The sequence below is a fragment of the Thamnophis sirtalis genome, unplaced genomic scaffold, assembly GCF_051295495.1.
Source record: "Thamnophis sirtalis isolate CommonGarterSnake01/CBP01778 unplaced genomic scaffold, rThaSir2_p1.2 scaffold_4, whole genome shotgun sequence".
Lineage (NCBI taxonomy): Eukaryota > Metazoa > Chordata > Lepidosauria > Squamata > Natricidae > Thamnophis > Thamnophis sirtalis.
The window spans coordinates 110,017,379-110,081,553 of record NW_028261384.1 but is presented as its reverse complement, the minus strand read 5'-3'; the positions used below and the strand labels follow the sequence as shown (position 1 = coordinate 110,081,553).

Here is a 64,175-nt window from a genome sequence, read left to right as displayed (position 1 = left end):
TTTTGGTGAAGGGAGCATGGTTTTGGGAGGCAAACAATGTGTATAAGATTTTCAGTCTCCTTTTTGAGGGAAAATGGAACATCTTATACTTTGAAAAATATGATAAATGTTTTAAAAATTATATTTTAAAACAATGGTCTAAACATTTTTCACTTCTTTGTGCCCCTGAGTCAATGTTGACTCCTGGTGACTGCCTGGAGAAGTCCCTGCAGTTTTCTTGGCCAGATTTCAGTTTTCTTGCCTCCTTCCTACTGCTGAGATAAAGTGACTGGCCCAAGTTAACCCTTTAGCTTTGTACTTAAAGCAGGACAAAAATTCACTGTCTCCTACTTTCTAGACTGGTATTGTAACCACTATAGAAATTGGCTGCATTTTCACACAAGTACTCCTCAATTTAACTTGAAAGCAACAGTAAGAGCAGATCCTCAAAATATAAAACAGGTTAATTTTTTTTAAAAAGATGAAAAAAAAATCTTCAGTTCCTTCCAGAAGAACAAGTCAGGCCACAGACCAAATATTTTAAACTATTTTTTGCATAACTGGAAGACCATAATCAAAAGTAAATATTTTAGAATTAATTTCATGTCATGAAAATTGCACAAATCTATAAGGCTCAGTTATGAAAATTTCAGATAAGACTGTTTTTCAGCAGTATGGAATTATTATACTTGTCTACACAGACATTTATATATATTGTAACCATTATTTTTACCATAACTTTGTTGCAAAAAATTCTTTGAATATGTTTTTCAGGTTATGTTTAATGAATCCCTATATGTTAATGTGCAATTTTTATTAATGAAAACCTTTTGTAACTTTGTAAAAAATAAAAGTCAGAAATCAGAAATATGTCTATTTCAAATACAACTGCATTTTGATTTGGAAGTGATTCAAGAACACTGTATAATTTTATTCATGTTCTAATTTTGTTTTACTAAAATGTAAACTATTTCTTATAGCAGCACCTTTTACAAACCTTTATTTGCAAACAAATCTACATTGTATTAAACTGTGGTGGTTCTTCAATTGGCGCAGTGGTTAAATGCAGCACTGCAGGCTACTGCTAGATCAGCAGGTCAGCGGTTCAAATCTCACCGGCTCAGGGTTGACTCAGCCTTCCATCCTTCCGAGGTGGGTAAAATGAGGACCCAGATTGTTGGGGGCAATATGCTGACTCTCTGTAAACCGCTTAGAGAGGCCTGAAAGGCCTATGAAGCGGTATATAAGTCTACTGCTATTGCTATTGCTATTGCTATTATACCTCAATTTTTTTAAAAAAACTTCTTTCAATATATAAATAAGGTGCTGAAAACTATATCATTGGTTCTGCATTCTATAAGAGACTCTTTGATTCTACACTATACTGACATGTTCATGGAAATGAAGTTATCCTGTAGTTATTACCTGCCAAGGCCAGATTTTCCGATATCCTGTATTCTTCATTATTACTTTATGGTTGTGTCTAGATGCATATATTAAAGTTAAGGCATTTGCATAGACAGAGTTGTAGATACTGTAGCTGTGTCCAGACACAAACAATTCAAATAGAGACTCAGGAAGATTCTGTAGACTCTCCTCCCCAGTACATATTCCACTCAATTCCATTGGTTCCTGAATTTTTGGAAACTCACAGTTGAAGACTTGCTCACAAAAATCCTTGAAAAGAGCATTTCCCTGCACCTTACAAGGCTTTAGGTTCTGAAGAAATTCCTTAAAGTTTTGGAGCTGTTGTGAATGTATTGATAAAGAAAGGACATTTGAAACACTTGCAAGCCTTTGGAGGCTTGATAATGCAAAATCAATCTGGGATGTCATAATCCATACTTTTTTAAATGATATATTTTCTCCATGCAAAAAATCTATTATGAGAATCAACCGTGACATTATCATGGTTTCACCATAGACAATATATGTATTGGCTATGTCATGTGTTAAGATCTGGTAAATATTTGAGACCATATTGTTCATTTGGTCTTCTGTATGCCAAGAGGCTTGTTTGGGGATTCTCTTTGTGAAGGCTGAGCATATACTGTTCAGGTAAAATAATTGTTCTATCATCTCTAAGAAATATTCTCCACTGTCATCATCCACAACAAAAAGCCCAATCCAAGTCCATCCGAAATATTGTAATATTAATCCCAAGATACTGGTGAACTTCATTGGGTACCATACAATAAAATGAAAGTGGTTGCTTTGTATCACTGTTCCTTGTGGCAATAGACCCATTAATAAACTATATATATATATATATATATATATATATATATATATATATATATATATATATATATATATATATATATATATATATATATATATATATATATATATATATATATATATATATATATATATATATATATATATATATATATATATATATATATATATATATATATATATATATATATATGATTTTTCCAGAAGATTTGAACTTGTAATAAACAGCAGAAAGAGTAATTTCATACATCTGCATCTATGCAAGATTCTGCCTTATATAGTCTAAATATTGGTCTGACTAACCCTTTACATTGATATTGTATCATTTTGCAACTCTGCATAAAGTTAGTGCTCATTATTTTTATTGAATTGGTTTTTCCTAAGATATGGCAAGAGAGAGGGGGGAGGGAAATAATATTCTGATAGCCAATCCCAAAATATCCATAAATATCCTACTATTTATATTCCCCAAAATGTTAATTTGAACAAAGTTTCTCATTCAAGCCAAAACTTGCTTCTAAGATATAAAATGCAATTTTACTTTCTTCTTTCCTCCACCCAACAACATATCATTATTGTAAGAAATGAAGGAGTATTAAGGACACTCCTCAAGAAAAGTGGTTGAACTACAGGGAAATTCATTGGAGACAACTGAAATATGTGTCTGATAAACAATCAGTTTTTACAAAGATCATGGTTATCTTCTTATTGTTTAATTTGGAAGCACAATATTTGAAAGTTCATTTTTAAGTCAGCCTTTATCTAATGGATCAGATGCCATACTCTTACACAAATCAATTTTCACTTTATTTGTACACCCATATATATCTCATAACATTAATTTTATTATCAAAGGAGAATATCAGCATACTATGAAAAGGGGGTGGAGATGAAAAAAATCACAAAGAAACAGAGTCATGTGTATATGAGTATATATGGGGGGTAGGGAAGATAGATACAGATACAAAGCCAAGCATTCTATGTTTGTTATTATTTACTTACACCTGAATGTCAATCTCATCAAGAGAAGGATATTTCTTATAGGAAATCTCTGGAGGTGAAATATAAACTGATTGAGAACCAATTCCGCCAATGAGAACATTACCTGGCTGATATCAATCATGTGGAATGTGGACAGGATTACTTATTAGATATATTCTGGTATCTAGTTTGCATGCCAATGAAGGCAGTATGAATAAAAATAGAAATAGCAATAGTCTGAATAGCAAAATCCTGTTTGGATATAGTCTGTCTTATGCTCCTCTACCAAATGTAGCTGATAATGCCAAAAGATTTTGGAAGGAGCATTGTCTCCTTCATATTGATTTCTTTAGCTTTGTTATATGGTAGAAACATTATGCCTGCAATATGAACTTTCTGTCTATCACTACATGGCAGCATATTGTAGGTCTGTGTATACATACCCAGAGATGCTTACTTATTGATTTAACGTCTGAATACTGATTATCCTTATTAAGATAATTGCTTCTGCCTCATTGGAATTTGCCTAGAATTATTGCTAGCAAATATTAGTAAGGTTTTTTTTCTTTGAAATTCTATTCATTCAGCTTTAAAAGCATCTATCCCAGCTTCCCCAACAAAGTACTCTCCAATCCACCTCAAATAAACCTCAAAGGTGTCTATTGCAAACCAAGATAATGATGAAGATTATTATAATACTTGTCAATGAGAAAGGCAAAAAAGTCTGGATAGTGGCAGTGGCAGTACCTAGAGGCAGCAGAATACAAGAGACAGAACTGGAGAAGTTAACAAAATTCAAAGACATAGAAATAGAACAACTGTTGTGCAACCTTTGCAAAATCTTTATTTATTTAGCTATGTATTATTTACCATTTACAAAGAAGTAATATAGCAAATAGAAAGAAATCAGAGCTTTATTTGTTTATTGTCACATATTGATAACAAGAACATCATTGCATTTGCCATGGGCCATCTTCTGGACCAATCTCTCCTACAAATCTTATATAGTCACAACTGAGCTACTTAATTAGGGGTTACTTTCATGTCATTATAAGAATGTTCACATTCAAACCATAAATTCTTTTAATTTCTGTGATATTTTCAACACAGTTTTTTGGATATCTTTATTCCTCAAACTATAAATTATGGGATTAAAAACAGGTGGCAAAATTGTATATAAAACTCCAGAAATTAAATCTACTTTGGGGGAGGAAAGTGACTTTGGTCTCAAAAATGAGAAAACAGCGGTAATAATAAACAACGCAAAAACAGTGAGGTGGGGAATGCAAGTTGAGAAAGCTTTGTGTCTTCCTTGAACTGTTGGAATTTTCAATACAGAAGAGAAAATATAGCAATAAGATGTCAAAATGAATGTAAAGCAAAAAGAATTCACACTGAGCCCAATCAGAAGAATTAAAATTTGGTGACCTTTTGAATCAGTACAAGCTATCTTTTGTAACTGAGGCATATTACAAAAAAACTGCCCGATCATGTTGAATCCACAAAAGTTCACCCGAAAAGTCAAACTGGTTTCTAACACTGCATGAATCAGAGTGGATATCCATGCAATAGCTGCCATTTGGATGCAGGCATTCCAGTTCATAATCAATGTGTACTCCAAAGGATGGCAGATGGCAACATACCGATCATAAGCCATGATAGTAAGCAAGAAAATCTCTGCCCCAACAAATGTAATAACTAAAAAGACTTGTGCAACACATCCAGCATAAGGAATCATTTTGTTGTTTGTAATTGAAACAGCTATTGTTTTGGGAACTGTAGTAGAGATGTAGCAAATATCTACAAATGATAGATTGACCAGAAAGAAGTACATGGGTGTATGAAGATGTTGATTGAAGACCACGGCTGAGATGATGAGAAAATTCCCCACTACTGCTGTTAAATAAACAAAGAGAAACATAAAAAAATAGAAAAGTTGCATATCTTGATCATCTGAAAATCCCATTAGGAGGAAATCTGTTATAATGGATTTGTTGCCCATTATACTTATTTCAGTATACCTGTAAAGAATGGGTTAAAAATAGTTATTGCAGCATAACATTTTGGAACAATGTTACCAATTAATAGTTTGCAGTAATATTTTCATTTAAATATTTATTATACATATTATTTTGTAATAATTTATTACTTAATCTACTTGAATAAAATATGTTTACATTTAATTATTTTCCTTTTCCAAGTGTTCTTCCATAGGTACACCAAATTATAGCATTATCTTTAGCATCATACACTACTAGGTTATCTCTCTTCCTTTTCTTATGAAATGATTTTCAAATGATCAGTTCGTATGATGAAATAAAAAGCTTCAACTGTTGGTCTTAAATATGAGTGATTTATGTGTCCCTTTCTTCATCTATACTGCACCCATCTTCTCATTCCTCCATTCAACCATGCAAGAAAAGTGTTTCTAAGCTATGCATTCTTTCACAACAGTGCATTTTCTATCCTCCTTTGAGTTGTTGCACATATCTAAATTTCTTTCTTTTTCTACCTAAATCATTATATTTTAAATGAAAAATTAACTTAGCATCGATCATTTGCAGACTTGTAAAAGAAGGACTTGAGTTTAAATATATTCTCTATGTTTTCAGACCTCTACATTATTACTACTCTTTGGTCATACAATTTCCTCCATTCTTGTTATAAAAAAAATAATACTTTAAATCTGTCCTGATTATCATGTATAAAGTTGCTTACCTCAGCCTGCAGTCAACGCTTCTAGAAGATGAGATGTTTATGTGTCTGGGTTTGTTTTTATATTGTCATACTGAAAAAAAAGTAGAAGGAATCAAGTCTATTCCCTAAAGTGTTTTATGAGTTCCATCATAAAATTTCACTTTGAAGATAGCTGTTTTCTAAATTAAACAGTAAGCAATTATAAACCTGAGAACTCTTCAGTGAACCCTTTTTTTTTATCTCTAACAAAATGAATCCATCTTTTGAAAAGTATTATTTGGAGGATTAGGGAAATGTAATAAATTAACAATACATTTTGGATGAATCAATTTTAATTTCGAATCCATTGAAACAAGCTGAACATTCTCAAGGATTTGTTTCACATTTCCTAACTGCCTATTTCCTTCAGAGATAGGCGAAGAGTGGTTTTATTTTATATTATTTTTATTTTTATTTGATTTCTATGAAGAAGTCTGAATCCAGAAGAGGAAAAGGTTGAAGATGAGGATAATGATGAATTATGTTTTTCAGCTAGGAAGTGCTATTAGCAGGGTTTGCTTTGAAAGAAATAGAAATGAGAGGAAATACATTCAAGTAGAGCGAATAGTGCAAGTTGTGCAATAGTGGGAACTGATTTCTTTAAGGCTTCCGGGTAGAAGCATATTTATGTCAGTTTTGATTAACTCAAAAACTTTAACACTGTATAGGACAGGAACCTGAAGTCCAGCAAGTTCTGACAGGTTCTGGAGAACTGGTAGCAGAAATTTTGAGTAGTTTGGAGAACCAGCAAATACCACCTCTGGCTAACCCCAGAATGGGATGGGAATGGGGATTTTCAATATCCTTTCCCCAGGAGTGGGGAGGGAATGGGAATTTTTGTAGTATCCTTCCCCTGCCACACCCACAAAGCCACACCCACAAAACCAGTAGTTAAAAAAATGAATTTTATCACTGGCATAGGAGCTATAAATAATCCTGAAACTAGAAGTGGGTTCTAGAGGTAGATAAATGTTGATGATTAATGAAAAGATATGTTATCTTTGCTCCAATGGTAGAATATTCTCAAATCATATTTTTCTTGTAATTAGTATTATTATTGTTATTGATGGATTTGTCTTTATTTCTGCATATTGGAATTTTTGAATTATTGAAATAAATGATGGAAGCAAACTGGTAAACTATAGTCTCTTTAAGTAGAAATGCATATTTACAAGCTTAGATATTTGTTAAACATGGAACAAAGAAAAATAATTCTTCACAAACAACCATAATATAGATATTTATAATAGCATGAGATATAAATTAAGACTTTTTACTGGGTAATTTTCAACTTTTAGAATATTGTGGGACTGGTGTGATGTAATGCTCAGTAAATGCATATAGGAAAAACTTTGGGAGACTGGACAAAGAGACAAAGCTAAGGGAATAGTCAGTTAAGAGATAGAAGAGTCTACTATTTGCAGTCTGGATAATGGATAGGCAAGATGCTCAGAAGGCACCCTCCCTAGTTTTTTGTGCTACAAAGGAGAAGCAGGGGGGTTGTATTTTTAGACGTTCAATATTCTGTCAATGTAGCTTTATAAGAATTGCCTTGTCGTAAGATAAACGGCAAGCAAATTCAATGAATAAATAAAGTAGAATTAGCCCATATGGTTTTGTTTCTTTTCTGGTTTACCCCACAAAACATAAGCTGATTATGTTTGCCTGAATTGAACTAAATGGCTTTGCAAAATATGTTACCTTTCCTAAACTGATTGAACTTCTAGAAAATAGAAAATTCTCATGAAGAACAGATTTTATGGTTTCCAATATTTGCCACCTCCACTAGAGATTCTCTGCAGTTTGTGTTAGAAGCAACTAATGTGGACAAGTTCTCAACAGCTGCTTGGCTGGCTACACAGCATGCAGTGCAACATTTTCCATAAACTGCTCAGAGCCATTTATTCTGGAAGTTGCCTTGCAGCAAAAGAATGTTCATTTCAGCCTTTTCCTCCATTGCTCTCCATTAAGAACATGCTCTTAAGCTTTTACCCAGTAGGACAATCTGAGAGGGGCTCTAAAACAGACCAATACAGGACAATGTGCTTATTTAACTTTAGTTTTAGAACTGAGGGAATTAGTTTAAGATATTTGTTTCTCTGACACTTTTATAAAGTGAATGCATCCTTCAAAGTTTGCTGAAGCATTGTGTTTACCAAACAACAGAAATGTGTAACCTCCAGAAATTTCTAGACAGACTCTTATCATTGTCCATTGTATTGAGGTTTTGTAGTATAAACTAGAGAAGAAACAAAACCAGGTTTTGATTGAAAATGACTATTTGCACATACATGTTGTGTATGTGAAATCTGTTAAGGGCAGCTGAATATCAATATAATAGTATTTAAGATGGTCTATTCCCTGCTTGGTAAAAAATGTACAGAAAGATCTGCCAGAAGGCTGATGTAACATACTGGTGAGAATCAAGACAAGAATAAATTAGAATGCTAATAAAAACACTCCAATTTACTCATATCTCAATTCTTCCTTTGAAACAGTATTTTGAAGTGAAGAGGACAAAAGAAGCTGAAGTGGAATCAAGTTGGACTTGCTCTAGATTAGACCTTAAGCCTGATTTGAAGAAAAAAATAACCACAAAGCCCTCTAGCAGCAGCTATATAGTAGTAGTTTACTTTATTGTCATTATACCTTGTACAATGAAATTAAATGCCATCTTCGGTGTACATTATAACTATAAAAAATAAAACATGAACACACATCCTTCACATTCTATACAATTGAATTGAAAACCTCTGATATTGCATTAATATTGCACTATACAGTAGAATTCAATATGGTTACTGCCCTGGAATAGAAACTGTTTTTCAGCCTATTTGTCCTTGTTTTATTTTCCTGTACCATCTATTACATAATAATAGTTTTAAAAAAAAAACTGGTGCCAAGGATCAGATGATTCTTTAAGAATGTTTTGAATTTTCTTAAGGCAGCAGGAGCTTTAAAACTCTTCCAAAGGGGGGGGGGCAATCAATGATCCTCTAGGCAATGACATTAACCTACTGGAGAATTGTCTACCTGTGCAATGGTAGAAGGTCGCCAGCAGTTTTTATTCAGCTGTTGTTTCCTGAGAAGTCTCAAGTAGTATAATCTCTGCTGGGCCTTTTTGACCAGTGCTGCAATGTGAGTGTCCCAGGCCAAGTCCTCTTTTATGAGAGAAACTAAAAACTGGCCACTTGATCCACTCAATCTTCATTGATAAGCAAGGGCTGGATGTCTGATCTATTGCTTCTATAGTCGACTATAAGCCCCCTGGTCTTATTGGTGTTAAGGACCAAGTTATTGTCTCCACATCACAAAAGCAACCGGTCCACCTTATCTCGATATGTAGGAGATGAATCTCACCACTGTTGTATCATCTGCAAATTTAGTAATAGTATTACTAGCATGAGTGGGAACACAGTCATGCACATAAAGAGTATAGAGTATGGGACTCAACACGCAACCCTGTAGTATACCAGTGTTAAGAATAAGGGCTGAAGAGATATTATCACCTAATCTGACCCTCTGAGAGTGGCCTGACAGGAAATCCATAATCCAAAATCAGATTGAATAAGAAAGGTCAAGATCCTTAAATTTTGACACTAGACTGCGTGGAAGTATTGTGTTAAATGCAGAGCTAAAATCTACAAAATTATATATTATATAATTATATAATGTGGTGTATTTATATACAGTACATATGTAAGCTAATTGAAATGGCATTGCACGTCAGTATTTTAACAACCAGTTATTTTTTCACAATAGTTCAAATGGGTTTGTTTGCTGGGGTCCCATTATGTTGAACAATGATAACATGGTCCCATATCTATGATCATTGGACACCATTCCTTTTTTTATCAATCCATCATGATAGTGTGATAGTGTTGTACACACACACACACACACACACACACACACACTTATTTTTGTTTTGTTTTGTTTATTTTTTGTCTTTTCATCTGGCAGAGTGTTGTTGAAATTCCATTTTTATAGGATTGGCAGATCAAAATAAAAAATAAGAAAGTTGGTCCAGGATTTTAAGGATATTATTAATTCATGATGGAAAGAAACAATAATTCTGTCTGTCTTGCACAGTTAAACATCTGATCATAATGATCTCAATATCTACTTGAATTCAAACTTTATCAAAAAATGGATTGACACAATATTTACTTAAGTATTTTGATTCAACTGCAAGAGAGGGAGGCAGAGACAGACGAGAAAGAGAAATATTTAAATAGAAAACATATTAATTAGATTACTTTTTGGTTGCTAAATTTAACATGAAAATTTAATTATTTATTATGAATTGGAGATATTGCTCTATGTTTCACAGAAAAGAAATATCTGCCCATATCTATCTATTTATATACCATCTGTCAATATGTCTGTTTATCCATCCATCTGTCCGTCCATCCATCCATCCATCCATCCATCCATCCATCCATCCATCCATCCAATCATGGTTTTATGGTAGCATATACAATCTATCATCTCTCTAAAGAGAACTGTAATGTATAGTTGTTAGACTAGAACTGGGGAAATCCAATTGTACAACTTTCCATTTGGAAAGTTTATCCAAAGAACCATTCTCTCTTAGCCAAATATATCTGAGATCATTGTTGTTGGGGAAAACAGGAAACATGAACAGATGGAATTTAGGTTTAATAACTGAATAATTGAGACATTTAAAAAGCTATTAAATTCCTGAATACTAGAAGTCACCCTCGAATTAAAATCAAGTTACTTCAAACAAATATGTTAAATGCAAAGATATTATATCTGCAAATTATAATTGTATCATAGTTACTACTTTTTTTAAAAGAGAGAGAGAGAGGGAGATCAGAGACTGCAAAATGTTATGTAATTCTTATTTTTTTAGTATTTTCATGAGAGCCTTTTGTAGATCCTTGTTTCTAAAGCTATAAATAATAGGATTCAAAACGGGTGGCAAAGCAGTGTATAAAACAGCAGAAATCAAGTCTACAGAAGGAGTAGAAAGTGATTTGGGTCTCATATAGGAAAATACAGCTGTGATGATAAATAAAGAAAAAACAGTTAGGTGGGGAGTGCAGGTCGAAAACACTTTATGCCTGCTTTGAGTTGTTGGTATTTTCATCACTGCAGAGAAGATATGGATGTAGGAAGCAAATATGAATGTAAAAATAAAAGAATCAAATAAGAACCCAACAAGTATCACCATTTTACTAACTTTTGTATCTGTGCAAGAAATCTTTTGTAATTGAGGAATGTCACAAAAATATTGGCCAATTGCATTGGATCCACAGAAGTTTAATTTAAAAGTCACACTAGTTTCTAATGCTGCATGGATCAGATTGCATATTAAGGAGATTGCTACCATTTGAACACAGGCATTCCAGTTCATGATCATTGTATAATGCAGAGGACGGCAGATGGCTACATAACGGTCATAAGCCATGATGGTTAACAGAGCAAGCTCACCACCAACAAACATGACCATTAAAAAGATCTGTGTGACACATCCAGCAAAGGGAATCCCTTTGTTGTTTGTCAATGAAACAGCTATGGATTTTGGAACTGTTGTGGAGATGGAACAAATATCTAAAAGGGAAAGGTTGACCAAAAAGAAGTACATTGGACTATGAAGGTGGTGGTCAATAGCCACTGCTGATATAATGAGACAATTTCCCATTAAGGCTGTTATGTAAACAGTAAGAAACATCACAGAATGCAACATTTGCAAATCTGGGTCATCAGAAAATCCCATCAGAACAAACTCTGTCACTGTAGAGTGGTTGGCCATTTCGTCTGTTTGAATCCTGTGGAGAGTAGTTAAGCGAGTTAGTGAAGAATATAATTTTCATAACATTTTCCCCTCCATTTTAGAAAGTTCTCATCCAATACTACTGGAATATCAATAATGTGTCCCATAGCTAAGCAATTCTAATAAACTTTCATAGAAATCACTTATCTGCAATACTTAAAAACAATTATTATTTCTATCAAAACTACTGCTTGTAAATAGAAAATAAAATTATATATTGAAATATTTAGTATTCATCCATTTGGCTGCAGGCTGAGACATTTTTATATTTTTTAATGTAAATGATAGAATTAATTTATAGAATACTTGTACCAATCAGAATTCAATCTGTTTGAAAGATTAGAACTTATTTTAAATACCCAGGTGGCATTTTTTCTATAATTTATGTGAGGCCAAAAAGGAAATATTTAATTCATCACTCCCATCCTATTATACTTCAAAGTCTAATTATCCCCTTCATATTTATAATGCCAGAATTGATTATTTGCATTGATACATTGTTTAAGACAAGGGTCCTCAATGTGTTCAATTTCTATTCCTAAGTTTCATTTCTATTGTTAATTAAGCAGTATTTATTCAATTATTTTCATACGGTAAATGATTGGGGTTGATGAACAATCTGAAAAATCATAAAAGTATCAGTGAGTTGAAGAGTTTTGTGAACCTCCTTTTCAGGAAATATGAATGATACTTATAGAATCTTATTGCATTATGATTCCAGCATTGGGATGCATAACATTTTTAAAGTTAATAGTATTTTATAAGAACTAATATAGAATGTATTAAATACTATTGCTAACATTAAAAATAGTAACTTTTATTCCACTATTAGGACAGTTCTATATATAAGACAACAGAGATATCATATCAATATCATAACAATTTTAAAATATATTGTAATATTATAAATAATTTTACAATGTGTTTTAATTTATTAAAGTATTTAATTGTAATATTATTAAATTATTTGAGTATAATATTAATAATAATGTTATTTTTAAGGTCCTAGGTTATTGTGAAGAACTGGAAGTTGAAAACATATAATATTAACAAAATATTATTAAATTACTATTCCAGTAAAAGTGTTCATCACTCATATTGTACTCATATCTGACATAGAGCACTCTTTAAATTTAAATGTTACAACTTTTCTGTTAATAACTGTTAATAATTACATTAAAATCAATGTTACTCTCAGAAAAAAATATTGAATATCCTTATTAACTTTACTTTACTTTACTGTTAATAACTGTTAATAATTACATTAAAATCAATGTTACTCTCAGAAAAAATATTGAATATCCTTAAACATTGGTCATTCTTGGTGATAAACCAAAAGGATTGTACTTACTTGTGTTATTATGAAATATCAGTGAACCATTCTTACTTGTAATCTTACTTGGACATTTACATGTAGCAGAGAACAAAAATATTTTGTTACTGTTTTTATTTTTCTGCCATACATCAGAAAATCATTCATTGGGGATCATCACAATTCCACAAAGAACTATTGTTTTTCCCATTGGTCTTGAGAGGTACGTTATGAAATCACACTTGGTTTCTTAATTGCACAACATTTATTAAACCATGAAATAATATCATGGACTGTATTGAACATCAGCTTTTGGTTCATTGTGTCACATTTAGGCAGATTTTCATTCTTTCTGTTCTCTACACTAAAAAAATGTGGAACTTCTATTGAAGAAAATAGTGAAATTGTCTTGTTCAACTCTGTGGTCAGTGCAGAATTTACTGCAGCATCAAAAGAATGTCCCCACTACCACTGATGTCGATACAAAGAAATTGTAAAGGGAGCTGAGAAAATAAATAGCAATAGAATTTAGGTATTTAGTGTAACATTCCATAGCAGTTAGGATTATATACTACCGTATTTTTCGGAGTATAAGATGCACCTTTTCCCTCGAAAAAGAGGCTGAAAATCTGGGTGTGTCTTATACACCAAATACAGCATTTTTTGCTTCCCAAAGACCCACACTCTTCACAAAAATGGCTGTGCATACCCTTATGGAGGCTTTCAGAGAGCTCCTGTGGGCTGGGAAGTGCCCCGCAGAGCACTCTATAAGCCTCCATAAAGCTATGCATGCAATTTTTTTAAACTAAAAACGGGCTTGTTTGTGCAAAAAAATGGTCATTTTTGGCTCGCTTTTGGGCTTTCCAGGAACACTCTGTAAGCCCCCCCCCCCAAGGCTATTCATGCCTCTCTTTTTTTTTTTTTTTGAAAAAAAATGGGCCCATTTTGGGAAAAACGGGCCGTTTTTGGGAGGTTTGCACAGTGCAAAAACTTTTTTGCCCCTTTTGGAAAGCTTTTTAACTGATTGATGAGAATTAGATTGATCAAGTGCTGTGGCAGCAGAAACAAAGTCTTAGGTGCTGCAGACTGTCAGCAATTTCTTTCTCCAGTACATGGATAAATACACCTGGAAACACCTACCTACCTACCTACTCTCTCTCTCCCTACCTACCTACTGTATTTCTCTCTCTCTCTCTCTCTCTCTCCCTCCCTCCCTCCCTCCCTCTATCTACCTACCTACTCTCTCTCTCTCTCCCTACCTATCTACTGTATTTCTCTCTCTATCTCTATTTCTCTCTCTCTCTATCCCTTTATCTATCTATCTACCTACCTACCTACTCTCTCTCTTCCTGCCTACCTACTGTATTCCTTTCTCTTTCTCTCCCTCTCTATCCCTCTACCTACCTACCTTCTTTTTTTTTTAAAAAAATGCCTCTTCAAAACCTTGGTGCATCTTATACTCCAGTGTGTCTTATACTCCAAAAATATGATAGCTCTTTAGTGCTTTACAGCATTATTTGGGTGGTTTAAGAATGTGAGCATCTAGCCTCAACAATCTGGATCCTTCTTTTACTGATCTCAGAAGGTTGGAAGGCTGAATCAACCTTGAGCTGGTCAGGACTGAATTACTGGCTGTGGGCAGAGTTAACCTGCAATACTGGGTGGATTAAAACAATCAGATCTCAGAAAGGAGGTAGATATTGAGAAACTAAAAACTATGATGAGGGCAGGGATTCTTGCCAATAGGAAACCAGCCATGCCCAAGCTACAAACTTCCAGAGGAACCTCTACAACAGAAGTTTTTTTTTTATCTTTTGTTAAACATCAATAGATTACCCATTGCACAAAACAGAGCTGAGCCAGGAAGAGTAGAAATAATTCCTATGGAATAGTCTTAATAAGTGCATATCAATCTTCTAATATATCTTAAAACAGATACTGTATTAACAAAGTAGAATCTATCTATCTATCTATCTATCTATCTATCTATCTATCTATCTATCTATCTATCTATCTATCTATCATCATCTATCTTCCATCTATCTATCATCCATCTATGTGTGTGTGTTCCACATAACTCTGGAACACCTTGAGCGATTTCAATCAAATTTAGCACACAAATAACTTAATCTCTGGAAAAAAATACTGCAGGAAAAAAGCACCCTTAAAACTCTACAGTGTGTGTGTGTGTATGTGTGTGTGTGTGCTTGTGTGTTTGTGTGTAAACAATTATTACAATTTAATTTTTCAGTTAAGTTTAAGGTTAAAATATTAACTTATTCTTCTGAATAACTGTCGTTGTCTTCATTCACAATAAATCTTCTGTTTTGGAATATTGCCAAATATCTAAAATGGTTTCCTCCCTTTGTATGCTAAAATTCTAATCATATTCACATGACTCTGATTACAATTCCATCCCTTCTTTTTATTTATTTTTATTTATTTAACGTTCTTGTAGTCATGACCTCTCCTGGTATCAGATTAATCTTCAAAAGATTAGCAACTTGAATATGGCTCTTAAAATACATACATTCTTTTTTCCAATATATTTTAGACTGTTTTTTAAAAAGATTTATACCATGTATGGGTTCTGGGAAGTCAGGGGAGGGAAGTCGGGGGAGTTGTAGGGGAGGGTGGGAGGGAGGGAGGTTTGACAAGGGGTGTTAGATTTTAATGTAATATGATTGCACATGTATACTGTTTTCTCTTATTTTTTCTTTAAAACTAGGATATGTTAAATATATTGTTATGGAAATATAAATACTATCAACATAGATTGGAGTTTGCTCAGAAGCGGAAATACACAAATGAGAGGAAGAGTGGGAAATAGAAGGGAGAAGAAAGATGCGAAGAGAGGGATAGGAGAGGGTAAGGGGGGAAGATGAGGAGGATAAGAAGGAGTGGAATGTAGAGAGAGGAGAAGGAGAAAGGAAGGGGAAGTAGAGTAGGAAAGGATGCTGGAGGGACGAAAGGAGGTAGGAGAGAAGTAGAAGAAAGAGGTGTATGGAGAGCAGAAGAGCTAATAATGGGTTTTTATCTTTTTGGGTGTTGATGACGAGAGGAATTGATATAATTGCCACTTAATACAATAGGATACTGGCTATGTAATAGTATACATGTGATTGTATGTTATGAAAAATTGAAAATAAAAAGTATATTTGATAAGCATACATGAATAAATAAATAGATTGGTATGCCTCCATCTTTATTTCTAAAATTACAACTGAAACTGTCCCACTTGACTCCAGTTCTGTAAGCACTTGGACAAAAAGTAAAATATAGACTATAATTCTTTATTGGCCAAGTGATTGGACACACAAGGAATTTGTCGGTGATGCATATACACTCAGTGTATATAAGAAAAAATAAAATAGGATACATTCATCAAGAATCATAAGATACAACACTTAGTGATAGTCATAGATTACTAATAAACAATCAAATTATACTAGGAAACAAATAAAATAATATACATTTTAAAGATACAAGCAACATTGTTAAAGTCATAAGTGCAAAGAGATAGGTACTAAGAAAGAGATAGGTACTAGGGAGGAAGAGAAAAATAATAGTAATACAGTCTTAGTAGATAATTTGACAGTATTGTGGGCATTAGTTGTTTAGCAGAGTGATAGCATTCTTTGTATCTAGTTGTTCTGGTGTGCAATGCTTTATAGCATCATTTTGAGGGTAGAAGTTGAAACAATTTATGTCCAGAATGTAAGTGGTCTGTAGATATTTTCAGAGCCCTCTTTTTAACTTATGCAAAGGTCCTTAATGGAAGGCAGGTTGGTACAATTTTTTTTCTGCAGTTCTAATTATCTGTTGAACTCTGTGTCTGTCTTGTTTCATTGCAGAGCCAAACCATACAGTTATACAAGTGCAGATGACAAACTCAATAATTCCTCTGTAGAACAGAATCAGCAGCTCTTTTGGGCAGTTTGAACTTTCTGAGTTGGCACAGAAAGAACATTCTTTGTTGTGCTAATATACAAAGACACAATATATACAAAGACACAATATTATATTTTATATAGAGACATTTTATACAAATACAAAAAATTTTATATACAAAGACAGAGTAAATATTTTTATTCTGAATACTTGGAAGTCAATTTGGTTTTATTTACATGATCACAAACATTTATGAATAAAACCCACCAAAGAGCCGTGCAGTTCTCATATACTATGTATTGCTGTTGTTAGTTGTAAAGTTATGTCCGACCTATCACGACTCCATGGATAATGTTCTTCCCGGCCTTACTGTCCTCTAGCATCCTCCAGAGTCCATTTAAGCTCATGCCAACTGCCTCAGTGACTCCATCTATGGCATTATATGGCAATATTATGAATTGGAACAGGGCAATTATGATATGAAACCCAGTTTTGTCTTTAAGGCATCAGGCTAGTCCAGCTTTAGCCTTGAAAGCCAGCTGGATGACCTTGGGCAGTTACTCTCAGCCCAACTCACCTCACAGGGTTTTTGTTGTAGGGAAAATAGGAGGAGGAAGATGTTATTTGCAAAAGTAATAAAAGTGTGAAACAAACAAACAAGAAAGTTTATGTGGGTGCATAAATATCGGTTGTGCAATGTATTTGTAAATGATGAAGGTTGCGGAAGTATTGTTTGTCTGTATGTCAATAAGTGGCACAGAAAGGGTCCTATTCATCATCACATCCCATTGAAAGGTTACCAGTGGCTTTAGAAGAATGCATCACTCCATCTCAAAATTCTGGGAAAAATTGAGCTACTCTGCTTCAGCAATGTAAATCAAAGCATCAAAGTAGAACCATTTCACTTCATTCAAATGAACATATTGATATACAGACAAGTCAATGGGATACAATTGAAAGTATCAATGTAGTAGTATTTAAGGTGGCCTACTCTTTAGATAAAGATGAACATGAAGAATTAACCGCAGACTTATTTGTCATACTGGTGCAACTTTTAATAAAAGCACTCCAATTTATTCATGTCTTGACTCTTCATGGGTTACATCTGAAATAGTGTTTTGAGATGAAGAGGACAAAATGCTAACGTGGAATCAAAACAAGCAGAAATTTCTACTCATTCAGAAAACATTTTCAATTGAGAATGGAATGACATTCCCATAAAATACAGGACCATAAAATGGAGGCTGTTGTGAACTCTCAACAATTTTGGATTTTCAAGTGGTGGCAACAGCTAGGGGGCCTTCCCTCACTTTGGCTGGTGAAACTTTTGTGATCATACTTTGAGTTTGAGAGATAGAGAACAGTTTTTATGCCTTTATCCATGTTTTGGAACACTATTCAGCAACTTTAACTTATACAAAATGTAACCACTCATCTGTTGGAAGATAATGGCAACTACACTCAATAATTCTCTAGACCAGCAGTATGCTTCCAAGTATGAATTTAGCCTATAAGCTCTCAAAAGTTTGGCTTCTATATATTTTCAGAATTGCCTCTTCCACTAAAATGTATAAATGAAAACTTGAGATGAAGGAAACATATTACCTTATAAGTAGATTTTTTTAAAAAAACCTTTTACTATCTTAAATTTTTAAAGTGGAATATATTTATTGTTTAAAATAATTATTATTCAAAGATAATTATTATTAAAAATAATTATTATTAAAAATAAGTATTATTCAAAAATAATTATTTTTGAAAGAAAAGAAAGATGATTTGTGCACTGAGCAGGCAGTTGAACTAGAAGACCCCTGAGAACCCTTCCAACCCTAATATTTTATGAAAAGAGAACAAAGAGTAATAAATTAGACTAATCAATTTCAATAATATTTCATGAAATTGTTGGTGAAGTAACGGAAAAATTAAAAGAAAATATAGACAACTGGAAGAAACCTCACTCTTTTGTCACTTTGTACATTACAATTACATTAACACAAATCTAAAAAGAGTTTCATAATAGTTTAGCAGTTTTAAAACTAACAGGGGAAACTAACGTGCTTTAACAAATGTCTATGTGTGCCACCTGTGGCCGGGAGAAACTTTTATTTATTTATCAAATGCGTTCATCAAATTATTTTCCATTTTTTTTATTTTTTAATATAACTTTACAGATATTATAGAAACAAAGTGTTGACTGGATCTTTCCTCAATAACATAATCCATTATACATCATAGCTTGGTTTTCACTTCCAACCAAGTTACTTTCTTTCATTATTTTCCATTTTAAACTCATTTTTCTTAAAATATAAACAATATCTTTAATTGCCCCTTCAAAAATTACACCAAATTATAATTTCATATTTCTCTATTAGTCTATTTTACTATAAATAATAAATATCCTCTAGTTACATTTTCATATAGGGAGCATTTATTTCAATTTTTTCTACAATTAACAATATACTATACTTTCTTTATTTCTTAATTAGTTGCATAACAATATTAATCATACAACTATTCCCTTTGATCTACTAATACAACTCTTTTTCTCCTTCTTCTTCTTTTATCAATTTTATCTTGGGCTATCACGAATTCCACTTTTTCTTCTTTTCCCCCTTTCTCCTAACTTCTTCTTTTCTGTTAAAATTAGTTAATCCTAAGGCATTAACTTAACTATGGTGAATAGGTAAGATCTTAGATAAGAAGGGAGAACCAAATTCAGATTGATTCTCATTTGTAGAAGCTCATTGGGTGATTTCAGATCAATCATTCTCTCTTACCAAATCTACTTGAAACCATTGTTATTATGAGAAAAACAGGTGGCAGAAATACCATGCATGGTACCTATCAGTTCCTGGTAGAAGGATGGGCTTTATGTTTAGTACTTAAATAATTGAAACACTTAAGAAACTATTAAATCTCTCAATAAAAGAAGTCACTCTCAATGAAATACATTAGTCATGAACATAAATAAACCTAACTGCAAATGTTACATCACGTCACAGTTGTAAATGTATTCTGCTTATAATTTTATAAGGAGATTATTGTTTGCAGTTCTGCTATGAAATGCTTTTTCTTTTCAGCATTTTTATTAGGGCCATTTGTAGGTCCTTGTTCTATAAGCTATAAATAATAGGATTCAAAATTATTGGCAGAGTTGTGTACAAAACAGCAGAAAACATGTCCACAGAAGGAGTAGAGAGTGTAAGCAGTAGCCATAAATAAGAAAAAAAAAAACCCAGTTAAATCTCTAAATATAAGAAGCTACCTTCAAATTAATATCAAGTTATTTCATTCAGATACATTAAATACAAATAAATTATAATTGCAATTGTTGAATCATAGTTGTACCAGTTATTTTTTGAAAGAGATCAGTGACTCCAAAAATGTTATGTAATTCTTATTTTTTTCACTATTTTCATGAGAGCTTTTTGTAGGTCCTTGTTTCTAAAGCTATAAATAATAGGATTCAAAACAGGTGGCAAAGCAGTGTATAAAACAGCAGAAATCAAGTCTACAGAAGGAGTAGAAAGTGATTTGGGTCTCATATGGGAAAATACAGCTGTGATGATAAATAAAGAAAAAACAGTTAGGTGGGGAGTGCAGGTCGAAAACACTTTATGCCTGCTTTTAACTGTTGGCATTTTCATCACTGCAAAGAAGATATAGGCATAGGAAGCAAATATGAATGCAAAAATAAATGAGTCCAAAATGAACCCAAGAACAAAGATCAACATTTGATTGATTTTTGTACATGTGCAAGAAATCTTTTGTAACTGAGGAATATCACAGAAATATTGGCCAATTGTGTTTGACAAACAAAAATTTAATCGAAAGGTCATACTGGTTTCTATTACTGCATGGATCAGATTGCATGTGAAGGAGATTGCTACCATTTGAACGCAGGCATTCCAGTTCATTATTAGCTTATATTGCAGAGGATGGCAGATGGCTACATAACGGTCATAAGCCATGATAGTTAACAGAGCAAGCTCACCACCAACAAACATGACCATTAAAAAGATCTGTGTGACACATCCAGCAAAGGGAATCCCTTTGTTGTTTGTCAATGAAACAGCTATGGATTTTGGAACTGTTGTGGAGATGGAACAAATATCTAAAAGGGAAAGATTGACCAAAAAGAAGTACATTGGACTATGAAGGTGGTGGTCAATAGCCACTGCTGATATAATGAGACAATTTCCCATTAAGGCTGTTATGTAAACAGTAAGAAACATCACAGAATGCAACATTTGCAAATCTGGGTCATCAGAAAATCCCATCAGAACAAACTCTGTCACTGTAGAGTAGTTGTTCATTTCGTTTGTTTGAATCCTGTGGAAAGTAGTTAAATAATTAATCAATTTGTGAAGAATATAAATTTCATAACACTTTCCATCCAATTTTCTAATTGCTCACCTAACTATGTTATGAGATTGGAATATCAACAGGGTAGGTCCCATAGCTAGCAAATTGTAATCAATTTTCCTAGAATTCATGATTTACTGTCAAAGATTGTTTAAAATAATATTCCTCCTATTGACACTTTTCCTTGTTAATAGAAAAAAAATGAAATATGTAATATGGATCAGTCTGGATCCAGGTTCATACAATCTTATAACTACCCATGAAAATAATTATATCTGATGGGCCCATGAGTCTAACAATAATTATACAGAGCCAAGGTAGTGCAGTGTTAGAGTTCAATACTGCAGGTTACTTCAGCTGACTTTTAGCTGCAGTTCAGCAGTTCAAATCTCACTGGCTCAAGGTTTATTCAGCCTTCCATCCTTCCGAGGTAGGTAAAATGAGAACCCAGATTTCTGTGGGCAATCTGTAAACCACTTAGAGAGGGCTGTAAAAGCACTATGAAGTGGTATATAAATCTAAGTGCTATTGCTACACAAATTATAATCTACCCTGTTAGAAAGAAAAACAAGTTATTATTTTAAGTAATCGAATGACCCCTCTGTTTTCTAAAATGCATATAACTGACTTTTTTTGGAGTAGGAAGGAATATTTCAAAATCATCATTTCCATTCTATTAGTCTTCCTATTCTGACCATCTCCTTCATATTTTATATTGCCAGAACTGACCTGTTTGTTTTGTGACAGTGTTTAAAGCAGGCTTCTCCAAAGTGGCCAATAGCGGTCCCCAGGTATCATTGGAGACTATTAATGAAAGTAGTATGTATTAAATTGTTTTTCTATGATAAAATTAAGGCATTTGATGAACAGTATGAAACTGCCGGAAAGGCCTGGTGAACAGAAGAGTTTGGTGATTCCTGATTTTAATGCTGTGTAAATGAACATTAGAAATTATCATTGTATTATGATTCCAGCATTGAGAAGTAGAATATGCTTAACGCTCCTTACACTTTTTATAACAATAGTTACAATTAGATATGGATCCAAACAACTTGAGATCAGGATATCCAAAAGATTAAATTTATTGCTGAAAGCATTTAAAGATAATCTATTGTGAGTACAGTATAAGTTACATGCAATTGCTCCAACTGAAATCTTGCTGTCCTCTGATACATGTAAGTGACGTACTGTTAAATCATAAGGACTCCTGTTGAAGTCTGTCTTTTTATGTGGACTTTCTCTGAACATTAGATGAATTATTTTTGCTTCCAAAGTTAGTTTCTCTATTACCTCTTTTTTCCTGGTATGTATGTATGTATGTATGTATGTATGTATGTATGTATGTATGTATGTATGTATGTATTAATTGATATGGTTTTGAAAATTTTGAAATAATATAAGAAGTATGAAATACATTAAATACTATTACTACTATTTAAAATAATAATATATATGATCCTTAATCTACCATTCAGACAGGTCTTGCAAATGTCTCCAGGGACAGATGTTGTTCACATTCCTATCATAACAGTTAAATATAAAATAATATAATCTAATAATGATAACAGTGTAGGTTTTCCCTATTCCAGTAAGAGAATAAATGTCTCATATTTTATTAATATTTAAATTTAGAACTGTTTCTCATTATATAGAATCTTAATAATTACATTAAACTGAACTAATTGAACCAAAATGTTATGAATGTTTAGAAACACTAGTCAAGGATTTAGAAAAACTAAAAAGATTGTGCTTACCTTGATTCCCTTTGAAAATGAGTGTGACATTCATCTTGGCTATAATCTTACTGGTGCACAGAAGAACTATTTTGTCACTGTTGTTTTCTATAATATTTCAGTGTCATTCCTTGGGGACCATAATAATTCCACAAAGAATCATTGTTGTTCACTCTGGTCTTGAGAATTGCATTGTGGAATCACACTTAATTTCTTAGGTGAACACATTAAACCATAAAGTAATATAAATGGCTGGTTTTTTTGAGCACCAGTTTGTGGTTTACTATATTACATTTACCCAGAGTTTCATTCTTTCTGCTCTCTAGCCTAAACAACCTCAGAGCATTTTATCAATAAAAAGTAAAGTCATCATACCTAGGTCTGCTCAGGGCAGAATTTACTAAAACATCCAGGGAATCTCTCACACTGTCACTGTGGTTGATAGAAAAAAAATGTGATTGAGCTGCAAAAATTAGAGCAACTAGATATCCACAAGGAGCAGACACTGACAAGCTGAAAACTGTGATGAAGGCAGGAATTCCTGCCAGTGGAAAATTTCCCATACCCAAGTTACAAACTTCCAAGGGATCCACTACAATTATTTTAGCACTGCTCTTTGTTCTTTTGGCCAACATCTATAGATCCATGATTTTCTTCCTATCCATCATCTCTCACCTGTTTTAGTACTTCAATTCTTATTTGTTTTTTGGCATGTCTCCCATACTACTCTCATGGGTCTTTGTTTTTATCTACATCTACATTTTTACTGTTTAGTCTGACTATTTCGCCCATCTCTATCATCTTATGCTGCCAACCTTCCAAAATATCTGCCCAAACCCCTGGCTCATTTTCAAAAATATCTTCCCATTCCATTTTTAAATCTCTTAAAATACTTTACCCTTGATTTGTTTCATCAGTCATTATAATCCTTATTGTCTTCTCCTTCTTGTCTTTTTGCTTTGTTTGCTGACTGTTCTGTCTATTTCTCCATTCTTTCTGTTGTCTCCTTCTTTTCCTAGACATTTTGGTCTTTATTTATTGTAAAATATTTTCTATTTTCCCATCTATGCTTTGCATTTATCTCCCTAAAATTCATTATCATAGTGTCCTTAATGCTTTTGAACATCAACACTATTTCTTGAGATTGTGACTCTCTGTGACCTGCAGGGCACCCCTCTTTTCTTTGCCACCACTACAGTGGCTTTAGCTCCTTTCGGAGCCCACTAATGGGGAGAATTCAATGGAGTCCCACTCCTTATGTCCAATCTTGCCACGATATCAGCAGAAAGTTCCCTGAAATATCATACTGTTGTGTCATCAATTGCCTTTCATCAAATCTCTGCAACTTATCTGCCTGGTCCCCATTTTGGACTCAGAACTCAGAACTTATACAAGTGTACTACTTCTATAAGTAATCATTTTCCTCTGAACAATGACCATTTTTTAAAGATAAAAGTAAAGGTTTAACCTGACCAGTCATGTTTGACTCTAGGGGTGGTTTTCATCTCTGTTTCTTAGCCGAGGGAATCAGTGCAGTCTGAAGACACTTCAATGGCCATGTTTCCACTGAAGAGGTGCCTATTTATCTCCTTGTATTTGCATTCTTTCAAACTACTAGGTTGGCAGGAACTGGGACTAGTAATAGGAATTCATCCGATCACACAGTACTTGGATCTTGAGGTAGATTGTAAACTGACAACTCAGAAACTTTTTTTTGATTCTTTTTTTATTATTATTATTTTGACAATTCAGAGACTTTAATCACTGAGCCATTGGATCCATTGTCTACTCAACCAATCAGTCTTCTGTTATGGGATATTGCTACATGTCTAAAAAGGTTCCTTCATTTTGAATGTTACAATTCTATTCAACATGTTAAATATATTGCATTGATTTCTCAGAAATAAATAAAGTTTAATCATTCTTGCAACTCAATCATTCTCTTTAAATCGGATCCCGATTGTAATATACAAAACCTTCCAAACACATAACAGCTATGATAACGCCAGAGCATGAGTGTTCCACTGAGACTCACAGTTGAAGTTTGCATATTATGTCAAGTCACAGATTCAGAACATGTTATTTTTGATCAAAATCAGAAGAGACTAGACAAATACAGAAAAGATTAGCCAAAGAAGGGTAAGAAAAAGTCAGACTCTTAAAGAAGCAGCAGCAGGAGTAAAGGGGCTGCTTGGAAATCAGGATATCATCCCCACTTTGTCTTTAATATTTTACTACACTGAAATCTCTCTTTCTCTCTCTCTCCCTCCCTCTCTCCCTCTGTCCCTACCTCCCTCCTTCCCTCCCTCCAATTTGGCACAAAATATTACCAAACAGAAAAAAGAAAAAAAGAGAGCATGTGTTATCACATCCAAAAACTATTCATGAATATAAAGTTAAAAGGTAATTCTCTGATAGTAATACTGAGCCTTCTTGTATATAACAACTGAAAACAAAAATTATTAAATTATGTAATTAATTGATGTAAAACTAGATATATTTTATTTTCCTTTATTTTTATATTAAGAATTGCTTATATGTTATAGTTTTTCTTTACTCGCCATAAAGTTAATTACCTCAAATGATAATAACTAGATAACATTTGGTCAATGTATGTGGTTGCAAGTGCTTTTTTATTGGAAAAAAAATCCAAAATATTGTGTTATGTTTAATTTGATTAAAATAAAAAAAGAACTTTCAAATGTGTCAAAAACTTTTCTTTAAAAATATATTTATGAGTTGCAAGCTATTCAGACTAAATGTACCAAAATCATATTATTGCCTAGAATTATATTCAGAAACAAAATTTATCAATGGGCAAACAAAACAATTAACTTGATCTGGCCTTCAGCATTTAAATCTAAGAAAGTAGTAAATGAGAAGAAAATTGACAGAAAAAAGAGAATTTTTGTCATGTAATTCATCTAGAATAATTTTCTTAAAAGACACTATTTAAAATAGTGACCAATAATTATATTTAACTTGGAAAAAGAGTTCTACATAATTAAATCCTTTTTATCTTGATATGAAATCTATTAATGCAAATAATACTTGATTCATTAAGTCCTACCACATTTATTTGAAATATTTAAATCTACCCAATTCCAAAATGACTCAGAATGGCTTACATTACAAAAGAACAATAAATCAGTGAAGAAAAACAAAAGTACATTATCAGACAAAAAAACCTTCCATGTCATATACAAAATATTTCTAATAAGAGCTCTATATTCACTCTACTACAAAGCTGGAAAAATTGTCAGATGATTAAGGTCTTCCAGGAGATAATAAGGAAGGGAGCCACTTGGATTGCAGGGCAAGATAATCCAGAGGGTATGTTTAATCTTTATAAAAAATTGATACTTTGCCAACAATTCATACAGTGTATGACATTTTGCAGTAGTTTCAAAACAGCATTTTGGATGTCTTTATTTCTGAGGCTATAAATAATGGGATTCAAAATTGGTGGCAAAATGGTATAAAAAATAGCAGAAAGCAAATCCACTGTAGAAGACGAAAGTGATTTCGGCCTCATGTATGAAAACACAGCTGTGACTATGAATACAGAAAAAACAGTCAGGTGAGGAGTGCAAGTTGAAAAAACTTTATGTCGGCTTTGGACCAATGGCATTTTAATTATGGTGGAGAAGATGTAACCATAAGAAGCAAAGATGAGTGCAAAACAAAAAGAGTCAAAAAAGAACCCAAGTACAAGTATCAGAATTTGATTGACTTCTATATCAGTGCAAGAAATCTTTTGTAACTGAGGAATGTCACAGAAATATTGGCCAATCATATTAGAGTCACAGAAATTTAATCTAAAGGTGATCCCTGTTTCCAGCACTGCATGGATCAGGTTGCAAATCCAGTTGGCAACTGCCATTTGAATGCAGGCATTCCAGTTCATGATTATCTTATACTGCAGAGGGTTACAGATGGCCACGTAACGATCATAAGCCATAGTAGTTAACAAAGTCAGCTCACTACCAACAAATGTAACCATGAAAAAGACCTGTGTGACACATCCACCAAAAGAAATTTCTTTGTTGTTTGTCAGAGATATAACTATCGATTTGGGAACTGTGGTACAGATAGAACAAATATCTACCAAGGAAAGGTTTGCCAAAAAGAAATACATTGGACTGTGGAGATGATGATCAAATGCTACTGCCATTATAATGAAACAATTCCCCATTAAAGTGATTAAGTAAACAAAGAGAAATACCACAGCATGTAAAATTTGCAAATTCCAGTCATCTGAAAATCCCATGAGAACAAAATATCTCACGGAAGTGTGGTTAGTCATCCCACTTGTTTAATCCTACAAAAAAAAGTTACAAGGACATGAAAGATGAGGAATACACTTTTAGCAATATCCTTCCATCCCCTTGCAAGATTCTATATTACAAATATCCCACTCACACTTTCAAAGGCTCAGATATAAACAGTTGCCATACTCTAAGCTAACAACTTTTTTTCAGTATTATTCACATACAAAATAGGAATTCTGCGCAATGAGATATGGTAACTTAATCAGATAATATAAAATTGAATGTATGGCATTTGAAAATCAAGCTTCCAAAATGTTGGTATTCTTATATGTAACAAAAAAAAAAACAACAACCCACTTACGTTTTCTTCTTACTATCTGAAAAGTAAGCACCACATTTAAAGAATGGTATACTGGATTTCATATCACATTGATTGCAGTTCAATCTCTTCAGATAAATTTACTTACTTACTTACTTATTTGTTTATCAAAATCTTCCTTGGAATCAGATGGGAATCTTTTCTCTTCAAAAATTAGCTACTTGAATGAAACTTTTAATGAAATAGATAAAAATCATCCTTATATTTTGTAGTATTTAAATAAAACTCATCATCATTTTACAATGCGAAACAAATCTTCACTTACAAAAGAGCAAGTGAGTTTCCTATCTTTACCATTACAATTTTTCTCTCTAGAAAACCTTTTAATTTTAAAATATAGTCATTTTAAGTAAAAACAGCAATTTCAAAAACAAGACTTATCACAATGCCCTACTTCCTTTAGAACTGATTCATTTCTTCAGCATCCTAGCAACTCTTACTTTTTCTTCAAAAGAAATGATGTTTTGTACTCACTTAAATTTTCTTTAGAAGTCAGTGCATTGCTGTGATTAACTATGACCCTTATTAAAGCAAATAGCATTTTTTAAAAAATAATAATTGTTATCTGTGATTCTTCAAGGAATTACTCCTTGGAGGCGGTGTTTGTTTCACAACATTATCAAGAGTTTTACTAACAAGTATGCAATTTAGTTAATCATCTTTTTAAACACTTCCTTCTCTGATGTTTTTAATCTTCTCTAATTTTTAATCTTCAAATGGAATCCAAATTGGCAGAAGAATGCATGTTAGAATTCGCTTAAATACCTATAAAGTGATATAGAAAGTGTTTGTGTGTTTGTGTGTGTGTGTGTGTGTGTACACAGTAAAACTTCTGATCTTGAATGCTTCTGACCAAGACCAAATCAGGGTTTTTCGTAAGCACCAAATTTTCTGTTGTTTGTTTACAAATCAAGTTGCAACCAAAGTTATGGAACAAATTATAGTCATGACCAGAAGTTCCACCTTATATGTATTAATAAATAAGTACATTTTTATCATTCAATCATTGTTGTTACAACTTGCATATGTAATAGCCTGCTTAACATGAACAATTGAGGGAGAAAGTAAAATAGTATATACAAAGACAAAGTCATTATTTCCATCCTTGAGTCTTGGAAATCAGCTTTGTTTTCTGTACATGATCACAAGCATTTATGAGAGGTGACTAAAACTCATCAAAGAGCCTCACAGTTCTCCAGTACCATATATTGGAATTGGGCAATTATAGTACACCAACTTTAAATTTCCATATGGGGTATGTAAATATCAGTTGTGAAATGTATTTATAGATTAGGGAAATTGGGGAAGTACATCACTATCTCAAAATTACAGGCTTTTATCTGACATTTTTGTTGAAAATGAGTTAAGAGTCTATATACCATGACTTAATTTTAATTTTTTAACAAGTTATTTCATAAAATTTCTAAATAAATTCACCACAAATAGAAAAATTACAAAGTTCTATCTACACTATCATACAAAAACTCAGAACTATAGGATTCTATTTGCAGCAGCTAATTGTCGCGCTTGGCTGCTCCCATGTGATGGAGCCAAGATGGGGCCTGCAGCACCTAGCATTGCCTCCATTTCTGGACACTTGAATCAGAGGTGGTATTCAGCAGATTCTGACTAGTTCTGAAGAATTGGTAATGAAAATTTTGAGTAGTTCAAAGAACCAGTAAATACCACCTCTGACTGGCCCCTCCCCCATCTATTCTCTGCCTCCCGAGTCCCAGCTAATTGGGAGGGAATGGGGATTTTTCAGTATCCTTTCCCTGCAGTTGGGAACGAATGGAGATTTTTACAGTATACTTCCTCTGCTACACCCACCAAGCCACACCCACCAAGCCACGCCCACAGAACCAGTAGTAATTTGAATCCCACCACTGATGTGAATATCGAAACAATGTCTCTTTTCCACGATACGAAAGCAACTTCAGACTTATATGAACTGAATGGAACCAAATATGTTCCAAAAACTGAAGATGACCAATTGGATATGGAACTTTTAATTGAAAACAAGAGAATATTCTGTGCCTTAAGGCTATACCATTCACTAATGCTATTACAATGCAGGCCCAGAACTCTGCATTTTGATCCTAGTAATAATTGTGGCTATGAGTCACACTTGAATATACATATTTCAGGGCACTGCAGTTAGAGCTGTGTAATCTATGCTACAGTATCACAACTAAAATTCACCGAGATCTATTCAACAGTAAGGTTCAAGACAACCTTCACTGCTTTTGAAAAGAAGATGAGGAGTGTTCATGGGAAACATGCTTCTACAACACTGTCTGCTACATCTATTATATTGCCTGCACCTAAGACAGAGTTACAGGTACACACACTATCCAAAGCAAAACAATATAACATAGAAAGTACGCTCAAATGGATGCCTGAAGTCAATAATGACTGTTACTGCACCATTTTGAAGAAACTGTTATGCAAATTAAAGGGATTAAATAGTAATTCTCAGTATTAAGACATTCATTTACATTCTTACATTTAATGCTAAACCATTAAATAGTAATTTGTAAGCATTTTATGGTCACAAAAAAAATCAAGTTCATATCAAGTTGAATTCGGTGTTTTTTTCCAAAAAATATTAACCTTTTAATATTTATTAAATATAAATATTTAATAATATTAATAATATTTATATTTAAATATATTATTTATAATAATAAATAAATAATTTATTATTATAAATAAATTATAATTCTCATTGTTATGGTGTAACTTAGTGTGACAAGGTTCTATCTGATATTTGGAGCCTCCAGTATGACCCCAAGATTAGTCACCATCGGCCTCATTTTTTTTTCTTGCATGCACTATTTGTTGGCAGGCTCACATACCAATTTTTTCCCTTCTACATACAATAGGGTAACCAGTAAAAATTTTCAAATGTTTAAGGCTCATTTCCCACAAAATGGCCACGACACACATAGAGCCCTGTAATTCTGAGGTAGCAAAATATGTCTGCATGTGAATAATAGGCAAGCAAGAAATACCCTCACTTGGGCATTTCTCATCTTCAAGTCTCACCCGAGTGTTATCAATATTTCCAAAACTAATGCATCATTCCATCTGAGAATTCTGGAAAACATTGAGCTTCTCTGCTTCAACACCTTAAATCAAAGAATCAAGGTGGGGCCATTTTGATTCAATAAAATGCAAATCTGTTGGAGATGATTGAAATCTGTGATGGAAATTCACATATTATAGTAGTATTTGATGTGGCCTTTCCCCTGCTAGATAGGGGTGCACAGGAAGATCTGACAGAAGATTGATATGGCATAGTAATACAACTGTTACTAAATCTATTCCAATGTATTATTTTATTTATTTAATAATTTTATTTGCAGCCCATCTTGCTGACATGTGACTTCAAATCTGATAAAAACAATATAAAAGCTTTAAATAATAAGACAATAGAATAAAAATAACAAGAAAAGAGCTAAGATAGTGGAGAGTATGCAATAGAGTGCAGGTGAGATATTCTAATCCAGTAACCACCTCCATTATGGCATCCCCTGTCTGGGTTCCAGGTCAATCAGCAAGTTTTAAGATAGTAAGGAAGGCCATAAGGTTGAAGGCAGAAGTCACCTTGCAAGGTATGATAGAATAGAATAGAATTCTTTATTGACCAAGTGTGATTGGACACACAATGAATTTGTCTTCGGTGCATGTGCTCTCAGTGTACATAAGGAGAATAAAATACATTCATCAAGAATAAAAAGATACAACACTTAGTGATAATTAAAGTTACTAATAAGCCATCAAATCGTACTAGGAAACAAATAAAAACAATTTAAATTGAAAGATACAAGCAACATGATTATAGTCATAAGTGGGGAGAGATAGTTACTAGGCAGGAAAAGAAGAAAAATAGTAATATTCTTAGTAAATTATTGACAGAGTTGTGGGAATTAGCTGTTAAGCTGATTGATGGCATTTGGGGAAAAAACTGTCCTTGTGTCTAGTTATTCTGGTGTGCAGTGCCCAGGACAGACACCACAGCAGAAAACATTCATCTCCTAGACCACAACAGCTGAAATTCCTTGACCAATGGGGGTCTGCAACTTACTTTTTCTGCTGGCACAAGAGGAGTTATCCTCAGATAGCTATGAACCATGCAATAAAGAAGTCTATATGTAATAACTAATAGCTTGAATTGGACCCAGAAGCAAACTGACAGTTAATATTACTCACATAACAAAGATGTTATATGGGCTATCATAGTATTTTTCACACAGTCACATTTTGAGCCAGAAGTTGCTTATGAATGCTTTTTAAGGGGAACTTGATATAGAGTGCTTTGCATAGTACAGGGAAAAGTTGACCAGGGCCTGAGTGATTGAGGCAAAAACTGCTGAGCCATGAAAAAGAACTGCCTGTCTGGGGCATGCTATCTCATCCTCCAGCAGTAACAGCACCCCTGGAATAGAAATATAAAGTTAGGTATCATCAGCATACTGATGATATCAACCCATGATGGCAGATGATTTCACTTAACAGATCCATGTAGATGTTAAAAAGGAATGGGGAGTGAACTTAGCTCTGTGACATGCCACAAAGGAGCATTTGTGGGCTGGACTTTTAACCCTATCAATACCAGTTGGGACTGGCCATTGAGAAAGGGGCCAAATCAGCACAAAACTGTGCTGTCCAGACCTAGTTCCCATAGTTACCCAAAAGGATACGATGATTGATGATACTGAAGCCATTGAGAGGTCAAGGAGAGCAAGAATGGATGTACTACCTCATCCTAGTCATGCCACAGATCATTGACAAACATGACTAATGTCTCTGTCTCACATCCAGGCTGCAAAAGGGGTCCAGTTTCATGGAAGACCCTCTGAAGCTGCCATTCAATAAACTTTTTTACTACCTTTCCTAAAGAAGGAGATGGAAAATGGACAAAGTTGTCCAGGTTGGTGGACAAGTCAGGATTTTTGTACCTAACAGCTTTCTTAAAAGATTCTGGAAACATAACTTCATGCAGTGAGAAAGTTATCACTGCCTGGTAGTCACCATCTTGAAGGCTAACTTGATAAAGACTGTTATCCAGGCAACTCTAAAGTATGTGTTCCACAAATTGATTTGATTGTCTGTCAGAAATTCTCCAAATTCCTCCACATAGCACTGAAAATGATTTGTGAATCAGATGTTGCAAAGTGAAACACTGATCTGTACTACTATGTTACTTTCAAAAACCTGCTTCCTCTTCTACTACAAACTGCCTAATATCCACCCAATTAACCAGTCTCTTTCAAAGATACCTTGTAGATAGCTTACACCCCATGTCAATGAGATTTATGGGTTGAAAGTTAGAGGGTTTGTACCATATCCTTTTTTAAATATTGGGATTATTAATTCATCCTGTGGCATTGATAAAAGTAAACAAGGATGTAAAAATAGGCACACAGTACTCAGTAAATCAAGGGTCTCATTCATTAAGCTGATCAATAAATACAAAAAATGAATACAAAGAAACTGCAAATGCTAAATCACATCAAAGTTGTACCACAATTAGCATTTTTAAAAGAATTTAATTTTTGTAATGGTGCAATAAATTCATTATTTTATTCAGTATTTTCTTGAGAGCCTTTTGTAGGTCCTTGTTCCTAAAGCTATAAATGATAGGATTCAAAACTGGTGGCAAAGTTGTGTACAAAACAGCAGAAAGCAAGTCCACAGAAGGAGAAGAGAGTGATTTGGGCCTCATAAAGGAAAATACAGCGGTGGTGATAAATAGAAAAAAAACAGTTAAGTGGGGAATGCATGTAGAAAAAACTTTATACCTGCTTTGAACTGATGGAATTTTCATCACAGACAAAAATATGTAAATATAAGAAGCCAAGATGAATGTAAAAATAAAGGAAGCCAAAAAGAACCCAAGAACAACTATCAAGATTTGGTTTATTTTTGTATCTGTGCAAGAAATCTTTTGTAATTGAGGAATGTCACAGAAATACTGGCCAATCATGTTTGACATACAAAAGTTTAATCTAAAAGTCATACTGGTTTGTAAGAGCCCATTGATCAGATTACATGTGAAGGAGATTGCTACCATTTGAATGCAGGTGTTCAAATTCATGATCAGCCTATATTGCAGAGGATGGCAGATGGCTATGTAACGGTCATAAGCCATGATGGTTAACAGAGCAAGCTCACCACCAACAAACATGACCATTAAAAAGATCTGTGTGACACATCCAGCAAAGGGAATCCCTTTGTTGTTTGTCAATGAAACAGCTATGGATTTTGGAACTGTTGTGGAGATGGAACAAATATCTAAAAGGGAAAGGTTGACCAAAAAGAAGTACATTGGGGTATGAAGGTGGTGGTCAGTTGCCATTGCTGCTATAATGAGACAATTCCCTGTTAAAGCTGTTACATAAACAATAAGAAACATCACAGAATGCAACATTTTCAAATCTGGGTCATCAGAAAATCCCATCAGAACAAACTCTCTCACTGTAGACTGGTTGGCCATTTCGTCTATTTGAATCCTGTAGAAAGTAGTTAAATGATTAATCAATTTGTGAAGAATATAAATTACATAATATTTTCCCTAGCTGTTTATAAATTCCTCATATTATAATGTCAACAGTTTGTGTCCAATAGCTAGCAAATTCTAATGAACTTGCATAAAATTCACTGATATACTGTAATAGATTAAAATTAACTCATCTCACTTACAATATTCCTAATTGTAAGTGGGGAAAAGTCATATATTGAAATATATAATCTGCATCTTTTTGGCTCCTGACTCATCAACCTTGGAACGAACACATACACACACACACACACACACACACACAGAGAGAGAGAGAGAGAGAGAGAGAGAGAGAGAGAGAGAGAGAGAGAGAGAGAGAGAGAGAGAGAGAGAGAGAGAATAAAATGGTTCTATCAATTACAATCCAATGTGCTGGAAACAGTAGAAATTATTTTAAGTACTGAGATGGCAGATCTGTTTCCTAAAGTACATGTAAGTAATTTTATCTATGGCCAGGAAGGAAAGTTTTAATTAATCACTCACAGCCTTTTATACTTCCAATTTTAACCATCTCCTTCATATATGATATTTCCACAAATGAGTTGATACAGGTTTCTCAAAATTGTCAATATCAATATCTAAATATTAATAGGTAATATTATTTAAAGTACTCTTGATTGCTTTAAAATAATAAATGATTGAGATAAATGAGCAACCTGAAATTTCAAGAAAGGGTCAATGAATTGAATGATTTAATAACTTCTATTTTAAGATAATATGAATGAAAGTTATAAAATTCTGTTTTTTTTAATAATTCCAGCATAGCAATCATGATAGAGAGGCATAATCATCAGAGAAATTGCTTGATCTCCTCCGCCTTAGAGTCTTTAGGATTGTAAACTATTAACTGATTACAGTTAAATATTTGTCTACACAATGTGGGATGAAGCTTTCTGAAAGATTTCACTAATTGCTGAAATAATCTATGGAGATTGTAAACACAGTAAGATACCCTTCTTGCAATTGCTCAATCTGAAAGCTTCTCTCCCCTGAAATATATTAAATCCATAGTGCTAAACCTTAAGGAGCCCTGTTGAAGGCTTGTCACTTTACTTGGGCTTACTCTGAACATTGGACGAATTGTTTTTGCTTCTGAAGTCATTTTTCTACTATCTCTTTTTCCCCTATGTGAGGTGGGTAGGTAGGTAGGTAGGTACTCCCTACCTACCTACCCACCTCACATAGGGGAAAAAGAGATAGTAGAAAAATGGATAAAGGTGTTTTTTTGTGGTATTATCTTATAAGAAGAAGTGTTAAATATTGGTATTTAACACTTTAATTGCACTTATTACCAATGCTAATACTAAAAATAGAATGTATTTGGCCTTTATTCTACCATTATAATTCTCTGTATAAGACAATACAGATAGCAGTTGCCCACTTCCTATCATGCAGCACTATTTCAATATATAACAATATAAATATAATAACACCAACATATTGAAGCTTCCTCCTATTCTAAGGAGGCAATACATGACTTACAAAGTATTCATAATTAAAACATAGGTTTTTTACACTTACTTGTTATATAGACTGCAAAAAAAAAATTACATTCAGCTCAATGTTATTCTTAGAACCAAAAGCTGAAACCCTTTAAATACAGTGGTCATTTTTGGTTACAAACTAAAATAGTTGCATTTACTTTTGTTCTCCTGGAAGATTAATGAACCATTCTTTTTTACTGTGATCTTATAGAAACAGCCAAAAATATTTCATCGTTATTTTCTGCAGTACTCTGAAGAGTCATTCCTTAAGGGCCATCACAATTACATGAAGAAGCAGTTATTTCTACTGGTCTTAGGAGTTGTATTATGAAATCCTACCTGCTTTCTCAGTTGCACAATACAGTTATTGATACAAGGTAATTGTGATCAATCTGAGAAAATTAGAGCAACTATATCTTAGCAAGGAGGTAGACATTGATGAGCTGAAAACTGTGATAAGAACAGGAATTTCTGTCAGTGGGAAATTACCTTTGCCCAAGCCACAAACCTCAGGAGGAAGCCCTACAATAATTATTTCAGTTTTGGTGAGGAGACCTATGATCCTTTAGTCTTTTACCCAATACAAATAAATCACATATTCAAGGGCAGAAATTACTCATTTGGAATAGACTTCAAGTATTCATTCATGTACATAGAGGCTTCTGATTTAAATATCTCAAAGGACTTACTATAGTAACTTGAACAACACTTGTGGCTATAAAATTAATTAATTAATTAAAAATCAATCAATTAATTAAAGTAACAAAATATTCTGTGTGCATGTGAACTTAATTTATAAATATGCCCCTTCCCCTAAAAATATTATTTATAAAGTGTTTTTCACATATTGTAAATAGACCAATAAGCCAAAGGATAACTGTGGTACATATCCTTGGAGAGATGATGGCAGGTTTCAATTCAAATGGACTATTTCTTATTTCTGTTCCTTAAAGAAAACATTGAAGCCAGGTACTTTTCCTTTACTTCCAGAAATTTGAAACAAGATTTTAATTCCACGCTGTATACATTATTTCAGTTAATGATGTAAGCAGAAAAGCATGTTACCACTTATTCCCATTTTTTTCCTTAATGGGAACTACAAATACAGTTGAATAAAATTTCAAATTGACTGACGTCTATTTTGTGCCCTTTTCTTTCAAAGTCTCCTATGGGAGGAGGAGACTAAACTTCCAGAACAGAAACAAAAAACTAAATTCATATTTCCTTAAATACAGCTGTCTATTTGTTTATTTATTTACCATATTTTTCGGAGTACAAGATGCACCAGAGTATAAGACACACCAAGTTTTGAAGAGGCAACTTAAAAAAAAAGTTTTTGCACTCTGCAAACCTCCCCAAAACAGCAAGTTTTTCACGAAAACAGGCCCATTTTTTCCCAAAAAAAGGCATGAATAGCCTTTAGGGGGCTTGCAGAGTGCTCCTGGGGGTGCCCCCCCCATAAAAATGAACAACAAATGGGCCATTTTTCACAAAAATGGGTCCATTTTTTGTCAAAAATTGCATGCATAGCCTTTAGGAGGCTTATAAAGTACTCCTGGGGGTTGGGGGGCATAATTGAGCAAAAATGGCCTGTTTTTCGCTCATTTCTGTCCTCCCCAGTGCCCAGGAGCTCTCTGAAAGCCTACTACAGGCTCTGCAAGGTCATTTTGGTGAAGGGGTGGGGTTTCAGGAGGCAAAAAATGCTATATTCAGTGTATAAGACACCCCCAGATTTTCAGCCTCTTTTTTGAGGGGAAAAGGTGCATCTTATACTCCGAAAAATATGGTAGCCCTTCCCCCCTTCTTCACTAATTCTTTTCTTATTCATTCTCAGCAGTGAAATCACATTCGTATAAATTCCTCTACCAATGATCAATGGACTAATTACTGTATGGTACTATCTTTGTTAACACAAAACATCTAAACAACACATTTCTGATCATATTTTTCACATCCATTGGGGGAAGATGCCATCTCTATAAACACAGCCATGTGCCACTGTCCTGGTTCATATAAAATATGAGGTGCTGCAGACAAGGTTCAACTTCAGTCCATAATCCAGCTGAGAAGTTCTTGCATACCCCTTATTCATAAATTTAATGCAGGGGTGGGGTTCCAGCTGCCGCTACTGCCAGTTCATTCAGGAATGCACTGCATCTGTGCTTGATGCACAATGTGTACACATGCACAGTGCAACAAAAATTGCTCTACAAATGTGCAGAAGGCAAAAAAGGGATGATGGTGCCTATGGTACCACCGAGAGAACCAGTTTAGGGGTGTGGCAGACCAGGGTTGTTGCTGGGTCCAGCGACCCAGGCCACTACTACTGGTTCAGCCGAACCAATGCAAACTGGTAGGATCCCACCTCTGATTTAATGTGGCTAAAAGTGACCTTTTAGAGCATGATGATAGATTTATCTGTATTTAAAAAGAATGTTTGAGCTTCATGAAATGTATTTTACAGAATAAATATTTTTATGATTTATTAAGCTTTAAACTTCACAGAATGTGATGGGTGAAATACAGTAAAATGTGTTTAAAACTTTAGGTACAACTAGATGACATTTGTAACTCCTATAATAGTTTGAAACAATTGAAGATTTAGTGGAAATATCTAGAGTAAAGGGCTAAGAGACTTTCTTTAGAGGTATAAATAACATAAAAAGTTGCAGATGCATATTTTACCCATGGCCTGAAAGTTATATCTATATTATAAAAATTAGATTGAAGATGGATCAGCCAGGCTAAGGCTGATTTACTTTTAACTGTTGTTGTTAATTCTTTTATATGCTTTGGATATCCTTGTTCCATGAGCTATCTAGGATGGGATATGGAAGTGGGAGAAGAAAGATATTATGACCTCATGTATGAAACCATAGCTATGATGATCAATACAAAAAAGACAGCCAAATGAGGGCTATAAGTTGAAAAAGTTCTATACTTGCCTTCAACGGTAGAATCTTGCACACAGTAGGCAAAATGTGGCCAGAAGAAGCAAAAATGAATCCAATACAAAATGAATATACATTGTACCCATAGACCTAGACAAGAACTTGGTGATACTTTTTGGAACAGTGCAATATTTTTTTTGTAACTGAGAAATGTTATGGAAAAACTTCCCAATTGTGCTTGGCCAAGGGAATTCCTATTAATTAAATTGTAATTTTTCAACATTTTATATAACTTCTAATTCTTCACACCATTTTTCTTTGAAAAAGAGGCAGTTTGGTATTTAATAAGATTGAGATCTATGTTACAACCTATAAAATATCAAATATCCTCTTCAAATAATCCATGTTCTCCACCAACAGCATTGTGTCATTTACATACATAGCTCTGTTTTCATGTCCCTAGTTTTTGAAATAACTATATCAGACTTTAGAAAAGACTAACTCAACAATTAGTGTAGGATGTAAATTTAGGTGTGTGGTTGGGAGTGGGTGATTATTTCTTTTTTTATTTTTTATTTTTGAATAAACACAAATACAACACAAAGAATCTTTTTTCTTTACATACTATAGAAAGTGTGTCAATTGGTTACAAAAAGCTTTTGTGCATCTCTTCCACAGTCATCACCTATAATACACATCAAATCATATATTTTAAATCAAATATATTTATAGATTTTACTATCATCATATCTCAATTTTCATTTGACCACAATTGTTTTAACGTCCTTTTGTATAAAATATTCCAAAGTTTAAAGCATAAATACATAATGACATTTTGTTAGCTATTTCCAATATCAAATCAACATTACCAACATTAAATCCTTATAACCTATTCTAAATAAAAATCAATAACATTTAGTAACCAAGTTTCTAGTCCTCCTTTCCAAATCACTGTTTACAATTTATATCCAATTTCCTTTTATTAAGCCAATACATACATACATACATACATACATACATACATACATACATACATACATACATGTTATTATCATCATTATCAAACATTTATTTGACTGTCCATTATCATAACATTTCTTTTGACCTAATATTCAAAGTTTAACTAGATTCAATTCAATTTTTTTAATATTAGCTTTTATGGCATAACAAAATTTCTAATCTTCCTTTCATAGTCACCATTCACCATTCATATCTAATTAATTCTTATCAAACCACTACATATGCATACATTATTATCATTTTCAATTATTTATTTAATCATATCCATTATCACTTCATTTTTACATAATGCTCTAAATTAAGCTAAGTTTAATTTTTTATTATTATAAGCTTTCATATATCAACCGGTATCTTTCCAGTAATAATGCAATCTTATGTCTTTAGCCATTTGTGGAATTAATCTTCGGATTATTCCCTTAATAATATTTGTGCGGACTTCTCTTCGCAGCTCATTGCTTGTTGCATCTCTTATATAATCTTGATACCCTCCATCTGTTTCTTTAATCAGCATATCTTTGGTCATCAATGGTGCTTCTGATAAGATTTCTCTTCTTAAATCCATCAATTCTTCTCTTTTTCTTCTTCTGTACCTTGCCATCTGGGGTAGAGTTCCTGGCCATCTAGCTCCCCTTTCCATATTGCACTCTCTGCATTTCCAACCACACTCCATTCACCATAGATGTCAATAAATTTCTTGTCTTTGTGCTTGTTTTTCTCTTCAATTTTTAGGACTCTAGCCTCCACTTTTTCAATTGAGATTCTCCATCATATTTTGCTGTTATATGCTCTAGATTTTACAGTTTTTCCTCAATTCTCTCTGATACTTCTAATAATTTTTGAATTTCAAACATTATCTCTTGCAATGTTAAAGTTTTTTGTTGATGTTGATGTTGTGCCATTCTTCCAACTGGTAAACACTGCCACCCTAGCTTTCAAGGCTTTTTATTAGATTAAACACAAATTCATTTATAATCTCTCACAATAAGATCTTGTTTCACTTTTCTTCAGATGGCAATAAGGTTCAAAAGAACACCAGCATAAACACTCCATGCTCTTCTTATCACTCTCTGTAAACAAGCTGCAAGGTCATAAAGTGCAAAGTCAGAATGATCAAAGAAAGAAGTGAAAGTTGGATGTTTCCAAGGCTCAAACCTCCAGCTTCCAAGTGGCAATGTTGCTTCCTTTCCCTCTAATGTTACAGCTCTCTTTGTATTCCTTTTGTATATTTTTTGTATTCCAGGTTTTTTTTAAAAAGTAAAATTCTTAAATGAAACAAAATAGAAAACAGGAAAAAACTCATAGAAATGAAAAAAAAAGTATTTTAATCCACAGGTTACAAAAATAAAAAAGTAGATGAAGAAAAACTAATCCATTCACTTTAAAAAGCTTTGCGCAAATTCCATCCATAAAATAGCATTTAAAAAGAAAGATAACACACTGTCCAATTTAATCCAATGTAGCTTAATTTCATCACTTATTTCTTCTGTTCTCAAATTTAATTTACCTTTAAGGTTTTTTTCGGGTAGTCTCTTTTAAAACAGTAAAGTTTCATCACCAGCTGTACACACTTTCTCTTTCTGTTTCCTTCCATTCCGGAGCTGTCCGATCTTCATCAGCTTGTGGCTGCGATTTTGTCGTCAGCTAGAAGAACTTCTCTTGGATCAATTAGGGACTTTACGGGATACCTGAGATCAGCAAGACATATTCTTCCCAATCACCATCTCTGCGGGATGGTTTAGGTCCATATGGACCGTCCAATGGCAAAAGTATCAACTGCGATGTCGGGACTTCAAGATCGCAGGTCGTGTCATCACGACATCGGCTCATCTCTCCTCAAGGAGTGGGTGATTATTTCTGTGAGAAACAGTTTGATGAAGTGGTTGAGGCAGGTAATCATATCCAACAAACAAAACCAGAAAGCAATGATGTGAAATGTTCCATACGTAACAGTAACTGTATAGTTATAGTGCAGGAGAAACAAAAGTAGAATCATTTATATTATATCCAAAAGTTTAATGCAATGTGTCTTACATTGAAAAGTAATCTCTTAGGATAAGAAATTTCTTTTAATTATTCGTGCTGTTTTTCTCAGAGATATATACTTATTTCGAAAGCTATAAATGATGGGATTCAAAACTGGAGGAAACACTGTTTTGTATAAGTAACACTGCATACAAAACAGCACATATCACAGAGGACAGCAGATAGCTAAACAACTATCATAAGCCATGATGGTGAACAAGGCAACCTCAGAACCTAAACAAGCAATAATTAAAGAACACTTGAGCCATACATCCAGGAAAAGTGATTGTTTTGTTATCTGTCAATGAAACTGCCATTGATTTGGGGATGGTGGTTGTGATATAACAAATATCAGTCAATGATAGGTTAATTGTTGGTAAATTAATAACACAGTTGTTAAATAAATGCAGCTTCTCTGTTGACTTTGCTTATCAGAAAGTCACAAAAGATGATCACAAGACCCTGGGATACTGCAAACTGTCAACAATATGAGTCAGTTGTCAAGCATCCAAATTTAAATCACATGACCATGGGATGCTCCAATGGTCGTAAGTGTGAAAACAGTCGTAAGTCACTTTTCTCAGTGCTGTTGTACCTTCATCACTGTTGTAAGTAGAGGATTACCTATTAAGAAGAAAATCATCACTTGATATGTCTTCCTCTGAAGAAATAAAGAAAATAAAGAGTTGCTTAATTTCATTTAGAATAATGGAGCCTACACAGCAATTTTATAGTTTTCTGTTTTCTAGTCATCAATGTAAATTCAGGATAATGTCAGGATAGAGTCCTCAGTCTCAATCTCTGTGTTACAGTATTATGCAGTGTTTCTGAATACAGGTGAAATCCTTCTACTCTATCCTATAGCATTTGATCCCAGTTTGGAGGTCCAAAGAAAGTTTCTGTTGTCAGTATAGGTAGGTGGAGATAGGATTATAGACAAGGGATTACAATTACTTGATTGAGTTATTTTGGTTTTAATGTGAGATTAACTACTTTGATATGACCAAATGATTCTCAACATAACTGTCTTGAAAGTAGCTTTTCTTACTTTTATATATTCAGCAGTATATCCTTCAGGTTTAGCTCTCCATTTAGAATCGGGTGCAAAAAAACTACTTTGAAATAATCTGATTAAATCCTTAAAAAGATTTATTTCAAACTGCATTAATGCAACAAAATTTTTAAATGTTGCCCTGACATTACATCAGGCATTATTATTGTAATGTTTATTTACTTGTTAAATTTCATCATAGTCCGTGTAACCAAAGAGAATCTTACATACAATAAAAAAGCAAAGTTACTATGATTAAGGCTCATTGAAGTTAGCAATTGTTTAGATTGGATCTGGCATTTTTATCCACATGTGCCAAAGAAAAAGCAATAACTGCCAATTTGTTCTGTGAATTAGAGTGCATTAAAACATGGGAAATAAAAATATTGAAAATAAAAATATTGTTCCTTTAGGTTGCTTTCCTCAATTCTTTTAACAAAACCAATTATCTGGTCATTTCTGCTTTAATTAGTGATGATAATGTATTCTAATCTACTCAAGCTTTTTATAAATAATTATTTATAATTAGAAAGTTATCTTCTTCCACATATCACAAATACTGTAAGAAAAAATGCATCCTGATATCATTTACAATAATGATATTTCTGGACATGTTTGTTTAATATATACTAATCCAGCATATTAAACCAACCATATCAATATCCTTTTTTTTTTAAACTATTCATATCAACTGCAAATTATCCCACATTTATTAAATTTCTTTCATTTCATACCTGAAGAAGATCTGAGGACTAGGATGAATTAGCGAATATTCTACAGTACTTAGTTCTGCTATGTTGCTTCTAGTAATTGGGTCTGGCATAAGACCATCCACCCAAGCTTTCCTTTCTTCTGCAGTGATAGAGGAGTAAACACATTATGAGGTAGAAAAAATCGTAGAGTCCATGTTGTATATGGGTTGCTTACAATATTTAGTACATTGGAAAGGTTACCTTTTGTCTGAAGCTACTTGGATGAAAAGCTGGAACCTAAAAGTGGAGAAGTTAGTAAAACAATTCCATGAGAAGTTTCCTGATAAGCCAAAGGGACCCCCCCCCTTGGCGGGGGGGGGGAAGAGGTGGTTAATTTTGTTATGTTAACATTTATGTTATTCTCTTTTCAGGAAATGTTTTTCTTCTGAGGAGAAGCCGCCTGTCAGGCCTGCAGTCATATTCCTTTTAGAATCTTTGGCCTGCGACACTCTCTCTTATTTTACTGTGCTTTTTCATTAGTGGGGAATTGTGAGGGGGAATAGTAAGGAGTAGAATGTGTTGTTGTCAAAATAAAAAGTTCCTTTCTAGAATCCCAAGGTAATTCTTTGACTCTGTAACTCTGGACCTGACCGGAACTAGATGGGTGGAACTGCAGCGTGGCAGTGGAAAATTGGATCATATTAGGGGCAAGATCATGAACTTTCAACTGGGTGCAAAAATCCAGCAAGCTTTCAGATTCTATTTTCCACAGATGTGCCAACATGTCTCTCTTAATAAATTGGAACTTTGAGTAAAGTTCTGCCTTGGACTCTGATTTAATTTTGAATATTTGGAATGCTGACAGTACATCTCTTACAACAATATTCAATACCATCAAAATGCAAAATGAAATCATTAATTGATGAGAATGGTAAGCTCTAATCATACAGAAACAAAAAGATTCCAATAAAGAGTTATCATATGGATGTAAAAATAATAAGAAAGAACAGAGGACTTTATTAAATGATTGTATAAAACATCATATACTAAGGTTTTTCTTCAATTATCTCTTCCACCTGCATTGTAAGTAATCATTCAAAACAATCACAATGGTGCACAACCCTTTTGAACATTAATCAAGATTACCATAGGAACATGCAAATAGGGAAATCAATCAGATTTTCTGTGGCAAGATTGCATTAATATAATAATATACAGCATCTTCCCTAGTGAAATGGGCCACCTAAATCTGAAAGTTTCTTTTAATTTTAATATATTACTTTTTAATTTAATTTCTATACTTGCCCATCTCAACTAAGTGACTCTGGGTGATTAACAATTATAAAACAATTAAAAATGTTACAAAATAAATATACATATAGAAGAAAATTACTCTAACAATTTTCAGTAAAAATATCATTGAAACTAGGACCAGGCACATAGGGATGTTTTTAAAGCCTTACAAATGTCTAAAAAGATTAAGTCCATTTTAATTTTGAAGGAAAGATATTCCAAAGGGCAAGGACTACAGCAGCAAAATATGTCTCCCTGCTATAATCATCAGATATTCCTTGGATAACAGGACTTGCAGAATACCCAACATGCCAGTTTAGATTTTGACATTACTTTCCACACAGCCTCTTGGATATCCTTGTTTCTGAAGCTATAAATGATGGGATTCAGAACAGGAGGCAACACTGCATACAAGACAGCAGACAATAAGTCTATTGTGGGAGAAGAAAGAGTTTGTGGTCTCAAGTACGAAAACATAGATGTAATGATGAATAAAGAATAGACTGTCAAGTGTGGACTGCACGTTGAGAAGGTTTTGTATCTACCTTGAGTGGATGGAATTTTTAGAATAACGGAGAAGATATAACCATAAGAGGCAAAAACAAATCCAGTACAAAATGAACTCGCAATGAATCCAACTATCCACATGAAAATTTGATTACGTTTTGTATCAGTGCAAGAAATCTTTTGTAACTGAGGAACATCACAAAAAAATTGTCCAATGATATTCAACCCACAGAAATTTAATTGAAAAGTTAGGCTGGTTTGCAACAAAGCATGGATGAAGGATGTAATCCAGGAAGCAAATGCCATTTGGCTGCATGCACCCCAGTTCAAAATAAGGCTATATTGTAGAGGACGGCAGATAGCTACATAACGATCATAAGCCATGATGGTGAGCAAGGCAACCTCAGAACCTACACAAGCAATAACTAAGAACACTTGAGTCATACATCCAGGAAAAGTGATTGTTTTGTTATCTGTCAATGAAACTGCCATTGATTTGGGGATGGTGGTTGTGATATAACAAATATCAGTCAATGATAGGTTAACCAAAAAGAAATACATAGGGGTGTGCAGGTGATGGTTCAGGATCACAACAAATGCAATGAGTGAATTCCCAATCAAAGCTATCAAATAAATGAAGAGAAGTAAGAAAAAAAGCCGAAGTTGTATATCATGGTCATCAGAAAATCCCATCAGAAAGAATTCAGTCACAGTGGATTGATTGGCCATTCTTTTTATTTCAATTGTTCTGGATAAAAACAAAGTATGATTAGAGATCAATAGAGGTACCAAATCTTGGACAATGATCTTGCTAAACACATCATTGATATCCATATATGCAAAAGTATTATTACTTAGAGTAATACATAAAAGAGATTTCCATGATTGAGATGTTAAGGAGATATTAACTTTGTTCAGAAAATATTTGTTTTTTTTATTTTAGAAATTCAGACTATCGTATAATAGAACTTGTAAAGCTTTTTTGTTTTTGTTTTACTTCCAAAACACCCTTCACAAAATTTTTGGAACATTAACATATTTGATAAGTAATTGACTGGGAAAGAATTCTGCTTACAAATCACATACAAACACAAAAAGTATATATCAACATTATATTAATTTATTTGACTATAGGTAGTCCTTGACTTATGATCACAACTGAGTTGCAAATTTTTGTTTCGAAGTGAAAGATTTGTTAAGTGACTTTTGCCCCATTTTATGGCTTTTGTGTCACAGTTGTTAACTGAATCACTACTGTTGTTAATTTACACAGTTGTTAAATAAATACAACTTCCCTGTTGACTTTGCTTATCAGAAAGTCACAAAAGATGATCACATGACCCTGGGATACTGCAAACTGTCAAAAATATGAGTCAGTTGCCAAGCATCCAAATTTAAATCACATGACCATGGGGATGCTGCAATGGTCATAAGTGTGAAAACAGCCATAAGTCATTTTTCTCAGTGCTGTTGTACCTTCATCACTCTTGTAAGTAGAGGATTACCTATTAAGAAGAAAAGCATCACTTGACATGTCTTCATCTGAAGAAATAAAGAAAATAAAGAGTTGCTTAATTTCATTTAGAATAATGGAGCCTACACAGCTTTTATAGTTTTCTGTTGAAAGCTAGGTGTTATAGCCATCAATGTAAATTCAGGATAATGTCAGGATAGAGTCCTCAGTCTCAATCTCTGTGTTACAGTATTATGCAGTGTTTCTGAATACAGGTGAAATCCTTCTACTCTATCCTATAGCATTTGATCCCAGTTTGGAGGTCCAAAGAAAGTTTCTGTTGTCAGTATAGGTAGGTGGAGATAGGATTATAGACAAGGGATTACAATTACTTGATTGAGTTATTTAATGTGAGATTAACTACTTTGGTATGACCAGATGATTCTCAAAATAACCTTCTTGAAGTAGATGTTCTTACTTTTATATATTCAGCAGTATGTCCTTCCAGTTTAGAACTCCATTTAGAATCAGGTGCAAAAAAACTACTTTAAAATAATCTGATTAAATCCTTAAAAATTTCTTTCAAATTGCATTACTACAACAAAATTTTTAATTGTTGCTCTGACACTACATCAAGCATCATCATTCTGATTTTTATTTACTTGTTAAATTTCATCATAGTCTGTGTAACCAAAGAGAATCTTACATATAATAAAAAAGCAAAGTTACTATGATTATGGTTCATTGAAGTTAGCAAGTTGTTTAGATTGCATCTGGCCTTTTTATCCACATGTGCCAAAGAAAAATGAATAAATGCCAATTTGTCCTATGTATTAGAGTGTATTAAAACATGGAAAATAAAAGAATTTTTGAAAATAAAGATATTGTGCCTTTAGATTGCTGTCCTCAATTCTTCTAACAAAACCAATTATCTGGTCATTTCTGCTTTAATTAGTGATGATAATCTATTCTAACCTACTCAAGCTTTTTATAAATAATTATTTATAATTAGAAAGTTATCTTCTTCCACATATCACAAATACTGTAAGAAAAAATGCATCCTGATATCATTTACAATAATGATATTTCTGGACATATTTGTTTAAGATATACTAATCCAGCAATATTAAACCAACCATATCAATATCCTTTTTTTAACTATTTAGATCAACTGAAATTATCCAACATTTATTAAATGTCTCTTATTTCATAATTGAAGAAGATCTGAGGACTAGGATGAATTAGCGAATATGCTACACTACTTACTTCTGCTTATTTTGCTTCCAGAAAGAATCGGCCAACTTCACTGAGAATAAATGGAATTTTACCCAGGATATCTTTGACACAAGTTGCATTATCTCTGTGGTTTGTTGTGTTTTACAAAGTCACTCCTGGGAAACACAACAAATCTCATATTCCCAAATGAATAGTCATTGTAATAAAGAAAATATATCCCTTTGTAAAGAACAATGCTCTTTTAAACTTCCGTTTTTGTGTCCTTAAATAAATATTCTTTGTTTTCAATAGATCATATACTGCTCAGAACCTTTTGTTAACTTTTGCATCAATCAAAATTATTTCATTCATTTTTTTCTGATAATCTTTCGGCTATCAATCAATTTCCCCCAAATTTTCATCATTTTTATATTTGATTGTTTATCCCCTTTTTCTCTAAACCCAATTAATTTGGACTTGTACATTATTTTCAGACCCCTACATATTTATAAATCATGTAATCCAGCCAACATTTATTTCCAATAATGGATAATCTCAGTTTAACCCCCCTCCCCCAATATCTGAATATCACAATCAAGGATAATTCTTCTCCCCGAACCTCAAGACACTAATTTTACCTTAAGGATTCTGTACACATTTTCCATTATTGAGCTTAAAAAGTATTATTCTTCCAAGCTAGACCATCATTACAATAAATGACACAAGAATTTCAGAAATGTTACAAAAGCAGAATCTTGAAAGCCCATCATAGTTACTTTCTGTTTTAGGAGTGTTGTAAGTTAACACCCACCCCTCTCCTAGAAGAATGAAATATTTTAGGAAATATTAAAAGGGCAGAATATTTCCCCTAAAAAGGAGTCATAATATAACCCCTCCTTCGTTAATGGGCCATTAAGGTCTGGGCCAGTCTATTCTACATACCTCCTTCAGACAGAGCCATTTAATTGCCCTTCATTGCATCACCCAGCAAGATTCAACCAAACCTGACACAGAGACAACCTACAAAGCTAGCTATGACTTCTAATAGCAACCAGTTAGGATACTCTTCTTGTGCTTCAGGAAGTTCAAAGCCCAGAGAGGGTACAAAACCCAGGCACTCTCAGCATCTGTGACCTTTTTTTTTTTACCCCAGGACCAAGAAACCCATGTGGTCCTGTCCACCATTAAACCATCTTTCCAAGCAGTCTCCATGTTTCCAGTGTCTTTTTTCCCTCTTGGAACTGAACCCAAATGGACATTTCTTCCAATAGGAGAAAATATAATATTTGTGAAATGATGTTTTGTACTGACTATATTTCAGGAGTGTATTTATAACAGAATAACGGAGTTGGAAGGGATCTTGGAGTGCTTGATTCATGCTGCCATCACTCTGCTAAACAAATTCCTTCAAAACTATCAAACTATTCACTAAGTCTGCATTACTATTACTTTTAATCTCATCATCATTCCTATCACCCATCTCCTGCCACTTATGACTGCAGGACTGTAACTTTGTTGCTTATATCCTTACGATTTCTTTTGATATTGATTATTTCCTGATTGCTTATTTGTACCCTATGATTATCATTAAGTGTTGTACCTTATGATTCCTGATGAATGTATCTTGTCTTTTCATGTACACTGAGAGCATATGCACCAAAGACAAATTCCTTGTTTGTCCAATCACACCAATAAAGAATACTGTTCTATATTCTGTTCTTATTACCTAAACTAGGTAACATTATTAGTACTAGTAGTAGAACTGATGCTACCACTAATAATGTTGTCCTTCAGTAATTTTGAAATCTTAATATTCAAAATCCAATATTCCAACATTTTCTTAGTCCATTTAGCAATTTCTGTAGGTTAAATGTTGCCTTTCTTTTTGCTGTTTATTTTAAACTCTTAAAAATTATAAACACTAATTATTATGTTCATTTTTTTTTATTTTAAGGATTTAAGACACTCACTCATGTATTTCCAGACTCATCAAAAAATTTTGAAATTGTTCATGAGTGACTTCTGAAGGTAGTTAGCAAGGAAGAGCACAAACTCGAAACGATTCTGTTTGTGGCTAGAGCAACTATAGTGATGTCCAGGCCCTCCACCCCAAACCCTGCTATGTGTAGTCACTTTATGAGCAGCAATGATAAAGAGAAATAGCTTGAGTTGACTCACTTTATATGTATGTGAAACAGAATAGTTGAGGTACATAAAATTTCCTTGAGGAATGAGATCCAATTACTTTTAAAGACATAATCTCAAAAATATCTTCTTTTTTTTTGGCTAAAACTGTTTTTTGAAAGAAGGTGCATTTTTGGCAGCAGATTTGACTTCCCTCCCCATAGACAAATACCTTAGAGTAGCTGATTGCATTTGGTGAAGACCCAAGGAATCCGAAGGTACCTCTCTTACAACAATATTTAATACCATCAAAATACAAAATGAAATCATTAATTGATGAAAATGGTAAGCTCTAATCATACAGAAACAAAAGGATTCCAATAGATAGAGTTATCATATTGATGTAAAAATAATAAGAAAGAACAGAGGACTTTATTCAATGATCGTATAAAATATCATACACTAAGGTTTTTCTTCAATTATCTCTTCCAGCTGCATTGTAAGTAATCATTCAAAACAATCACAAGGGTGCACAACCCTTTTGAACATTACCATAGGAACATGGAAATAGGGAAATCATTCAGATTCTCTGTGGCAAGGTTGCATTGACATAATAATATACAGTATCTTTCCTAGTGAAATGGGCCACCCAAATCTGAAAGTTTCTTTTAATTTTAATATATTACCTTTTAATTTAATTTCTATACTTGCCCATATCAACCAAGTGACTTTGGGTGATTAGCAATTATAAAACAATTAAAAATGTTACAAAATGAATATACATATAGAAGAAAATTGCTGGACAGGAAGTTCTCCAGTTGGATAGATGTGGGTGATATGGACTCCTAAGAGTCTCACATGAACCCTGTCCGACAAACCATCTCCGAAGATTCTTTTGAATCAGAACCCTCTCTGGATGTGGGGGCAAAGAAGGGCAGTGTGTCATTATACCCTGAGAGACACAACAAATTTGCCTATGAATCGGAGTTGGGGTGGCAGTCTTCATCACAGCCAAGATGCTGGCTTTTTTGTCAAAATAAGTTTGGAACAGGCAGAGACTGGGAGAAATAAAAGACCTGATAAGAGAATTTGTCTAACCCACAACTATAAATTAAACTTTAAAAAGGCCAAGAAAATTTGAGAACATAAATAATACTGATGGTCAGATTGGGACTTTTTTTTTCCTAAAAGAAAAAGAAGAAAGAAAGGTTGAGGGATGTAACACACACACACACACACACCGCCCGAAGTTGTTTTGAATAGAAGAACAGAAAGCAGAGCAGTTACAAACCCCCTTAATTATAAACATTACATTTGGTTTTGGATCTTAAACAGAAACCAATATTTTTATTTTGTTTGAATTTCTTCCAGCTAAAATAATCAAGAAAAAAATGTGTCTTCTTCTGAACCCACTCAATATAAACTGTAATTTTGTCTCAGATATCAAATAGAAACCAAGTATTTTTATCTCTTTTTTTCTGATAGCAGATAACCTAACCTTGACTGTGTGGGAAGTTTTAACTAACCAATTACCATAAACCAGAAATTGGAAGAGCAGGAGGCAAAAGAGACATGTACGCGGATCTAACTCTTTATAAGTTTATTCTAATTGATATGTTTTGAGCAGCTGTGGCTGATCGGAGATGGAAGGTGACAGGGGGAAGAATTATTACAGAGATAAGAACTGGAAAATGCTAGGATTTTTTTCTTTCCTTTTTTTCCTCCCCCCCTTCATCTTTTTATTTTACTGGAAAAGATTAAGATGGCTCTAGCTTCACTTCCGGTCTCACAGTAGCTAAAACTTAAGGTGGACCAGAGCCTTAAAATAAGACTTTGTATAACTAACTGCAATCTTGGAACTGGATATTAAGAAAGAACCAAGATGTCTCCCATCATTTTCCCCGACAGCAGTAGAAATGAACAAACTTAAGGTGGACCAGAAGTTTGAAATAACTGTATAACTAATTCTAACTTTGGAACTGGACATCATGGAAAGCTGGTAATTTGAAGAACTACACGAAATTATATAAAATATGCATAAATCATTAAAATCAAGCCTAAATAGAATTGTGAAGCCAGAGAAGCATATATCTAAAGAAGAATTCAAAGAAGAAGGGAGACAAGAGGGGCAAGATAATGAAGAAGTAGAAATGGAGGAAAACAAAAGGCAGACAAAAGAGGTTGATGTTGTAGTGGTATAAGGGAAATTGAAGGGAGAGGTTTGCCCCAGCAAAGAGAAATAAAAAAACATCCTTTTTGTGGTGACCTAGGGAAAGTTGGAGAGAATGGATGTGCCGAAGCAAAGAGAAGGGAGAAAGAAGGAGTAGAGAAGTGGGACAAAAGACTTACTAGGAAAAAATCAGATAACCAGGAATTTTTATGTGGGAGAATATAAAACTAAGATAATGGTTTTATTTCTAAATATGACAACAAAATGGAGTTGCTAATTGATTGAATGTAATAATGGAAAGATAGTTAAGCAAAGGTTGAAATATATGGAATATTGATAAATATGATATTGATATTGATGTGGGGAGGTTGTCAAAAACATGACAATAAAATGGAGTTGCTAACTGGTTGAATATATTAATGGAAAGATAACTAAACAAAGCCCAAAATATATAGAATGTGGATAAATATGAAACTGACATGGGGAGGTTGTAAAGCAGAGGTTTGCCATTCACTTTTATACATGATAATTAAACTCAGTGGCAAATTGACTGGAAATGACAACAGAAGGACAATTAAGCATGGGTTAAAATATATGAAACATGGATATACATACAACTTTTAAGATGATGAAATAAAGCAAGATGTTTACCGTTTATTATTCTATACAATAGATTAAGAGAATTGAAATGAATATTGAACAGCAAGGTTTGCCATTCATAAACAACTAAAGGTAATCTAATCCAAGACATGGAAACATTGGAGAGGGAACTTGAAACACACTTATAATGGGAAACTATTCAGACTTAAAGGTAGGATCACAAATTGGAGGCATGTAAATATGTATAATTATATAAAGACAATGATGACAATAGCTGGGAATTGTAACCAGGTCTACATCTCAACCAAAATTAGGCTGGGGGGGGTGGTTAAAAGTACAATGATTATATATGTATACTTTTTTGTTCTATTTTTTTAAAGGAGAAAAATATAGGTTTAAAATTAAATATGTAACTTGAAAAGGAACTATAAATACCATCAACATAAAATGGAGTTTGCTCAGAAGCTGAAATACACCAAGCAAATGAGATAAAGAGTGGGAAGAAAATGAGAAAGGTAAGAGAAGGAGAGAGGGATAGGAGAGAGGATAGGAGCGGGAAGAGGAGGAGATAAATGAAGTGTGAAAAGGGAAGAGAAGAGTAGGAGAGAGGAAGGGAAAGTAGAGAAGGGAAAGAGGACAGAGAGAAGAAAGGAGATAGGGAGGGGGATGATAGAGGGAGAAGTGAGGTGAATGCACAAATATACTGTATGGAGAGCAGAAGAGCCAATAACTGTTCCCCCCCCTTTTTTTTTTCTTTTAGGGAGTTGATGGTAAGATGAATTGATGTAACCATTTAATAATACAATACGATGTTGGCTATGTAATAGTATAGATGTGATTATATGCTATAAAAATGAAAAATAAAGAAAACTTTATTTAAAAAAAGAAGACAATTGTCAGTAAAAATATCAGTAAAACTAAGACCAGGCACATAGCCAAGTCTTTAAATTCTTATAAATGTCTAAAAAGATTAAGTCCATTTTAATTTTGAAGGAAAGATATTCCAAAGGTCAAAGACTACACCAACAAAATATAACTCCTGGCTATAGTCACCAGATATTCCTTGGATAACAGGACTTGCAGAATGCCTAACGTGCTAGATTAGATTTTGACATTACTTTCCATACAGCCTCTTGGATATCCTTGTTTCTGAAGCTATAAATGATAGGATTCAGAACTGGAGGCAACACTGCATACAAGACAGCAGACAATAAGTCTATTGTGGGAGAAGAAAGAGTTTGTGGTCTCAAGTACGAAAACATAGATGTAATGATGAATAAAGAATAGACTGTCAAGTGTGGACTGCATGTTGAGAAGGTTTTGTATCTACCTTGAGTGGATGGAATTTTTAAAATAACTGAGAAGATATAACCATAAGAGGCAAAAACAAATCCAGTACAAAATGAACTCGCAATGAATCCAACTATCCACATAAGAATTTGATTAAATTTTGTATCAGTGCAAGAAATATTTTGCAGCTGAGGAACATCACAAAAAAACTGTCCAATGATGTTCAATCCACAGAAATGCAATTGGAAGGTTATGGTGGTAAGCAACATAGCATAAATGAGAGAACTAATCCAGGAAGCAATTGTCATTTGACTACATGCATCCCAGTTCAAAATAAGGCTATATTGCAGAGGACGGCAGATAGCTACATAACGATCATAAGCCATGATGGTGAGTAAGGCAACCTCAGAACCTACACAAGCAATAACTAAGAACACTTGAGCTATACATCCAGGAAAAGTAATTGTTTTGTTATCTGTCAATAAAACTGCCATTGATTTGGGGATGGTGGTTGTGATATAACAAATATCAGTCAAGGATAAATTGACCAAAAAGAAATACATAGGTATGTGGAGGTGGTTATTCAGGACCACAACCAACACAATGAATAAATTTGCAACCAAAGCTATCAAGTAAATAAAGAGAAACAGAAAAAAGAACAGAAGTTGTAAATCATGGTCATCAGAAAATCCCATCAGAAGGAATTCCATCACAGTGGATTGGTTGGCCATTCTAGTTCTTTCAATCATTCTAAGCAAAAAGAAATTATGAATTGAGATTAATATTTATAACACACCTGGAGAAAACATTTGTGTGATCAGTATAGACAAATGGATATAGGATTGCACAGTAAAGGTTATAATAGTCTGACTGAGTCATCTTACTTTTATATCAGATGATTGTCAATACACCCTTCTTGAATATGTCCTTAATGATAGTATACATTTAGCAGCATAGTCTACTAGTCAATAATATCACTTAGTATTATGTCCAATAAATTGCTCTAAAATAATTTGATAAATCCTTACAATACTTCCTTAAAATCAAAAGAATTTTTTTCAGGTTGCATCACTACAAATGAAAGTTAAAATTGTTGGCCTGAGACTCGCTCAGGAAGAATTATTATTATTACATAAGATAAAAAAAGTTATTTTCTGTTGTTAATCCACAGATATATTCACTGACTGGTGAAAATTTAATAATTGACATGTAACCAAGGATCCAATATATATTAAGGAAATATCTAAACACATAGTTCCAAGCAAGGTGACTTTTTTGTATAATTAGAGTGATAAATATTTCAAGTATTGAGGAAGTCCTTTAAATGTCACTTCAAGGGCTCCAAACAGAATTTTGATAATAATATTTCTTTTTAATGAACGTTAAAATTTGACCTGCAAATAAATTTCATTTTTCCCAATTGTTTTCCTCAATCCTAACATCATGAAATATAGCAACATCATTAAATCAGACTTTTTTTATTTTATTCTTAAAATAACTGAAGAGAAACATATAACAAGAAAAATATAAAATTGTTATCATTACTTGAAAATTATTGTGTAATGTGCATAATACACAATTCATGCAGATTTTTAAATCTGCATGAATGTATGATAGGCGATAAAAAGATGTTGGAATTAATGTTCCACTAATTCTCTTTCCTCAAATCTTTTAACACAACCAATTTCATGGGTATTTCTGCTTTAAATAGAAATGATAATATGCTCTGTTATCAGGCTTATTATCCATAATTATGTGTATTATTTTCTTCCAATTCTGTAAAATTATTATAATAAAATGCATCATTTTAGCATATAATTCACAGTAACTATACATACATACATACATACATACATACACACATACATACACACACACACACACACATATAAATAAATAAATGCAGCAATATTAAACCAAACATATCAATATATTCTTAAAATAAACTTCTACTGCGAGGTGTCCAATGTTTATAAAATATCTCTTCATTTATAACTGAACAAATCTGAGACTCAGATGAGTGAATAGATATTTCTATTTACCTCTGCTTACTTTGCTTCCAAGATAACTCTTCCAATCTCCAAGAGAATAAATGGACTTTTGCAAAAAATAACCTTGCCACAAAAATGGAAGAAATTGTATCATCTCTATTTTCTGTTGTGTTTCAGAAAGTCACGCCTTGAGGAACACAATAAAGCTTATACTGGGATGCACTACTTAACTAAGTCCTATAGCACATACTTTCATACTCTCATACTTTTTCTCTTTTATAATGTGAAATATATACTCTGTAGCAGCTTCTAATGACTCCCAAATGAATAAAGATTATCTTTGAGAAAATGTACCCTTAGTAAAAGACAATATTCCTATAAACTGTCATTTCTTTTTTTTAATAAACATACACGAATAACTGTACTGTATTACTCAGTCTCTTTTTACCAACATTTGTATTATTCAAAAGCACTTCAACTTTCCCCTATCTCTAATTCTGCCAAAATACATAATTTAATCAATTTGCCCTGAGTTTTCACTATTTTTTTATAACTAGAGATTGTTCATTCCTCTTTTCCTCTAAACCTGGGTGTCAGCTGGCGGCCCATAGGCCAGATACATCACGTGCTGGCCACACCCACTCCAGCTCCATGAATGGGGAAAACATCATGAAACATCATGTGACAACAATGTGACACCACTAGTTTGACATCTGTACTCCAAACCCAGCAAATCTGGTTTTATACATTTATTTTCAGATCTGTGTACATTTATATATCATTAAATGTATCTAACATTCATTTCAAATGGTTTGGAGTATCAGCCAATGAACCAGAATCATCTGAATAGAAAAATCTGTGTTAATTCAAGTATTTTGAAATAAGTGTCAAATGATACTTCTGAGACACAATAGCAGGATCTTGAAAGCCCATCAGAGTTACTTTTTGCCCCAGGTAAAAAAACAAACAAACATCAGAATTAAATGGTTGAGATAAACTAGTTACCCTTGCACTGGTAGTGATGCAAGAGGATGAAACTGACTCCTTGACATCTTCTTTTATGTTTGACCATTCAATTCTCTAAGCTCACAATGTAAATGTTTAAATATTTGCCCATGTGCAGCAATTCTGTTGTCATGGCAGAATGGCAATATTTCTTCCCTTGGGTCAAGGAGAATAATCTGAATTGCATTGTCCAAAAAACCTTTAGCTGTTTAAATTGTCATCCATGGATGACAAAATGCAGGCTTGAGGAGACAAGCATAACTTCATAGAATTTCAATGCACATCAGTGGTGGGTTCTGGACCCCGGTGCAACCGGTACGGTGCAACGAGGCCCAGCATCCACCACATGAACACACGCAGCATGCGCGCAGACAAGCACAGCACACACATGCATACTTATCATCTGCAACACTCCACGACGCCTCTGCGATGCTCCTGCTGTACACTCTGTGCGCGGAAACACCAAAGAGCTCAAATACAAGTAAGGACGGTGGGCAGGCAGGTGGGCCCTCTGGAGCACCATACCAGAATGGTACCTGGTGTTCCTGGCAGGCACTGGTACACCTGTACCAGAGTGTACCAGAGTGTACCAGTTGTAACCCACCACTGAGGCACATGTATGTTTTATGCATGTGAGAGTTTGATGCTTAATGTTACATAAACAAGAGCATTCTCTTTTATCCAGTGGGGATCATAGTAACTTATTCTTATTTATAAACCATTCAGAGGCAAGCAAGTATGATAGAAAAATATCAAATAAATAAATCTACTCATCAGCTCCTTTCTAACACTGTCTGCCTTAGTATGGAATAGTCTTAAATCTGCCATTTTCTCCCAGAAACCCAGAGTGGATATTCTTTTAAACTTTTTCACAGTTTCAGAGGCAATATAAAAACCAAGGCAGACTCTTTCAGTACTGGAATGTAGAGATGGCTCTAATAAATGAATACATGAATCAGACCAAAATTGGTAACTTACTCCCATAAAATTGGAAAGCATGAAAAAGACATTGAAAATAGCTGTGTCTTAATTCTCTGAGATGTTGTTAAGATTCTGCTATTATACCCCAAAATATACATATTCACTAAAGCACACACATACTCAAACATCCACATTGGGAATCTGTTGTGGCCCAGCAGGAGCTGTTGGAGCTGCAAACAGCAAGAGGCCTTATGAGTCAGCACTGGAAGTGGAGGACTTTGGACAGAGTTCCGATTCCGAGCAGGGCGCAGAGAGGCTGGTTGGCCACCAGGAGGCACCTGAGGCATGGAGCAGCAGTGAGAGCTGAAGGGAGTGTGCTCATGACGTCAGGCCTTGGAGTAGTGACAAGGGGATAAGGGAGGTGGTACTGGATGCCAGGCAACACTGGGCAGATTGACGGAGAAAACAGCTACGCAGTTACAAAAGATAATTGGACTCAGCTGGTTGTAATTAGGCTTCTCTCAAGATTGTATTTAAGGAGGGACTTGGGGAGGAGTCTGATTTGCAGGATTCAACTTCATTCATAATGCTGGAGAAGCTGTTATCTGCCTATGTCGAAGTCTGAGTTATTGCCAAGGTTCTTATCTGTTTGTTTATGCTTGGGCCTTCAACCACCAAAGTTTATGTTTCCTGTTAATTAAAGTGCTGTGAAATTCCAGTTAAGCTTGACTCAGCATTTGTTACTGGACGGAGGAGGGGATCAGAACAGGAATCCATGTGATATCTGTTTCTTTATATGGTATATTTGGAAAGAATAGCAGGTGGTTTTTTTTTGTTGTTGTTTTTTTTAACTAAAATATGGAAACTGTACTTCTTTAAAATCAGTTTTTTTGTTGATTGGGGAAATAAATCATTATTATTTAGATAAACCTGACTTGTTGGTCAAGATCCTACATCATTTGAAGGGAACACTAAATAATTATATGATGCATTAATGAGCATAGATCTGAAAATAAATGTATTAGAGACTAAACTGTGTTTTTAGGAATAAATAAATTATAGAAACTTATAGAACTTTTGAAAAATGACCTTGTTTCAAGTCACAATATTTTTGGCCAACTTTGCTCCAAATTATCTAGATGGAGATCACTCATGAAAATGTTTTTATTATTTTGTTTAATAGAGGGTGAAATGTTGTACAAGATGGCCATGTTTTGTTGCTCTAAAAAATATTGTGAGAGATACTGTGTGTCACATTTGCTGGAATCTCAGAGTCATACTGTAGAAGGCTGCGGTATGGGATTAAACAAATGACTATATCTCCACAAGTATTGCATTGGCACACATAATACTTTACCAATGTTCATTGTGGACATGTGTGCATGTTCACACAAAGTTTCATCGAAATCCATGATGATCGAGCAGAGACCCACAGACCACTCGACATGGAGTGACCCAAATATATAATGCACTTTCCCTCACTTTTATTTTGTTTAAGTTTATGGTTTTTGTGTGAGTGCATATTTTATGTATGTGTGTGGGTGTGTATTCTAAATTTAAAGTGCTGACTTTTAATGCCCAATTCCTTGAAAATAATAATGAAAAATAATAATCTTTCTTATTTTCTGCTATCACCCTTTATGTGAGAATTGTGGTTTAATTTATTTATTTATTTATTTATTCAATTTATTGGCCATCCATCTTACCACAATCAGAATCAGATTGGAAGGCACCTAGGAGTTTTTCTAATCCAACCCCCTGCTCAAGCAGGAGACCCTATACCATTTCAGACATCTAAGTGTCCAGTCCAGTGTAAAACAGCAGAGATAAGTCTATTGTGGAAGAGGAAATAGATTGTGGCCTCATATATGGAAACAAAGCTGTAGAGACAAATAAAGAAAAGAAAAGACTGTCAAGAATTGATGACAGATTGAGAACACTTTGCCTTCAACAGAATTTTTAGCACAGCAGAAATTGTATAGTCATAAGAGGCAACAATAAACCCAGTATTAAATAAACCCACAATGAATCCAATATCCAAAATCAAACTTAGGTTAACTTTTGCATCAGTACAAGAAATCTTCACAAAAAATTGCCCAGTCACATTTAGTCCAGAAAAGTTTAATTGGGATTTTTTTTATTGTTATGATAGATACATATGTCAGGGAACTCATCTAAGAAGCAACTGCCATTTGGCTGCACACATTCCATTTCAGAATAAGGCTATATTACAGAGATGGCAAATAACTATGTAATGGACATAAGCCATGATAGTAAGCAATGCAACCTCAGAAGCTACACATGTAACAATTGAAAAAACAATATATCCAGGAAAAGTAATTATTTTGTTTTCTGTTAACGAAACTGCCATTGATTTGGGAACAATGATTGAGACAAGTATCAGTCAGGGATAGATTGACCAAAAAGAAATATATAGGAGTATGAAGGTGATTGTTCTGGATAACAACAAACACAATGAGTAAATTCTCAATTAAAGCTAGTAAGTATTCTCAACACTTCTTTCTGTTCTTTTTCCAATCAGACAACACAAATATTTGTCTTCTTCCTTACTAAGTCTTGTATCATTTACAATGGATGTCTTGTTCTCCTGAATGTTTCCCTTTCATTATTTACTGGTCTCAGTGCACCCTTATACCAGTCTTTAACTCTAGTATGGTAATTCATATTGACTTTTGTGTTTTGTTTGAGTGCCTTATATGCAAAATCAATAGTTTAAAATTTGAATAAATGAAAAGTGTATTTCTTATGCCAACCCTATAATGCAAAAACTCAGAAATCAATCCTATGTAGACCTAAAATTACTTTTATCGGAATAAGTACAATAACAGAACCTTGAATGCCTGAATCTCCTCCCTCAGATCAAACTTTACCTTTGAATTAACTAGGGAAAGGCCTCTTTGAGATGCTTTCTTAAACTAGTTTCTTGAAATAGACTTCTCCAATCAATACTTAGGTAGATTTTCTTCCTTTTACCTTTATGGCCTTTAAGTCTTATAAAATAAAACTCTGAGCAATGTGATAGTAAAAGATACCCCTATATGCACCTGTGACCTATATATATATTGCCAATTCTTTAAAATGTCTCCCCACTGCACACACTCACACTTGTGAACTACTTAAAGTAGGCTTGTGAGAAAACATCCATAGAAAACTGAATTGACTCAGAGTGATGGCAAGAATAGGAGTCAAATAGGAACCAGTAGCCCAGAAAAACAAAATGTTTATATTCATTGGCTATATTTCAGAGACAATATAGCTAATATGTTGAATAAGTAGGAAATGATAAATTGTGAAATGGTCACTTATTTTATGGGTTGAGTTTATCAAAACCAGTCTAATATAATTAACATTATGTATGTAGTAGGTCAAAAGTTTTTTCTGCTCTTGTTCAGTAAGCCATCAAGCTTTATTGGGATCTCAATGTCCATTGTAATTGTTTGCATACTTAATAAATTTATGTTGTATCATCAAAATGATGTCATTGCTTTATGTCAGGGGTGTCAAACTCAAACCATGGGAGGTGAAATGATTTGGCCTGCAGAATGCTTACATCTGACCCACAGGGCCACCCTGGAAACAGCTCATTTTTGCTGGCAGAGTTCTTTGGCCACTACAGGCTCCCCTGACACAAGTGACATATATCTGGCCATGCCCACCCCACATCCTGGGGTCAAACACAATGTTGATGTGGTGCCCACAATGAAATCGAGTTTGACACCCCTGCTTTATGTGAACCAAAACAACAGCTGTTCCAAAGGTGCTTTTTCAAGAGGCAACTGAACTTTCTTGTTTTTTTTAAAAAAATATTTTGCTTCTCATTCAAGAAGCATACAGACAACCCAAACTCATCCTTAGCAGTCTGCACCTGTATTCAACAGTGAAGGGACACATGGCAGAAAATATTAGGCAACTAAGAAGGCTTCACCCTCATTGGCACTACTCAAGTGACTGTGAGGACACAGATAAACCTCCAAGTGGCATCAACAACTCTCTAAAAGAATGAAAATGACCAGCTGTCTGCAAGGAGAATAAATTCTTCCATTCTCCACCATCTAGCTTATTGGAGGAGAAGTGAAATGTCTGCAAAGAAAAAACAAGAAAGTCTAGCTGGTTCCTGAAAAAGCATCTTTGGGACAACCATGATCTTGATGAGTGAGAATCTCCGTAGACAAAACAACACCTATTCAATCAGAAACCAACTATTTCTGGAAATATACCATCTTCAATTCACAGTGGTGAAGGGTGCCACCATGAAAAGCAGGCCAGCAGTCTGGTGATGTACACAGATTTATTTCCCCTGCTGTATAACAGGTAAATACTAGGACCAGATTGGCCTTTCCCAGTTTAGACTGTTATGCCAGCTGTAGTCTTGCCTAGAACAGAGGATGCTGATGGAGGTTACTCATGGCCTTATTGTGCCATGTTGATTACTGTAATTTGCTATATATATGGGGGTGTTCTTGAAGACCACAATATGTAGTGCAGCATCTATTTATGCAACCTCATTACTATCATGTTGTACCATTGTTGTGGGAGCTAATATTAACTAATATTAACTAATAATATTAACTAATAATTTGTCCTCTATAAAGCCCTAGTCATATAGAAGCTTGCATATTTGAGATTTTCTAGTCCCTATAGATTTTGCCTTAAAAGTCAAGAACAGAGAGTATGCCCATGAATGAAGAAAATCTGAATGGGTCTTTCCTGTGGAGACTTCTTTTCTCTGAAGAAACTTTCCCTATCCAAAGCAAGTAGCTTCCACTCTCTTAGATCTTCCAAATTGCAGCATCTGGTTTATTCTCAAAGATGAACTTTGGTATTTAACTGATGTGGAACTTCTGGTCCCAGGAATATTATATTAATTCTAAAATTGATCATTATATACACTGTATTTTTCTTATTATTCTGTAATTATTGTATTGGTTGCAACTGTTCATTTTTTAATATCAGTTAGAACTGTTTTAACTAAAAACTTCATACATTCCAAAATAAGATTTTTTTTAAAAAAGATTAGTTATTAGTTTTTCCTTTCACTATAAATGAGATAAAAAAGCAATTTTGATTACAAGTAATAGTGAAGAACAAACCTCATGGGTTTTTTGTAGAAGGATATAAAGTATGTGTTGATATACTTTTCCTCAAATTCTAAGAACAGCATACTGAAAATATTAACACTTTTACATTTAATGTAAATTTACATTTAATGTACATTTACATTTAATTTATCTTTTACATTTAATGAAACATATAGCATAGTTGTTGTGCCACCAGACTCCGACAGCGAGGGGCCCTATAAGTTGGCTCTGGAGGATGTGGAGGACCCTGGACAGGGTTCTGACTCTGAGCAGGGTGCAGAGAGGCTGGTTGGCCACCAGGAGGCACCTGAGCCTTGGATCAGTGGGGAGGAGACAAGGGAGTGTGATCCTGACATCAGCAGTGAGTTGTTCCTGGATGCCCAGCACCAAAGAGCTAATAGGCGTCAGGAACAGTTGCATAAGTACAGGAGATAATTGCACTCAGCTGGTGGTCATTAGGCTCCTCTCCAGACTATAAAAGGACTGCTTGTGCATATTCCCCTTTTGCAGAAGTCAACGCAGGAACTAATGTTGGAGAACATTATTGTGAGCTTGGCAGGCTGGATTGCTGCCATGGCTTATCTGTGCTGGATTGCTGCCCAAGCTTGTCTGTGCCAGTTTGCTGCCAAGGACCCATCTGTCTGTTAATTATCTTTGGCTCGGAGTGTGTTGGTGTGGGAGGAGGGGGGTCAGAACACATAGTTATGTATTATATCACTTATCAGTGGATATATTAAAATTTTAATTGCTTTTTAGCTAACAGGCATTTAGCAAATAGAGTTTAAGCATTCAAATATGATTCATTAAAAGTAGTATATATGGATTTGATTATATTTGGCCAGAACTTGATTTGATTAAGACAGAAAAGACAAAATAATAAATATGTTGCTCAAGATAGAAAAATCTTATTCATAAAATTTATAGAGAGTCATTGTATCAGAGGTGGATTGCTGCCAGTTTGGCCTGGTTCAGCCGAAATGAGAGTGATGGCAGCAGGAGGCTTCACGCACCCAGGTGGACGCTTCTGCACATGTGCAGAAGTGTTGCGTGTAAGCACGAGCAAACCAGTAGTAAACCAGTTAGCAACCTAC

General features: G+C 33.9%; 7 protein-coding genes across 7 annotated transcripts; all 7 read right to left on the bottom strand.

Moving 5' to 3' along the window:
- Nucleotides 1-4,267: 4,267 nt before the first annotated feature.
- On the bottom strand, nt 4,268-5,212 carry LOC148046137 (olfactory receptor 14A16-like). The gene has a single exon (XM_087714540.1). It carries the CDS (start codon nt 5,201-5,203, stop codon nt 4,268-4,270), a length of 936 nt encoding a protein of 311 aa, XP_087570666.1. The 5' UTR covers nt 5,204-5,212.
- A 5,592-nt stretch (nt 5,213-10,804) lies between these two features.
- LOC106545702 (olfactory receptor 14A16-like) lies at nt 10,805-11,719 on the bottom strand. The gene has a single exon (XM_014062344.2). The coding sequence runs from the start codon at nt 11,717-11,719 to the stop codon at nt 10,805-10,807; it is 915 nt and encodes a 304-aa protein (XP_013917819.2).
- An 8,610-nt stretch (nt 11,720-20,329) lies between these two features.
- On the bottom strand, nt 20,330-21,259 carry LOC106545703 (olfactory receptor 14A16-like). Its single transcript, XM_014062345.2, has one exon. It carries the CDS (start codon nt 21,257-21,259, stop codon nt 20,330-20,332), a length of 930 nt encoding a protein of 309 aa, XP_013917820.2.
- A 5,128-nt stretch (nt 21,260-26,387) lies between these two features.
- On the bottom strand, nt 26,388-27,347 carry LOC106545704 (olfactory receptor 14C36-like). The gene has a single exon (XM_014062346.2). It carries the CDS (start codon nt 27,345-27,347, stop codon nt 26,388-26,390), a length of 960 nt encoding a protein of 319 aa, XP_013917821.2.
- A 5,898-nt stretch (nt 27,348-33,245) lies between these two features.
- LOC148046136 (olfactory receptor 14A16-like) lies at nt 33,246-34,193 on the bottom strand. Its single transcript, XM_087714539.1, has one exon. It carries the CDS (start codon nt 34,191-34,193, stop codon nt 33,246-33,248), a length of 948 nt encoding a protein of 315 aa, XP_087570665.1.
- Nucleotides 34,194-44,976: 10,783 nt separating this feature from the next.
- LOC148046135 (olfactory receptor 14A16-like) lies at nt 44,977-45,945 on the bottom strand. Its single transcript, XM_087714538.1, has one exon. The coding sequence runs from the start codon at nt 45,943-45,945 to the stop codon at nt 44,977-44,979; it is 969 nt and encodes a 322-aa protein (XP_087570664.1).
- Nucleotides 45,946-53,866: 7,921 nt separating this feature from the next.
- Nucleotides 53,867-54,817, bottom strand: LOC106545705 (olfactory receptor 14C36-like). Its single transcript, XM_014062347.2, has one exon. The coding sequence runs from the start codon at nt 54,815-54,817 to the stop codon at nt 53,867-53,869; it is 951 nt and encodes a 316-aa protein (XP_013917822.2).
- Nucleotides 54,818-64,175: the final 9,358 nt, after the last annotated feature.

Bases quoted from the DNA above. Each gene is read 5' to 3' on its own strand.
- LOC106545704 (XM_014062346.2), bottom strand. From the start codon at position 27,347: ATGACTAACCACACTTCCGTGAGATATTTTGTTCTCATGGGATTTTCA.
- LOC106545705 (XM_014062347.2), bottom strand. From the start codon at position 54,817: ATGATTGAAAGAACTAGAATGGCCAACCAATCCACTGTGATGGAATTC.
- LOC148046137 (XM_087714540.1), bottom strand. From the start codon at position 5,203: ATGGGCAACAAATCCATTATAACAGATTTCCTCCTAATGGGATTTTCA.
- LOC148046136 (XM_087714539.1), bottom strand. From the start codon at position 34,193: ATGGCCAACCAGTCTACAGTGAGAGAGTTTGTTCTGATGGGATTTTCT.
- LOC106545702 (XM_014062344.2), bottom strand. From the start codon at position 11,719: ATGGCCAACCACTCTACAGTGACAGAGTTTGTTCTGATGGGATTTTCT.
- LOC148046135 (XM_087714538.1), bottom strand. From the start codon at position 45,945: ATGGCCAATCAATCCACTGTGACTGAATTCTTTCTGATGGGATTTTCT.
- LOC106545703 (XM_014062345.2), bottom strand. From the start codon at position 21,259: ATGAACAACTACTCTACAGTGACAGAGTTTGTTCTGATGGGATTTTCT.